Raw genomic sequence first — 72,089 nt, forward strand, 5'->3', positions numbered from 1 at the left:
ACTATTTATGTGAGTCACGTTTATACACCTAGAACCATATATTAGTTTCTAGTCACATTTTCTCACCTTCTCTTCCTCCTTTGGTGAAATGGAGGAGCAGAGGAGCACTAGCCGGTGGTCAATCCCGGTCGAGGAAGGCACGGCGGCGGTGGAAAGCCCATCGGCAAGGTGCACGGAAGCCCGCGTGGCCTCGGGCTGGCTGCGGCAAGACCTAAGCCGACCCCCAGCAGCTTACCCACGCGAGCCATGGTGGCGGGCACGCCGAATGCGGCGACGCCGGCCAGGCGAGCAGCAGCAATGGTGCTCCTAGCATGGTGGTTGTGCAGTGGTGGCACACGTACATGAGGAGGAGGGCACGGACCGGGGTGGTGGCGGCCATGGCCTGGCGATGGCCAAGGCGGTCAGGCGGCGTGCGCCGATGGCGACAACTGTGGCTGCAGCGCTGTGGGGAAGGAGCGCGGAAGGGGCGGCGCTGGCAGGGGAAGGCGGTGATGGTGGCTATCACACTTGGGAGGCACTATGCTGAGGGGCGGTGGTCCAGTGCGACTGTGGGGGCTCGCACGCTCGTGCGCACACGCGAAGGGCTGGGCGACGCCGAGCACAGCCATGGTGGGGACTTGCATGAGTCGACTGGGAGTAGGGAGCAGGGAGTGGGGAGCAAGGAGCAAGGAGTGTCGGTGCTGTCCCAGAAGCACATCCAAGCATGGGCGCACACGGTGGCATGCGGCAGCAACGTGGGGCCATAGGGGCAGCAGTCGGCCTCAGATGCACAAGAAGGAGCTCGGGGAGGGGAGCAGCGGGGTGTGGGCATGACAGAGCAACAGCACGGCAGGGACGGTGCTGCATGTGCTCCTCTGGAAACAATGTGCACTAAACTGGTCAAGCGATGGGGAGGGACGGAGCAACGAGAACAGCAGTAGTAGCTCGGTGAGTAGGTGGGATGAATGGCTGAGAGCGACCGGGGCGAGGTAGTTGAGGTGATCGGTTGAGATCGCACACTATAGTTATCGGTTCATGAATAGAGCGCCAATGACATGCCCTCAATGCGTTCTTGCGAAGTTCGGTCAATATTTGCGTGAGCATCGTAACTCCAACGTAACCATGACCTGCACCACGTCCTAGTATACACCTAACTGCAATTGATCATGCAAAAACATAGATGTAGTGATTAACCATTGTTGTTGGAAATCGAATGCCAAAATGGCATTGTCTACTATCGTTTCATACTTAAAAGAATTCCAAGTTTCAGTTAGAACTAATGTTCCTAGGCACTTTTGGTTAATTTTTAAACGATCTAAACTTTACCAAACTTCACCAACAACCATTTCACAACATAACACACACTTTATACCAATCAATAGAACCAAAACATCAGGGCATTATTTAACTATTTTGCATTTAAAAATCACCAAAAAGTGTACTTTCAACACAACTTCAAATTTTTGCCGATTCAACGAAAAGGACTAATTTTAATTTCTGATTTGATTTTTGAGCTAGCAAAAACCCTAGTCAACAACATTTGTTTTCCACAACCCAAGGTGTGTTTTCATCTACTCAACTTGTACTTCAATTTTTATTAAAATCCCAAACACTCATTCTAGATTATTATTGCTTTATAAAAATCACTTTTTTAAGTCAAACTATTAACTTATCCATATAACTAGGGGTTAGGTTTTTCGTTATCGCATTTGATTAAACTAACTCACTATACTTATAGATCTATTTCTCAGGCCGTAATCTTCGTGCTAAGCTAGCTCGTAACACCAGGGGTGTTACAGAGAGTGAGCTAGAGCCAGCAATGTGGCATAAATAGAGAGCCCCCACGAATAGAGTCGTTGGCTCTCTGTTCCCTGAAAAGTCAGGGCAACCGAACGCGCCGGTCAGATCGACCGGACGCACCCGATCCAGCGTTCGGTCAACCGATGCATGCCACGCGTCGCCTCCGTCCAACCTCAGTCGTGGGATCTCAATGGTCAAGTAGCGACCGGGCATAGCACAGTGAGATGACCGGATGCTGTAACGCCTCAGTCCGGTCATTTCTAGAGAGCTCCTCGAGCCTCTATTTTGCGATTGGACGCGTCCGGTTCCTGGTGATCGGACTCGCCTCTACGTCCGATCCCCTCTGGATCAACTCAGTGTGCTACGTCAGCATACATCATCACTAACCAGACACAGACCCTGTGTGTCCGGTTATTTTTATCGTGCAATGTCTAGTCAGCTCTGTGCCCACGCACCATCTGCTGCCACTGACCGAACACACCGGTGCTGCTGAGTCATATGCAGTGACACCTTCTTGCCTCCGTTTCTTCACAAACTTCTTCTCCTTTGCAAATGTACCAACTCCACCAAGTGTACACCTTGTGCACATGTGGTTGCATATTTTCACAAATATTTTCAAAGATGTTTAGCACTTCACTAGATCCTAAATGCATATGCAATGAGTTAGAGCATCTAGTGGCACTTTGATAACTGCATTTTGATATGAGTTTTACCCCTCTTAATAGTACAGCTATTAATCCTAAATGTGATCACACTCACTAAGTGTCTTGATCACTTAAACCGAAAAGCTCCTATCAATTTCACCTTTGCCTTGAGCCTTTTTATTTTTCCTTCTTCTTTTTCAAGTCCAAGCATTTTATCATCACCACACCATCACCATCGTCATGTCATGATCTTCATTTGCTTCACCACTTGGAGTAGTGCTACCTATCTCATAATCACTTTGATAAACTAGGTTAGGACTTAGGGTTTCATCAATTCACCAAAACCAAACTAGAGCTTTCAATCTCCCCTTTTTTGGTAATTGATGACAACCCTTATATAGAGATATGAATTGAAATTAAATTGAATCCATGTTGCTTGCCTAAGCATATTTTACCATGTGTAAAAGGATATGGATAAGTTTTATGAATCTCAAATGGTAGCAATTGCTCCCCCTACATATGTGCTAAGAGTTTGAATTATAGCTTGCACATATACTTAGATAGGAAATATAGGAGACAATGTCTACCAAATGATGCTAAGGTATAAAAGATAGACCTTTGAAGCGTGATACCAATCGGAGTGCACCAATATACCATCCTTAGCACCATGAGTAACTAGACATACACAAAAACTAGAATACCCCATGAGATCAACATTAGAACCTAGGGTCTAGTTTTCATAAAATGAGCATGAGTCTAGTTACTTAACCTATGCATGCTAATTTTTTATATCATCAATTAATCCTACAACTAGCATACACCACATAAGTATGGATATTGAAATTTAACACTTGTGCCATGCAAGCAAATATATGAAATGCACATTCAAATGCACCATACAAGTTCATGAGCTTGCTCCCCCTACTTGTGTGCTTAAAAGCTTAATTGATCCCATATCTCTCTTCCTATGTCAAATTCTCCCCCTATCACTTGCATCTTTGTTTCTCTTTCTCTTGTTGTCTTTTCACTATATTTGTACAATATTTCTCCCCCTTTGTCATCAATGACCACAAAGGTTTAAAATGTAGATAGGTTGAGATTATCAATGTCAATCAATGGGGTGAGGACCATTTTCCTAAATATGGTTCAATCTAGAATACTTGCCAAAGATATTTAACTCAGTTTGATCCAAGGACAAGCTTCTTCACACCTCCAAATAAGGGTTATCTTGTACCATATTGAGTTAAACACTTAGAGCTCATTGTCTAGATCAAACACTAGGTTTAGAAGCCCATAAACATGTCATATGCTACCACTAGACCAAATTAAGCATAGAAGCAATAGTGGTACTAGATGCACTAAACATGTCCTTAGCAGGGATATATGCCATGCCAATCAATTTTTATCTTGGATTGCTCGAAGGAGAGGTATGTCATCTAAGTGGGGAGGTGCATCAACACTTATTTGAGAAATCCAATATGTTTAACTCATTTCTTAGCTTGCAAAACTTTTTCTCATCTAATGGATTGGTGAATATATTGTCAAGTTGATCTTTGGTGCCTACACTCTCAATGCAAATGTCTCCTTTTTGTTAGTGATCTCTTATGAAATGGTGGCGGACATCAATGTGCTTTGTTCTTGCATGTTGAACCGGATTGTTGGTTAACTTGATTGCACTCTCATTGTCACATAGTAATGGCACTTTCTTGAACTTGATTCCAAAGTCACTCAAAGTGGCCTTCATCCAAAGTATTTGTGCACAACAACTACCGGCGGATATGTATTTGGCTTCGGCGGTTGATAATGCAACACTATTTTGCTTCTTTGATGACCATGAAACAAGTGATCTTCCCAACAATTGACATGTGCCCGAGGTGCTCTTCCTTTCAACCTTGCATCCCGCATAATCCGAGTCGGAGTAACCAACTAGCTCAAACTTTTCTCCTTTGGGATACCACAAACCAACATTTTGTGCATGCTTCAAGTACCTCAATATTCTTTTTATAGCCTTTAAATGACTTTCGCTTGGTGAGGCTTGAAATATTGCAGACATGCATACACTAAACATGACATCCGGCCTTGATGCGGTCACATAAAGTAGGCTTCCAATCATAGACCAATACAATTTTTGATCCACCATATTGTCACTTACATCACTATCCAAGTTGCCATTTGTTCCCATTGGTGTACAAATAGCTTTGCTATCACTCATGCCAAACTTCTTGAGCATGTCTTTGATGTACTTGTCTTGACTCTTAAAAGTACCATTCTTCAATTGCTTGATTTGAAGACCAAGAAAGTAACTTAACTTTTCAATCATGGACATCTCAAACTCATTAGCCATCATTTTTCCAAATTCTTCACAAAAGTCTTGATTGGTTGATCTAAATATCATGTCATCAACATTGATTTGCAACACAAATAAGTCTTCTCCAATCTTTTTGATGAAAAGAGTGGTATCAACCTTGCCCATCATAAACCCTTTAGAGAGTTGGAAGTCCCTCCATCTCTCATACCATGCTATAGGTGCTTGCTTCAAGCCATACAATGCCTTCTTCAACTTGTACACATGGTCGGGTTTCTCGTCATCTTCAAAACTAGGAGGTTGCTCAACATATACTTTTTCATTTATATAACCATTGAAAAATATACTCTTGACATCCATTTGATATAGTTTGATGTTGTGGGCACAAGCATAGGCTAGCAAGATTCTAATTGCTTCTAATCTAGCAACCGGGGCATATGTTTTTCCAAAGTCAAGACCTTCAACTTGTGTATAGCCTTGTGCTACCAATCTTGCTTTATTCCTTACTACTATCCCATCTTAAGCTTGCTTGTTTCTAAAGACCCATTTGGTTCCAATCACATTGTGTCCCTTTGGTCTCTCTACCAATTCCCATACTTGATTTCTTGTGAAATTATTCAATTCTTCATGCATAGCATTGACCCAATCAACATCCTTTAATACTTCATCTATCTTCTTTGGTTCAATGGATGACACAAATGAGAAATGCTCACAAAATAAAGCTAATCTTGATCTAGTTTGTACACCTCTAGAAATATCTCCAATTATAGTGTCCAATGGATGATCCCTTGCAATATTGGTTGGTTGGAGTATTGGATCTTGATTGCTTACACTTGCTTGATCATTGGATTGAGATGCTGCTCTAGCCACTTGATCTTGTTCATAATCATGAGAGCCACTTGTACTACCTTGATTTGTATCATTTTGCATATTTAGTTAGAGAGCACTTGAACTTGATCATCTTCATCATCATTCATTTGCCTAGGCTTTAATTCATCAACATCCATGTTCTTCATGGCATTTGAAAGTTGAATGCCTCTAACATCTTTCAAGTTCTCATTCTCTTCTTGTGAACCCTTGATTTCATCAAATTCAACATCATGAACTTCCTCAAGAGTACCACTATTCAAATTTCAAACTCTATATGCTTTGCTTGTAGTGGAATAACCAAGTAGGAATCATTCATCACATTTCTTATCAAACTTATCCAATCTAGTGCCTTTCTTCAAGATATAGTATTTGCAATAAAAAAACCCAAAAATATGCAATGTTGAGCTTTCTACCATTCAATAGCTCATATGGTATCTTCTCTTTCAATAGATGACAATAAAGGTGGTTGCTACAATAGCAAGCTATGTTGATAGCTTCGACCCAAAAAGATTGACACACATTGTACTCACTAAGCATAGACCTTGCCATATCAATGAGTGTTCTATTCTTCCTTTCAACAAGATCATTTGATTGTGGAGTGTACTTGGATGAGAATTGATGTTTAATTCCAAATTTATCACACAACTCATTAATTCTAGTGTTCTTGAACTCACTACCATTGTCACTTCTAACTCTCTTAATGGTCGTTTTAAACTCATTGTGAATGCCCTTGACAAATGATTTGAAAGTTGCAAACACATTACTTTTGTCCACTAGAATGAATACCTAAGTGTATCTAGCATAATCATCCACTATCATAAAGCCATATTTGTTTCCACCGATACTAGTGTATTGTGCTGGCCCAAACAAATCCATGTGCAATAACTCAAATGCTTTACTAGTGCTCATCATGTTTTTCTTAGGATGGGTGTTTCCAACTTATTTGCTAGCTTGACATGAGCTACAAAGCTTATCCTTCTCAAACACAATATCTTTCAAGCCTTTAACCAAGTCATGCTTAACTAGTCTATTCAATTGTTTCATTCCAACATGACCAAGCCTTCTATGCCATAACCAACCCATATTAGACTTAGTGAACAAACATATAGATAGTTGAGCTTCACTAGCATTGAAATGAACAAAGTATAGATTCTCATATCTAAAGCCCTTGAAGATTAAGTTAGAGCTATCTACCCTTATGATCTCTACATCATCTACCCCAAATATGCATTTAAATCCAAGATCTCCCAATTGAACCACGGATAGCAAATTGAAGTTCAAGCTCTCTACTAGCAACACATTGGATATACTCATGTCATTGGATATTGCAATCTTACCAAGTCCTTTGATCTTGCCTTTACCATTGTCACCAAATGTGATACTATCATAACCATCATTGCCATTGGTATTGATTGAGTTGAACATTCTTGCATCACCGGTCATGTGTTGAGTGCATCCACTATCAAGAACCCAATGCCTTCCTCTAGCTTTATGATTGACCTACAAAAGAAGATCAATTCTTTTTAGATACATAAACTTGCTTGGGTCCTTGAAGGTTAGTGACCAAGCTCTTTGGCACCCAAATAGCTTTCTTCTTTGAGCCCATCCATGGTGTACCAATAAACTTAGCATTTACATCATTTGTACCCTTAGTAAGCACATAGAAAGAATCAATCTTAATTGAGGATATATTAGCATCTTTGCTCTTGTTCTTGCACTCATGCTCTTTATGACCAACTTCCTTGCAACTTGTGCAAAACCGACCATTGTTCTTCACAAAACTAGTCTTGTGAGAAACAAAGGTTGCCTTAACTTTTTTGGGGTATAGCCCAATCCCTCTTTGTATAGAGAAACTCTTTGGCTACCTAAGCACATAAGCAAGCGGTCCTCACCACCATAGGCCTTAGCCAAGGTGTGAGTGAGCTCATTGACCTCCGTCTTGAGGGTCTTATTCTCAACTATTTGTGAGTCATCACCAATGAAACCATCACTACTAGATGAGGTGAAAGTAGAAGTGCTACAAGAAGGGATAGCCGATGGGGACTGGAGGGCAAGGTTTCCGGCGTTTAAGGTCACAAACGGTGATCCTCGCCACTCGGATCACCGGCCAGTGATTGTGGACACGGAATGGGGGCTGGAGGTGAGAAGGTCACGGCATAACCCGCCTGCATTCCGTTTCGAAGCAGGTTGGGTGCAGGAGGAGCAATGCGGAGTCATCGTTGAAAATGCCTGGAGCTGACAATGAATTCTCCATCGGGGCAAGTGCATGAGGCTGTATATAATGTTGCACTGGATTTGTCCGATTGGAGTCGTAATGTTTTGGGTGATCTAGAGAAAAGAATAAAGGGGGCAAGGAGGAGTCTGGAGGCGTGCCGCAGGAGGCCGGTCACTGACTCAACGCCGGCCAAGTTAGAGATCCTGAAGTATCGGCTTGAGGAGAAAAAAAAAATCTGTACTGGAGACAGAGGGCGAAGGTGCACTGGTTGGCAAAGGGTGACCGTAACACAAAATTCTTCCATCAATATGCATCCGACAGGAAGAAAAGAAGTAGAATGAGAAGGATAGTGTTGGATGATGGGCGTGTAGTGGAGGATGAGATGGAGATTGTGGGGGCGGTGACTAATTTTTATAGTGATCTTTTCTCTTCCCACGCAGGTAACAACAATGGTGATGATCTGCTACGTTGTGTGGGAAATAAAGTTACACCAGAAATGAATGATATGTTAATGCAAGAATTTTCTGATGAGGAGATCAAACAAGGGCTGGATGGTATTGGAAATTTGAAGGCGCCGGGCTGTGACGGTATGCCGTCCCTTTTCTACAAGAATTTTTGGGGTACGGTCGGTGTTGATGTTACTAAAGAAGTGAAGCAGTTTCTGAATGGGGGACAAATGCCAGCGTCGTGGAATGACACTATGGTAGTTCTAATTCCCAAGGTTCAGCATCCAGAAAGGTTGAAGGATTTACGACCAATTAGTTTGTGCAACGTGGTGTACAAAATTGCATTGAAGGTACTCTCGAACCGTCTCAAGACTATCCTGCCCTATATTATTTCACAGAATCAGAGTGCCTTTGTCCCTGGGCGCTTAGTTACTGACAATGTCCTCATAGCATATGATCTGACACATTTTATGCAAACTAAGAGAAGTGGCAGTGAGGGGTGTATGCAGCTCTAAAGCTTGATATGAGCAAGGCGTATGACCGGGTGGAGTGGGTGTTTGTGGAGAAAATGATGAGGCGTTTGGGTTTCAATTAACAGTGAATTAATCTAATTATGAAATGCATCACCACGGTGAAGTATAGAGTAAAGATCAATGGCGAGATCACGGATCAGATTTGTCCATCAAGGGGTCTCCGTCAGGGTGACCCTATTTCACCGTACTTGTTCTTGTTATGTGCAGAAGGATTCTCGGCCATGTTGAATGCAGCGGAGGAGGAGGGCCGGCTCTGCAAGGGGTTTCTATATGTGCAACAGCTCCGAGCATGACCCATCTACTATTCGCGGATGATTCTTTGCTTCTCCTTAAAGCTGATGAAAGGAATGCAGTTCATCTACGAAACGTGCTACAATTGTACGAGGCATGTTCGGGGCAAATGATTAATAAAGAGAAATCCTCCATTTTGTTCAGCAAGAACAAGTCCAAGAAAGGAGAACTTTTATGGACGTCCTAGAGCTGACGCAAGAGGCTACAAATGCAAAATATTTGGGTCTGCCGGTGTACATGGGGAGATCAAAAGCCAATTTATTTGCTTATCTTAAAGAGAGAGTGTCGAAGCGGATTCAAGGTTGGAAGGAGAAGCTGCTCTCCAAAGCTGGGAAGGAGAGCTATTGCCCAAGCTATTCCATCTTATGCAATGTCCTGTTTTGACCTCACTAAATCTTTATGTGATGAAATCAGCAGCATGATCTGTAGATTTTGGTGGGAACAACAGGACAAGGAGAGAAAGATGCATTGGGTTTCATTGGATGTTATGAGTAAAAGGAAGGAGAAGGGGGGTCTTGGCTTTCGGGATCTACATTTGTTCAATTTAGCAATGTTGGCAAGGCAAGGTTGGCGGCTTGTGCAAAATCCCAACTCACTTTGTGCTCAAGTGCAGGAAGGACCGGGCATCATAAGAGGTTTTCAGGCGTTGAAAAACGGACTAATTTGGAGAGTGGGGCACGGCAGCAATATTAGAATCTGGGGAGATCCTTGGCTCGAAAATGGGGTGTCTAGGAGGCCGGTCACTCCAAGGCGGCACACTATCTTGACAAGGGTTGAGGAACTCCTGGAACCTGAGACGGGATCGTGGGATGTACAACTCGTTAAAGATGTTTTTTGGGAAGAAAATGTGAAGTATATCCTGGCCACGCCCACAAATCCAGGGCACGAGGATTATTTAGACTGGCACTTTGATCGGCGAGGTGTTTTTTCAGTAAAGTCAGCATATCATGTGTTAGATGACGAAAAGGAACGTGTGTGCGGCAAGGGGGGCAGTGCAGTCATGCTGGTGGCACTGATCGGCGAGGGATGATATGGAAGAAGCTGTGGAAGCTACCCTGCCTACCCAAAATGAAGCAGTTTATGTGGAGATTAGCACGAAACAGTCTGCCTCTGAGAATGAACATTCAGCGGCGAGGGATGACGCTGGACACCAGATGTCCGGTTTGTATGAGGCTAGATGAGGATGGCGGCCACTGCTTCCTCAAGTGTAAGTTTGTAAAACACGGTTGGCTTGACTTACAGCTGGAACCGGTCCGTCAGAAGCTTCTCCCAAAGGCGTCGGCATGGGAGGTGATACAAGAAATCCTGAACCTGAAGAAAGATGAATGCTTAAAGACTGTCATTCTGCTGTGGCGATGGTGGGACGTTCGAAACAAGCTAAACAAGGGAGAAAGGGGCTTATCACGAGATGGATTTATGGCTGATGTCCTACGTCTGATGGGTGAACTTGGGCACAAGGAAAAGCAGATGTTGGAGAGGCCAGCCAATGTGCAGCAGAAATGGGCACTTCCACCACCAGGTTTGCTGAAGATCAACTCAGACGGAGCTTTTGTTAGCGATACCCTGACAGGCGGATGGGGATTCATGATCAGGGATCACTGTTAGATAATCTACTACTATTTTGTGTGAACACAGCATGAAAAGTCAGCACCGAAAAAGTCCCCTGCTGTGATACTGTAGCGCTGCAGGTGCAGGCGCCGCACGGCTCACCTGCAGCACTGTAGCCACATGCAGAGACCGGCGCACAGTCAGCCCTATATGTTATCTGGTTACTATTACAGCATGTGCGTTGTATTAGGACTAGATGGATAGAGTTATATAAATAGACTACCATGGTAACTCAGTAAAGAGAGTTTAGATTTGTCATCTCCCAGACAGGGCTTCGGTCAACGCTGGTATCTTGTACTGTGTGTGCATGCTCTGTTCTCCCTTCTTCTTCTAGCTCTAGCCATAGTGTGTGGGGACGGACAACGCTTGTTCGTGGTCGGCACGGCTAGTGGGTGCACGGTAACACTGGCGGGTGCTCGGTAAGACTGATGAGTGGTTCACTCACCTGAGCCGGTGATCCTGTGGGCCAACAAGTGGTATCAGAGTCGTACAAGCGTCATCGTCAGACTAACCGCTGGCGATGACGGACGGTTCGGAGATGGACGACAGCAGTGGCATTACTGTGGATGCCTAGCCATGACCGGACGTCATTGTTCGCACGGTGCGGAAGGTTAGCGACACTAGTTGGCCGATGCTGACTCACATCAACTATGGAGAGTGGTCGGTGACCATGAAGGTCAAGCTCAGAGCCCAACATCTCTAGAATGTTGTTGACAAGGGCACCGACAATAAAGAAGATGACATGTCAGCATTGAAGGCTATCCTCACTGCTGTACCGACGAAGTACAGAGAGCCGTTGGGGGCGAAGAGCTCGGCTAAGGAGGCGTGGGAGGCTATTGCGGCGATGCGCGCCTGTTTCGACCGCGCAAAGAAGGCGACGGCCTAGCTTCTGAAGCAGGAGTACGCCAACCTCAAGTTCAAAGATGGTGAAATGGTGGAGGACTTCTCCCTCCTCCTGTAGACGCTCATCAGCAAGCTGAAGAGCCATGGCATCACCATCGATGAAGAGGAGGCGGTCTCCAAGTACCTCCACTCTGTGCCGGCAAAGTACATCCAGATTGCTCTCTCTATAGAGACCATGTTGGACTTATCCACCCTCATCATTGAGGATGTGACAGGCTGTCTGCGGGCGATGGACGAGCGCCTGGAGCAGGCGACAGCAACGAAGGACAGCGGAAAACTCCTGCTGCCAGAGGAGGAGGGGGTTGCTCGGAGGAACTCCGGAAAGGCAGCCTCCTCCAGCCGTAGTGGCGATGGCAAGCACCACGGCAAGGCTTCTTCGGAGAAGAAGAAGGTCGACCCTAATGCCTGCCGGCGTTGTGGGAAGATGTGCCATTGGGCACAGGAGTGCCCAAATCACAAGCAGGAGAAGAAGGCTGAGGCTCATCTGACGCAAGCCGGTGATGAGGATGAGGCCACTATCCTGATGGCGATATTCTATGCATTGCACGACATCGAGGTCAAGGAGAGGGAAGAGGCGACGATAGTGGAAGGACCTGGGAAGGCCCTGAAGACTGTCAACCTCGATAAACCACACGTCCAAGTTCTCCTCGGGCGTGTGGGCGCTGACCAGGAGCAGCGGTGGTATCTGGACTCTGGTGCCAGCAACCACATGATGGGCTCCAAGGCATCCTTCTCCGAGCTCGACGATGATGTTACCGGTACGGTGAAGTTTGGTGATGGCTCAAGGGTGGCTATCCAAGGGCATGTCACCATCATCTTCAGGTGCCAGAACGGGGAGCATCGCACGCTAACGGATGTATATTACATCCCGTAGGTGCTTCTAGCATCATCAGCATTAGTCAGCTGGATGAGCATGGTAGTGAGGTACTTATCAAGGATGGAGTCCTTAGGATCAAGGACCAGGAGCAGCGACTTCTTGCCAAGGTGAAAAGGTCCCTAAACCGATTGTATCTGCTCGACCTAAAGGTAGAGCAGCCGGTGTACCTGGCGGCAAGGCACTCCGAGGAACCATGGATGTGGCATGTCCGGTTTGGACATCTCAGCTTCGACGTGCTTGGTCGACTAGAGAAGATGGTCCGAGGGCTACCCCACATCAAGCACGAAGGCGAGCTGTGTGACAGCTGCCTGGCTAGAAAGCAGAGGAGGCTACCTTTTCCAAAGGCGGCCAAGTATCACGCGAAGGACGCTCTCGAGCTCATCCACGGCGACCTCTATGGGCCGATCACGCCTGCTACAAACGGTGATCGGCGGTACTTCCTCTTGCTCATTGATGATTGTAGTCACTACATGTGGTTGCAACTCCTGACGAGCAAGGATGAAGCGGCGGCAGCGATCAAGAAGTTCAAGATGCGCGCGGAGGCCAGGAGCAGCAAGAAGCTCCGCGTGCTGAGAACTGGTCGCGGTGGCAAATTCATTTCGGTGGAGTTCGCTCCATACTGCGTGGATCAGGGTGTGGAGCGACACCACACCGCGCCGTACTCGCCACAGTAGAATGGCGTGGTGGAGCGACGGAACCAGACGGTGGTCGGCATGGCTCGATCCATGATGAAGACCAAAGGCATGCCGGCAAGGTTCTAGGGGGAGGTAGTGACCACGGTGGTGTTCATCCTCAACCGCGCTCTGACCAAAGCCCTGACGGGCAAGATGCCGTTCGAAGCTTGGTATGGACGCAAGCCGAGCATGTCCTTCCTCCGAATATTTGGCTACATCAGCCATGTCAGGAAGATGAAGTAAAACCTTACCAAGCTAGAGGACAGGAGCACACCTATGGTGTTCCTAGGCTACGTAGAGGGTACCAAGGCGTACTGGCTCTATAACCCATGCGGAGACAAGGTGCTTGTCTCACGCGACGTCGTGTTCGACGAGGAGGTGGCTTGGGACTGGAGCAGTCCAAGCATGGGGGAAGCTGGCGGCTTCACCAGCACCTTCGTCGTCGAGCACTTGGTCATCTACGGTGGTGAAGACACTGGGAAAGAGGTGTAGAGCACTTCGGGAGAGGTGCCGAGCACTCCTGGGGCAGTGTCGAGCACTTCGGGAGGGATGTCGAGCACTTTGGGAGGAGTGCCGAGCACTCCTAGAGGGATGCTGAGCATGCCAGGAGTGGTGCCGGGAGGTTTTGCAGTGGTGACGACCACTACAGGACGGGTGCCGAGCACTCCCGTGGCAGACCCAAGACATCTTGCAGTGGTGCCGACCACTCCAAGACTAAGGCTGGGCACTCCTACAGTGTGGCCGAACACTGCAGGAGTTATGACGAACTGTCCAGAAGTAGTGATGAGCACTCAAGGTGCTATGCCAAGCACTCCGGCGGAACAGGGAACTCCATCGACGCTGATCGAGTTCGCCTCACCTCCAAGTGACATCGCTGAGTTCATGGATGCCTTCCACGAAGGTGAGGAGGTGCAGTTCAGCAGGCTGGACGACATCGTCGGCGGCACAGGACCCTCAAGACTGGCTGGTCAGCTACTCAATGACGCAGAGCTACTGCTCGTTAGTGCAGAGGAACTACCCATGTTCATGCTGACTGAGCGGGACAGAAACTAGCGACGGGCGATGCTGGAGGAGATGAAGGCGATCGAGAAAAATGAGACATGGCAGCTCGTCGATCCACCTCCAGGATGCCGTTCGATCAGGCTGAAGTGGGTGTATAAGGTCAAGCGGGATGAGCTCGACGCCATTGTAAAGCACAAGGCACGCCTCGTTGCCCGAGGCTTTGTTCAGCGTGAGGGCATAGACTTCGAGGAAGTCTTTGCGCCAATAGCGTGCATGGAGTCCGTTCGTTTGCTACTAGCCTTGGCAGCAGCAAAGGACTGGCGTGTCCATCATTTGGACGTTAAACCGGCCTTCCTCAACGGCGAGCTGGCAGAGACGGTCTTCGTCAGGCAACCTCCAGGTTTCGCCGTCAAGGGAGAGGAGCACGGGGTGCTTCCGACTGCGCAAGGCGCTCTACGGGCTACGACAAGCCCCACGAGCATGGAACGTCAAGCTTGACGCCACGTTGGGCGAGCTTGGGTTTCAGCGGTGCGCAACCGAGCACGCGCTCTACATGCGGCGACGGGGGAAGGAGGAGCTCGTCGTCAGCGTGTATGTGGATGACCTGATCGTCACCAAGTTCGTCGAAACTGGTCGACAACTCGTGGACGTCCTCACCAAGCCGCTCGGACGTCTTCGACTCAAGGAGTTGAAGGAGATGATCGGCATGGAGGGGGTACAAGGGTTAGCAGTAGGATTAGGAGAAGATTGTTAGATAGTCTACTGCTACCTTGTGTGAACACAGCAAGGGAAGGCGGCGACGAAAAGGCCCCCTACTGTGATACTGTAGCCGCTCTAGGTGCAGACGCCGCACGGCTCACCTACAGCACTATAGCCGCATGCAAAGGCCGACGCAGAGTCAGCCATGTATGTTATCTAGTTACTGTTACAGCATGTGCGCTGGACTAGGACTAGATGAATAGAGTTTATAAATAGACTATCACGACAACTCAGTAAAAAGAGTTTAGATTTGCCATCTCCCAGACAAGGCTTCGGCCAATGCTGATGTCTTGTACTGTATGTGTATACTTTGTTCTTCCTTCTTCTTCTAGCTCTAGCCATTGCGTGTGGGGATGAACAACGCTTGTTCGTGGTCGATACGGCTAATGGATGCTCGACAACACTAATGGGTGCTCGACAAGACTGATGAGTAGTTTACTCATCTGAGCCGATGATCCTGGGCCAACAATCACAGCGGTGAAGCTGTTGTTGCTGGGGCAGGGCACTTAGCTGCTGTGCCGGATGTGATTACTGCGGAGTCGTTGGCGTGCTCACAGGCCCTTCTCTCAGCGACTGGTATCTCACGGGTACAAATTGAAGTTGACTCTTCTGTGCTGAAGCAAGCAATTTCATCCTCATCTATGGATCTTGCAGCTTGTGGTATGCTGATTAGAGATATACGTGAGCTACTGCGGGATCAATTTGTGTGAGGGTGTCGAGTTAATCCCTAGGTCTTGTAATGCCGCTGCGCATGATCTAGCCAAGCTCGGTTTGAGTTGGGACCCGGGTGAGTCCTGTGTTTGGACGAACCCTCTCCCAGAATTTGTAAAAGACTTAGTGTCTCGCGATGTTGTCGAGTTTTCAAATTTAATAGCAAGGCCGTAGAGCCAGATTGCAAGTTCAAAAAAAAAAACGGTTTAAACCAAAATCGCAAACATTTGCGCGAGGAGGCGATGCACGGGCGGGCCGGTTCCGGCGAGGCGCGGAACAAACGAATGCGGTTGGTTTGCTGGGCCTGGTCGGGCGGCGGGTGCCTGCGTGCGTGAAGAGCCCGCTCGGTGTGCCCCGCTTCGGCCTTCCAAGCCTGGTTTCGAGGCCCGTGTTAAGAGCAGTTTTTTGCTTCATTGCTGTTAACAGAAAAATGCAATGAAGCATCACATGGAAATTCGTCTACAGAAAAACATTTCATTGCTGTGCTTCCACTATGCCGGCACCGTGCATTCTATTCTATCAGTGAAAACAAGCACTCCATCTCACTCGGAAGCCTCGGAGTCGGAGTCCAACTCTCGCATGGAGGTTGAAAGCCCCAAATCCACACTGATCGAACAGTCAGGAACTTGGAACACAATGCAAGCATTTCTGAGATCAAACTGACACACCACTCTTTTCTTCTCATTTTCCTTTCTTCACAAACAATGACACCATGGAAATTATACAGCACAACACACGCTAGAGAGGGTAAGACAACTATTACAACTTAGTATATTATTACTGCACACACGCCAATGGTGAACGAAGAAAACGAAAGAATATTATATGCTGTGTACTGTGACTCTGACGGACCAACCACACCGCAGGCACCCCTGCTACATACCCGGGGGTGCCTGCCTGGCCTGGCCTGGCCTCCGCGAGCCTCTGGTCTGGAGCCTCTCTTCTTCAGAAAAAACTCATCCAGTCTAACACCCACCTGTACAACGCCCACGGGGTATCGTCTAAATCTTTTTTAGCTACAACAATGTGAGTCGAGCAGCATCATATCAGTCACCGCAAGGAGTTCTTCAGCGACCGAACGGTCATCACGAGCTGCTGCCGCTCGCCTTCCACCTCAGCGAACTTCAGGCTAATCTCCGAGTACCGTTCGTGCAGCTCCTTCAGCTCCTCCTCCATCGCCTTGTTCCTCTCCTTCAGTGAGGCCAGCTCCTTTGCTGACTGATCGGCCCAGTTCCTGACATAGATGAGTCGTTGCCAGCAGCAAGAAATGTCAGTCAGACAGTCGTGGTTCATGTGTTTCTGAACTTAAAAAGGGTGTACGGAGTATGTGTCAGCTGAGTTTAAATGATTGATGTACCTCATGTCATGCACGTTGCAGTCACCGTCTTCACCCTGTCTGTTGGTGCCTGGCAGTGCAGTAGTGCTCCCAGTGGAGCCGGTATTGTGTTTGATGCGCTTATTATTAGTATGCTGATTGTCCTGCAAAAACAGCACTTTGGGTAACTTTCTGTGCACCAAAGTGTATTATTACAATCTAGTAAGCAGTTCTATGTAAAGGTCGCTCAATGATGTAAAGCAATATATCATGTTCTCATCAGTGGGGCCCTGTATGCAATAAAGCTATTCCATGAGCTATGATGATATGGGAACAGGTGGATAGAACTAAAGAAAATTTTGTCTTCCCATGTGCAAAGAGACAGAAATCATGACATTTTTTTCACAGACGTGCTCATACTTTTGTTGATGCCTTGTATGACCAATTGCTCATTCTACTGACTTATATGGATACAAAAAAGGAAGTTACAGCTACTGGTTCAGATGCCAGTCCGGAAGCAAAAGTTGCAAGAGTTTATGTTTCCATTTTTAGATGGATTTTGAGCAAATAATGTTTTTCAGCATTGCAGTTATTAACATCTACATTATCACAAGACTTTTAGGTTATAGATATGCCAAAAGAGAAGAATAGAAAAGTATCTCAGTACACAAACCAATTAAAAGGAGAACTGTCTGCACTGAACTGGAAACATATTTGCTTTGCAGAATTTACCTTCACATCTGAATTTTGACCATTTGCCTTTGTCCCTTCCCGGGTTTCAAGGGATCTTCTCAGCTTCAGCACCTGAGAAGCAAGGTTGTCTTTCTCAGACTCCTTCTTGGACAGCAAAGTTTTCAAGTTGTCACACTGGAGTTTTAGTGACCCAATATCTATTTGCAGCTTTCCAATTGTCTCCTCCTTCTCGTTCTTCAAACGTTTTAAATTGTGTAGTTCGTCCAAATGCATCTTCACTTGGTCCTTGAGAGATACAAGCTCTTTATTTAGTGAAGTAATCTCAGCACTTTTGTCTTGCAATTGCATGTCCTTTTCACTAATTCCAGCGAATTCCTTATCTTTCTGCTCATTCTTTTCAAAGAGGTCGTTTCTCTCACTGGATAGCTTGTCGATCTTGGCATTGAGTAGGTCGATTTCTTCTGACAGAGCATTCAGCCTTGCTTCATCGCATCTTTTTTGGTTATGGAACTCCTCACTCTTGCTTTTTAGCTCCATCAGTAGCCTGTCTATCTCCTTTGACTTGAAATCCACTAGGGTTATTAACTGTTGGACCTTCACCCGGTGCTGATCCTGAACTGATCCAAGATCACCTTGGGCCTTCTGCAGTAACTCTTCTAACTGGCTCTTCTGCAGCTGCAGCTCCGCAATCTCTTTTCTTGCTTGCACAAGGTGTTGTTCATTTGCACTGAAAGCAGAAGATACTTGTGAAGACAACACCTTGAATTCCTCCTGAAGTCGTTCTGCAGTAGTTGCATTATTCCATCTTATCTTCCTCAAAGAATCCTCAGCCTTAATGGCCCGTTGCTCTTGTTCCACCTTTGCACTCATTATTTCTGCTATGTCAGCCTCAAACTTTTTAGCCTGTGTCTGGAGTTCATTATCCAAGCTCTCAACATTGGCCTCAAGATCACTTATAATAGCCAAATGAGCTGAACACTCATATTGCATCCTTAGCTGCTCCCTCAGTTGTGTTTGCTCCAGCCTTGTAGATATGTCATGGTTCTCTTGCTTTAGAATCTCATAATCAAGTGCAAGTTGCTCCATTTGCATCTCGATATCCTCACGATCTTTCTTGTACAACTCAATTTCATTGCTCAACTCAAGGATTTTCTTTTCAAGCTCAGAGGTAGAGATGTCATCACGCTTCTTTGCTAGTGCATCCAGCATAAGCTCATCTTCCTTCTCTTGGTATGAACTCGTCTCAGATAAGGCTATTTTGTGTCCAGAATTGTGCACATTTGACAGTGCATGCTCATATTCTGCCTCCTGTGGATCATCCCGTGTATCCTCTTGCAAAATGGAAATCTCTCTGTTCTTTTGCTCCAACATCTCATCAAGATCTTTCACAGCCAGAAGCAGCTCAGAGTTGGATTCCTGCATCTTTTGCAGTTGTAGACGAAGATCTGCATTTAGATTCTTCTCGTGACTCAGATCTTGCTTCAGTTCTTCAATCTGTGACCATGGGTCATCCCCATCTGAGAGCCGTTTCCCTGAGCCATTTGAATCATGGATCGTCTTCTTTGCCCCTCTGAGTCCTTCACATTCTCTTCTGAGTGCATCCCTCTCCTCCCTCAGGCTACTCATCTCCTTGGAGAGATCTTGCCCACGCAGACTCTCCTTCACAATTTGCTTTCGGAGAGTCTGCAACTCCATATCCGAGACATCCAATTTCCTGGTTAAAGTGGCTATCTCACTTCTTAGCTTCTCCACATCATCATCTTCCCCTCTTAACCCTGCCTCGCCAGAATTGCTCGTTGACCCATCCGTACTAGCATCAGGAGCTGAGCTTCCTGACCAGTCACCTGAACTGGTCAATGGGTTCCTCACGGTGCCATTGTTGGCAAATGGTGAGAGAGCATTGCTACTATCCTGAAGAAATGAGTTGTGCATGCTTGCGCTAATCTTGGGGGTATATCTCCCAGAACTTCCATCTGAACCAGACACCGAGATGGCTATCGAAACTGCTGCCATTGTGGAGATGGCCCACAGGGACAGGGTCAACAGATATAGGCACATTTCTTCTTGATGGAAACCTCATGCCTGGAGGTTTTCTTAACAACAATCCATCCTGTACAAGGAGAGATATCAACCATCAGGAGAACACAAGAAAATCAAATCACATCTAGCATGCATTGTTCAGTTCTAAAATGTTCCCATCTACAGTCTACAGGCATGAGAAAATCAGATCTCAAACAAAAAGTGACATACAGCTTATTATCATTCAGATATAACTTAGGCTCCCTTTGGCCCTTTTTTATTTTGCAATGCTCTTTGTATGCCAAAAGCCCTCTTTCTTAGCAATCACAAGATGAAACAAAGAAAACCAATGATGATGAATCCAAACGAGGAAAAGCTCTAAAGAATTCCCCAAAGACCCACTTACTTGCACAGGACTCATTGCATCCGTGGCCGCTCTAGCCTTCTCGCCGTCCTCGTCCTCAAACCGGCTCAGCTGGCTCTGCAGTGTGGTTCTCCTCTGTGGCGTCTTTGCCACCGGCGAGGCGTCGCCGTTCTCGCTGTTGTCACCGGGAGGACAACAATCAGTAACCAAGCAATGCCCCAACCAAGCGAATGCTTAAGACCCAAACCACAATTCAGTAGCAATGACTATAAATCTGGTTGAGATGGCTCAATCCCAAAGGCTCAATAACAACGCAGCGGCGGCAATGGCTAAATCTGGCTGGGGGCGAGACGATCCTTAAAGCTCAAACAAACAACAATGAGGCAGAGATGTGTGCGCAGATTAATCCACCACCCAACGCACCTCGCGTCGTCTCCACACCCACCAGCGCCACCCACCACCCGCTGGATGGTCACCTGTCACAGGAAGCGAAGCACCAGCGAAACATCAAAATCAGATAAACCGCGAGCACGTCGCCGTCGCAGGTCACAAGAAAACGGCACGACCCTTTAAGGGATGCGAGGGAGGGGAGGGGAAGAGAGAGCAGAGATGGTGAGGCTCACGTGCAGCAGCGCGCCGGGGCTGCCCTTGAGCGGGAGCGTCACCGCCGACGGCTTCAACGCGTCGGCGTACTCCGCCAGGTTCACCGTGGCCTCCCCCAGCAGCGCCGCCTTGCTCGACCCCTGCACCGACAGCATTGCCCGAGTCAAGATCGATACCGGAATCACCACCGTCGGTTAATCACGAATTAGTTAAGCGGCGGGCGGCGGCGGCTGGTGGCTTACGGTCTCATAGACGAGGAACTGGTAGATCTTGTCCTTGCCGGCGGCGACCTTGGTGGCCTCCATGATAGGGGCCGCCCACCGGCACGCGCCGTCGGTGACCTCCGCGGGCTCCGACCGCGCCGTCGGTCGGCCGGCGTCCTGCGGGGTCACCACCACCATCATTGCCTCCCATCCCAGCTCGGGCACCTGCGGCAAGAACCACCCACCCTCCCGTCACGCGTCAATCAACAACAAAATTAAAATCCGAAGCTCTGCTTCAGGGCGACTGAGCCGTGCCTGCGTGGCGTGGAACTGCAGCTTGAACACGGCCTTGGCCTTGCCGCCGCCGCCGCGCCACCGCGACTTGAACATGTCGGCGGCGCCGCGCTAGGTCGCGCTCGCTCCCGGAACAGACGACTCTGCAAGAACGACTTCCGCCCCCCTTCCCCTCGCCCGCTGCCGCTGCCGCTGGGCCAGCTAGCTACTCCTTCACGGGAGCGTCCACCGGTGGCGGCATTGCAATGCCGCGCGCGGAAGAAGCCACCGGGCCGCGTGACGCCACCAGGGTTGGCGTCGCGGTGCGATGCGGTGGTGTGAGGTGCTGGTGGTGGTTAGTTGGAGCGGGAAGACCACCGCCGCCGCCACATGGTGGCAGAGCAAGCATAGATCTAGTGAGAGAGAGAGAAGGGGGGAGAACAGAACAGAGCTCAACTCAACAGAACTTTCTCTCCCTACAGCTCTGCTTTTCCTCCCTCACGCTCTTTCTCTCTCTGATTTGGGGGTTTAGGGGGACTAGAGAGAGAGGAAATGTAGTTGAGAGAAGGTTGTGATGAGAGGCTATAAAACGGAGGTCAATTGTTTGGGGAGAAGAGAAATCGAATTGATTTCTTGGGTAGTAGTACAGGCGTACAGCTGGGGAGGAGGGCGATTGAAGTCGGGTGGAGAAGTGACGGTAGGATGTTCAGCTGGCATTAAAGCCGGTCAGATAAGTTGGGTATTTATTACGAAAAAAAAATATCATAGATTCTAGTTGATAAGTTAGTTGATAATTTTAAGTGAACAGACTCTGCTGTAGTGTTGCTATTGCTATGCACCTGTTCGCTTGATCGTTTTTAGGGTTTACAGGCCCTATTTGTTTATAATCCGTACTTTTTAGCTTGTTTTTTAAGTTGGAATAGTATTTTTCTCTCACAATAAATCAGCCGGAATCGTGTTTCGACTTATATTTTCATCGAAGCGAACGGAGCCTAACCAACTGATGTTGTTTTGTTATGAGAAAAAAACATTATATTATTACTGATAAGCATGCGCTGATATGATCCAGATAACAGGGTGATGGATGGATGGAGTATGCTTGCTGCCTGCCGGAGCGTGTAGTAGCTGCTGTGCCGTGCCATTGCTTGAGCCTCACAACTGCAGCGACCGGGCTGCATGTGGGCCTGGGGATGGCAGTTGCTCCTCTCCGCTGGATGCTGGATATTCCTGTTTATTTTATTATTTTTTTGAGTTCTGCGTCACTGCACGTTGGATACAGTACTTGGATTTGGATCCATGGAGATGGGATGGAGGCTGGAGTGGACCATGACACGTGATGTGAGGAACTTACTTCAGACCAAAGTTACTGATGTTCAACCGTTGGACAATGGCCCATTTGGATTTTGGTTGTATGCGGAGGTTTTCTAGCGGCTAGCTAGTGAGAGAGAGACAGAGGGAAGCTCCACTTAATGTTCAACATTTGGTTGAAGGAAAAACGTGGCGAGTGGTTGAGTAACGTGTATTTCCTCAAAATAGCGAGAGGCAGAGAAAAATTTGTAAAGTTCATGGAGAGTATATATTAAGCTGATTTAATCTATGTTGTGGACTGAGTTGTCTACTATACTAAGTATGACGTAGTGACATATGTGGCCGGTCTCCGGTCGACAAAATCCTAGATTGATGATGTCAAGGAGTTATTAGTAGTTGAAGGCATTGTATGGAATACGAAAAAAAATCCAATTTCTACCTTTTTCAAAACTGATTTTTGTAAAATTTCTGTATGATTCATGTGGAACTCCTGTCCTAAAGAGGTGTAAATTCTTCACATGATTTCATATGCAGCAACAAAGAGAGCACCCCAATAGAAATTTGTATGCATACCGGAAGTCAAACTGAAGCAATTATACATTTATATGCTTATGAATTCAAGCTAAAATATTTTATGACAATATCCAATACGTCTTTATTTGTTAAGGATATACAATATGTTATTCGTTAAGGATGTACAATATGTTTGACCGAGCTGAAGATTTGTCATAGAACCACATTGTGAGGTCATGGTAAAAGGATCTCAGCAGTCAACAGGACATCACCCTTTAGGAGCTCTAAGAGAGAGAATAATAATAAAGAGCTATAAACAGGCTTTACACTAAGGTGGAAAGAAGAGAAGAGAAACAGACTTAAGTTTAATGTGAATGGGCTCTAAAAAAACTTATGTATTAATAATGAAATATGTCCTAGTAGTAGCCAACTGCTAAATAGATATGCTAACAAATGAGCTGTAATTTACATACAGCCAGTAGTTAATTGTATCATTATTAGCTGTACTCTAACACAACCTAGTCCGTCCTGCATTCTTGCTCACCTGGAGGCAAGGAAACAGTAAAAAACACAAATACAGTCATATGCGTTTACAACTTGGCAATGCCCGTGGTGGGACGTCGGATCCTGGATCCTGGTCCTGGCAACCGTTCCATACGCCCACATGATGTGCCTGATCTCCGTGGACAGGCGGCACCGTACATCCAGCAGGACGTCCCGACAGGCGTATCCCAGTGCTACGCATATACTCCTCCCTCCAAGTTCCAAAACAGGGGGCGGTGTGGAGCGTGGACATGCATCAGCCTGTTGTTTGTCTGTGGCTTTGTCGTAAACGATTGTAAATTTTTAGTCGAAACAGTATTTTTCTCTCACACAAACTAGTCAGCAGTACTTCTTCACGAACCAGCAACGATACAAACCAGCCAACCGAACAGACTGGTGGTAGTAGCTACACCCATCAAACTGCCTAGCTAGTACATACTCCTGATTTTCTCGTTTCTCGTGGATTGATGACGAGGCAGCAAAATATTTTATGGAAACCGCTTAATAGGCTGCGATTTGCGTCCACAGTTTTTCTTTTAGAATACTTGAAGGAATTTCCTAGAAACATAGAGTATTGCTTCAAGAGAAAAAAAAAGGTTTTATATCTCCAGTTCCGAAGCAATGCGTGGCTTACATCAAATTCAGAGCACAAGTCATTCTCTCGACGAAACACGTGCTAATACACGGTCGCTAAAAAAATAAAGAGTGCAGAACATAAGCAGGCACAACCTCTTAACCCTGAAGTTCACTCAAAAGATACGAAGATAAACAAAAGGCATTGACGCCAGAGATGACATTCATTTCCACCGCTCAATGTTTTATATCCCTTGATTGACTTTTGTTATAGGCTTATAGCTACCAAGGATATTCTTTTTTCTAAAGGCTAGCAAGGATATTTGTCTTAATAAAAACTTGTGACCCATGTTATTATTATAGCATTCGTTGCAAAACAGTACTAGCCTATTATTATATGGATCGGAGTACTTGCCGTGAGAATATTATTTTGCTCTCATCCAATTTATTTAGTCGTGGAGAATCGTGGTAGATATGCTTTCTTGCGCACTCCTCTCCAACCATCAGCTCCTCCTCCTTTATTTCCTCCAATCCAAAGGGGAAAAAAATGACCATTCCTCTACGTTATGTTTTTGCACTGTTCCTTTGATATCGTCTGACCTTTTGCACCTCCGGAAAACCCGCGTATCTTTTCTCTCAATCATCCGCTCTCTTTTTCTTCGTCTGTCGTAAATTCGTAATCTGACTTGTGGGCGCCAGTTTTCCTTGCAACGAATGCGTTTGGTCATCGTCGTCTCGTCGACGTCGAGCACTCGTACAGCTCACACGCGTCGGTGAGCTGATCAGGCCAATCGCAGAAGAGGAAAGAAAGATCGAGCAGAGCGGAGCAGGTCCGTCAACCCAATGAACACGGAATCCTGCTGTTGCCCGTACGAGATTTCTTTCCCTAATTTTCACAAAAAGGGAGCTTGCATCGCATCACTCATTCACTCACTCGCATGTGGCCCCTCCGCATTAGGACAGTAGGGTTGGTTCAGTAGCTCTGTTCAAGCGTCCGTCGTACTCATAGAGTCGTAGCTCACTTATCAGTAAAATAACAGTGTTTTTCCTCCGACGACAAATCAGCATCCAGCCAGCCGAATAGCAGCCTTGTCCCCTGGTCTTTCTCCGGCGGCCGGTGACCGGCCGGCCACTGCACTGGCGCGGCACTGCAACGCCTCCGACGCCGTCCTTTGATTCCTCAGTCCCAGCCGACTCGTACAGTCGTACGTAACCAGCTGCCTGCTGCTCGGTTGGTCTGCAGTGACGTTGCGCGCGCTAACTAATTGCATGCCGGCATGCAGCAGATCCATTGGTTGGTCCCAGCCGCTAGCCGTGCCATGATCGATCGTCTCCTCCAACCTCGGATTGCATGCCCCCCGGCTGTACCTGTATCCGTTCGTGTCTGGAGGCAGATCAATTCGGGGAAGGGGCATGCTCGCTTGTCCGGGCAGTTTCGAGGCCGGTCCGACGCGACTACGGCGGTGGCTCACTCCGGGCTCGCTCCGGGCTGCCAGTGGGCAGATCCGCTGCCGCCTCACCCGGGGCGCCCGGCGTCTGCGTGCAGCGACCGCGAGGCGCCCGACGGCGGCGGCCATGGCTGCGGGGTGCTCGGTGCTGGCTTGCGACGACAGCGGGCGCGGCCGTGGTCGGGCGGCCGCCCGAGCTGCACCGAAGTGCCACGGCTGTGGCGCGGTGGCCGTGTGGAGTCGACGCCCTGCGCTGGTGTGCGGCGTTGGCGCCGTGGTGGCATGGACGGCGACGGCCTCCTCGTTTTCGTGTCTGCGGCGCCATGGCGGCGAGGCGGGCGGAGGTCCAGCGGGGCAAACCTGCCTCTCACGGTGACTGGCGGAGGTCGGTAGTGTCGACGGCGGGTGCTTGTGCCGGCGACGGCTTCAGCGTGCGGCAGGGTGTCGCGCGCGGCAGGGTAAGTCCAGTTCTGCATGTTGTCCGATCGGAGGGGGTGGCGGCCGACGCAGCTGTGCGGCTGCTGTGTGCAGCCGGCGCGTCGATGTCCCTCTGGAGAAGCTTCTGCGGGATGGCAGTGACGACGACGGTGGCGACGGGCTACGGTCCAACATCTTGGCTCAACGTATGTGCTAGGGGCACCTCGGGCGAAAGCCTTGGCGACGGCGACGTCTGTGGGCGCCGTTTTCCTTGTTGGGGGCGTCGTGTTCTTGTGCCCCCAGCCATGTCTTCCTCGGGTGAAAACCCGGTCCTTTCCTGGACAAGCGACGGTGACGCATTCGGCGTCGTACCCTTCCTAAAGGCGTCGCTGTGGAAATTCATCTCGGCCATGATGTCTCCTTCGGCGGATGTCCTCCGCCTCTCGGCGCTCGGTTGATGCGAGACGGCGAGTTCTGCATCGCGAAGTCGGAGCTGCTGCATCAGGGGATGTAGCTCGGCAACGATGACGCGTGTCGAACTCTCCTTCTCCGACGGCTGGGTTTTCAGCTTTAGAGGCTCGGCAATCGCCGCGGGCGGGGCGTGGGATCATGGCAGGAAGTCGGAGCTGCTCTTCGCGGGGCCGTTGAGCTCGGCAACGATGACCTGCTGCAGCCTACTGCTTCGGGCCCGATAGACTGACATCTTATGATGGGTTGTCGGTGTTTTGCCATGGGAAGTCGGAGCTGCTAGCTGCTTTGCAACTATGTTCGGCAACGATGACTCATGGTAGTGTGTACTCTGTCGCGTTGCGTGGGTGGGTAACCTTTCGTGGTGTTTGGCGCCACGCTTGGTTACCTTTTGCTTGTATATAAACTTCATTCGTCTTAATTGAAAGGCAGAGCTCCTGCCATTGTTTCAAAAAAAATTAGTTGTTTGAGAAAGTCTATACGTGACAGTATTGTCCGAGTCTAGACGTACGATGCCACAGGAGCTGATAAAACGTACCTCTCTGAAAACTTCGTTGTATGTGTGAAGTTGGAAGAAACGTGGCTGCCTATCTTGACTCACCACGGTTAGATGTTATGTATATATAAGAGTACAGGAGCGCAGGAGATTGCCTTGCGCTATAATCCAAGATTGGAGATCTAACCGGAGTACAACATAATTAAGGTAACTCTAAACATGGAAGCGCATGTCCTAGAATATCTCCGAGACCGTGTGCACCACGCTTACATTATACAACACGTTTCACACTATGGAATATAACTCTAGTTCTAACATCCTCCCTCAATCCAAGCTTCTCTTGCGACGAAGATTGAGATTGCTCTTAAACAGCTCATACTTGCCAACAGAGAGTGCCTTGGTGAAGCCATCAGCTAACTGATCTTTGGTAGATATAAACCGAACCTGTAGCTGTTTCTTAAACACTCTTTCTCGGACAAAATGAAAATCTATCTCAATATGTTTTGTCCTTGCATGGAACACCGGATTGGCAGATAAATATGTTGCACCTAAGTTATCACACCATAGAATTGGTGCCTGAGATAACTTGACACCAAGTTCTCCCAAAAGTGACTCGAGCCAGATCAATTCGGCGGTTGCATTAGCCAATGATTTATACTCTGCCTCTGTACTGGACCTTGAGACAGTAGCTTGTTTCCTTGCACTCCAAGATATAAGATTTGGTCCTATGAATATAGCAAATCCTCCAGTTGACCTCCTATCATCAACACTACCAGCCCAATCCGCATCGGAAAAAGCACTCAAACGAAAAGAACTTGACCGTGCAATAAACAAGCTTGTGTCTGAGGTGTATTGAACATACCGAAGTATTCGCTTAACAGCTGTAAAATGAGTGCTTGTTGGACTATGTAAAAACCGACACACCTTATTTACTGAGAAAGCCAAATCTGGTCGAGTAATAGTAAGATATTGGAGCGCACCAACAATGCTCCTGTATCTTGTACTGTCTTCTGCACTGAGAGGCGTCCCATCCTGACTTGATAAACGTTCAGTCACAGCAAGAGGAGTAGGCACGCCTTTACACTTCTTCATGCCTACCCGTGTTAGGATCTCATTAGCATACTTCTCCTGTGACAATTGTAGTCCACGGTTATCTCTAGCCACTTCAATTCCCAGAAAATAGTGCAAATCACCAAGATCTTTCAAGGCAAAGTCTTCTCTCAAATCACTAAGCAGAGCCTTAACAGCATCACTTGATGAGCTTGTCACAATGATATCATCAACATAAACAAGCATGTAAATTGTAATTCCAGATTTATTATATATAAATAGAGATGTATCAGATTTGGAAGCCTTGAATCCAAGCTTCACAAGTTTGGAGCTAAGTCTTGCATACCATGCTCTTGGAGCTTGTTTTAGGCCATATATTGCCTTGTCAAGTCGACATACCAGCTGAGGTTTACTTGGGTCTTCAAAACCAGGCGGTTGTCGCATATATACTTCCTCTTCCAGAACACCATGCAAAAACGCGTTCTGTACATCCAATTGTTTTAAACACCAATTTCTGGATACAGCAATTGACAGAACCAACCGCACTGTAGCAATCTTGACCACAGGACTAAACGTATCCTCATAATCAATTCCATATCGTTGTTTGAATCCTTTTGCCACCAAACGAGCTTTGTATCTATCAATCGAACCATCAGCTTTCCTTTTGATTTTATAAACCCATTTGCAGTCAATAAGATTACTGCCCTTCTCTGCTTCAACGAGATGCCATGTCTTATTTTTTATCAAGGCTGAGTATTCTTCGGTCATGGCTTGTTTCCACTTGGGATCATTTAAAGCCTCATGAAAACGAGTAGGTTCTCCCGTTGCACAATAGTTCAGCCATCGAACCGTACCATCCGTGAAAATCTTAGGTTTTACAATGCCGGATGTTGAGCGTGTACGATGATGAGCAGGAGGTGCTTCAGTTGTTACCGCTGGAGAGGATTGTGAAGATGCACCAGATCCTTGTGCGTTCGAAAATCCGCCGTTATCAGGTGCCGCCATCGCGATTTGCGACGCAGGTGCCGGTGCAGGCCCAGAGGGGAGCCCCCCATGCGTCGAAGGGCCATCAGACGCAGGCGAATCTGCCTCGATGGGCGCACTGGAAACCTGGTTAGGAACCGGCTGCAGGGCAGGAGAATCTGCTCTGGGATCGGAGCTCAGATCATTGGCACCCAACGGATCCGTGTGCTGCATTTGAAAAACATCAGGGGCGACGTCTTCTGGATAATTTTCCATCCCTAGATCCTGCACACAAGCTGAGTCTTCAACAGATATATTAGTATCATTAGCAATGCAATCTACACCCCCTGAATTTAAAAGGTGACTAGGCAGGAGATTTATTTCTTGACGAAGACGGGGTCCAGCATTTGGGTGAAGCTTGGAAAAGGGAAAAACATCTTCGTCAAAAATGACATCACGAGAGATATAGATACGGCCTGAATCAAGATCCAAACATTTGTAACCCTTGTGCAGTGTGCTATAGCCAAGAAAAACACACTGGATGGAACGAAATGCTAACTTATGAGCATTGTATGGTCTTAGGTTAGGCCAACACGCGCAGCCAAAAACACGGAGGAAGGAATAATCTGGTTTCTCATGCAGTAGACGCTCATGTGGTGTATCAAAATTGAGAATTTTACTTGGAAGCATATTAATAAGATGGGCTGCGGTTAAGAAGGCATGACCCCAATATTTTAGGGGCATGCCGGCATTGGCTAAAAGAGCTAGACCGACCTCCACAATATGACGGTGTTTTCTTTCTGCTATTCCATTCTGTTGATGGGCATGAGGACAAGAAACATGGTGGATAATGCCAATGCGGCGGAAAAAGGAATGAAGCTTCTCATATTCACCTCCCCAATCTGATTGAACGGTTTTAATCTTCCTCTCAAATTTCCTCTCAACCATTTGTTGAAATTCTTGGAAAACTTGCAACACATCAGATTTTTTCTTGATAAGGTAGATCCATGTAAATTTACTAAAATCGTCAATGAAGCTCACATAATATGTATATTGACCCATGGATATAGGAGCAGGCCCCCAAACATCTGATGCAATTAACTCCAAAGGATGGGTAGAAACACTAGTAGATACAGAGTAGGGTAATTGATGACTTTTAGCCATCTGACACGAGTTACACACTGACTCAAGATGTTTAGTACTAACACAAGGGAGATTATTTGAACTAATGACCTTCTCAACTATAGGAAACGCCGGATGACCAAGCCGATTATGCCATTTATTTGTAGATGGTCTACTGACTCCAAAAGCTTGCTTAATGGGTGCTTCTACCGAGATAGGATAAAGGCCGCCATAGGATCTACCTTGCTGCAGGATTCTCTTTGTTTCCCGATCCTTGATAAGAAAGAAGTTAGGATGAAATTCAACAAAGATATCATTATCTCGAGTGAGCTTATGGACAGAAAGGAGATCTTTCTTTATGGAAGGAACATGAAGCACTTTATTTAAGTGGAGATCTTTATCAGGGGTATGTAAAATTGCATGGCCAATGTTACTAATTTTCATACCTGCGCCGCTGGCGGTGTGGATCTTATCTTGGCCTTGATACTGATCATGCATTGTCATCTTTTCAAGCGCCCCGGTAACATGTTCTGAGGCTCCACTATCCACATACCAGTTTGTGTCATAGCCGTATGCAGTATTTGCTGCACCAACTGTCTTCTGATAGTTGCTATCTTCTTCATATCGATACCAGCAGCGGTTAGCCAAGTGACCCCCTTTCTTGCATATCTGACAGATTGGATCATCATTACTTTGACCTTGTTTAGGTGCATTGCCTCTTCCTGAATTTGGAGCACCACGACCGCCTCCACGGCCTGGATTTGAGCGCCCACGACCACGGTTGTTGTCACGGCCGCGTCCTCCAGAATTTCTTCCAGAACCTCGACCACGTCCTACCATGTTGGCCGAAGATTGGAACTGCCCGTTCTCTTGGAACATCTCCATACGCTGATCAAAGATGAGTAGCTGCGAATATAACTCACTCAAGGAAAGGTCACGACCAAGCATGGAAGTGACAAAAGGGTTGTAGTCAAAATCAAGTCCATTAAGGACAAAGTGAATCATCTCATCATCATCCACAACTTTCCCAACAGCGGCAAGTTCATCTTTGTATGAACACATCTTGGTAAAATAAGCAGCAGATGACATGTTACCCTTCTTTGTAGTAGACAGGAGGACACGAAGATTTGCAACCCGTGCCTTTGATTGTGCAGCAAACATCTTCTCCAGAACTCCCCACGCTTCTGCCGCCGTGGTTGCTGAAGCCACCGGCGCAAGTGCTTCGGGGGAGAGAGAATTCAGCAGATAGCTCAGAACCTGCTGATCGTTCTTCATCCAGGAGCTATACTCCGGATTATGGATCATCACCTTCTTACCATCGTCTTGATCAGCTTCCAGATTCTTGGGTGGTTTTGGGGTGGTTCCATCTAGGAACCCCATAAGCTCTGCTCCTCTAACAGCCGGAAGGAACTGCGCCCTCCAGAGGAGATAGTTGTCTCGCTTGAGCTTCTCGAAGACTTTGCCGAAGGGCGATGGCGTCGTGCTTGAGGAGGCCATGGTCGTCGGCGTCGGTCCCTGATCGAAACAGGGCTCAGATCTTGCGCGTCCCTGATCGATACAGGGCTCGTGGCGATCTTGAGTCGACGATCTTCAAGTCGGCGACTTTGGATGTACTATTGGAAGAGAGGCTCTGATTACCATGTGAAGTTGGAAGAAACGTGGCTGCCTATCTTGACTCACCACGGTTACATGTTATGTATATATAAGAGTACAGGAGCGCAGGAGATTGCCTTGCGCTATAATCCAAGATTGGAGATCTAACCGGAGTACAACATAATTAAGGTAACTCTAAACATGGAAGCGCATGTCCTAGAATATCTCCGAGACCGTGTGCACCACGCTTACATTATACAACACGTTTCACACTATGGAATATAACTCTAGTTCTAACAGTATGGTGAGTTTCATCTGAATGATGACCAGTGTGAGGTCGGCCCTTTGATGGAGGTCGGAGGACTTCACTGTGGCATTGTCCACTCTTTCTGCGAATAGTTAATGGAGTCAAGGGGGGTACGGTACAATACAGGTACCCCGGTTTTACTTTTAGAGGTCAGTTGTTATGGCGATTTTTAATCGCGGCGCGGGCAAACAGACTGTTCCAGTACGGCGCACGGGGTACGGCAGCGGCGACGGAGACGCGACGGCATGCAACGAGCTGGTCCAAGAGACGGCGGGTCCGGTCAATAATAACCCCACCGCCGTGGCGTCACGTACGCGCCCGCCGCTGCCGGCTGCCGGCTGCCGCCGTGGCCCGCGTCACGAGCAAATGGGACGCCCGGGAGCCGCGCTGCCGCGGCAGCAGCAGCGTACGGTACTGTGGAGTGGAGCTAGCGCGCAGTGGCAGACTGGCAGGCATCGTCCGGTGGCTGGCTGGCTGGTCCCGACTCCGGAGGAGAGTAGGGCTGCCCCGATGGGGATAGATGGCCCTACTGAATAATTGCCGATTAAGGGGAAAGTTTTAGGTGATCAAAGCAGTGTTTTTAAAAAAGGTGATGAAGGATGTAGCTCAAGCCGTGCAACATCCGTGCACTGGTGCAGTGCCGCATTGGTGCCTCTACCGACAGTGGTTTCTGTCGGTTAATGTATCTGCCTTCTGCTTTTCTTGTCCAACCAACATGCTCGCCATGTAGCCACGTTACGTACCCATCGTGCTCGAGTGTGGTTTTGAGCTTATCATAAGCCGCTTATGGCTGGCCACGGGCTTTCCTGTGTCAGAGTGACAGGAAGGTCTCACGCTTTTTGGGTTGTACTACTTGCAAGAGTGCTCGTATATATGTACTCTACGTAGAGTAGTGCTACGTCAAACTGTGTCAACTGCATGGACACGGGGTTGCGTGAGAGCAGCACGTTCATTTGTAGTGTAGGTGTAGTCTCTTTTGCCATGTGATCGACCAACGGCGACGAGCACTTGCCTCCGTCGGCTTTGCGCTTTTTGGTGCGTTGCGGCATCGCCTTCGGTCTGTTAGCGAGGGGAGTTGGGGTTACTTGACGAAGAATCAAGGCATCTCGGCACATCGGAGACCAAACCAGCCCTCGGCCCTGCTGATAACTGCCCACCATCTACTCCTAATCCGCAAGCGGCAAGGAGTCTTTCAGCTCCTGCGCATGCGGTGCGGCGTAATTGTCCTCCATACATGAATTTCAGTTCCTGCCAAAATATGAAATCAGCTTTTTATCCGGTGAGTGCTATATCACCACTCAGCAAATAAGCTGCTTTTTCACGATATAAATGATTAGTGCCCCCATCGCCTTTATTGTTCGATCTTTTGGTCCATAGCATTGCTGTTGTTGGGATGTTGCACACCCCAATAAAGATCTACTACTACTATTATTATATTCGCTTTCCCAAGGATGAAAAAGACTAATGTAGTAATGTACTGTTCTACTTTGTGGTTATAGTTTAGAGCACACACAACACACCGTTTAGAACCGTCTCTGTGTCGCACATCTTGCAAAAAGACCTGGCTAGGAATAGGGCGAGGCCGTGCTCCAAGGCCAAATCGATGATGCCCCTCCCATTGTGCTGTGAGTTGTCATTGATGTGCTTGATCCGATGCTTCGTGCGTCGAGTCATGGTCAGGCGCGGAAGGAGAAGGCCCGCGACAAGTTCAAAAGTTTCCCTCCTTGGAGTAGTACAACCGCCGCTCTCATAGCGAGTCCAACACGTGAGGCATCAACGGCCGCACAAAGCCGCAAGCTCCATCATCGTCATCCCGATGAACAATGGCGGCAAGTTGTACCAGTCTATGGCCATGACCACCGTGCCCATAGCGGAGCCCAAGGTTGTCCTGTAGCTGGTGTTGTCGACCGCGACACCCTAAAATCTGTCGTTGTCGTCCGTGCCCATGGCTCCCGCTGCAAGAACCAATCTTTTCGACTATGCACAATGATGTCATGGACATGCATAGTGGTGGCAGGAGCTGCCAACACGCCCGTCGGAGTAGGGGCGGATCCAGCATGGGTGCACAAGCCCCCCTACCCAGCTGGATTCCATGGAGTGAAGAGATAGGAAAGTAAAAAAGAGAATAGGGGAGGAAATGAAGAAGAGGGGTTGAAGCAAGAAGAAGAGACATGGAGCACCCCTAAACATTAACTATGCATCCACCCCTTTGCCGGAATGTCTGTAGTGTTGTTCTGAGTTTGTTGTTCTTGGTTGCATGGTAGGTGTTGGAGAAAATTTCCATGAAGTTTTCTAGAAGATTTATTTTCGGAGATGCGTGCTTGATGTATGGAGTCCAATTGTAAATAATCATGTCTATATGTAAATATTAAATAATTTGCAAAGAGTTAGACATACAGTCAGTCCAATCGTATGAGTTGTCAGTGTGTTAAATTCTAATAACTTGCAAATAATCTTTGTGCGTTGTGCAAGCCCTTATGCAACTTTGTTTGCCCCATTTGTTGTACTTCCTCTGTCCCCAAATAAATCAATTCCTAGAATCTGTGTCAAAACTTTATAGATATGAGTAACAACGTATATGACATAAAATGATCACCTTTTGAAAATATATTTTACCGAAAATGTAATGGTACTAATTTGATAACATAAATATTAATGTTTTATTCTAGAAAGTCAATCAAAGTTTTAAAAATTTGACTTAAAATAACTCTAAGAATCTATTTATTTAGGGACAAAGAGATTACTTCAGAAAACCAACCACAATAATGGGGGCGTAGAGTACTCAACAACAAAAGAATACGACTTTTTTGGTGCACATGACTCATATTTTCACGTAGAACAAAAGAAAGGCGAAAAAGAAGTAAAGTCAAAGCGGTGGGCGTGGATTTTTGGAATCTTTCATCGTTGGGGCTGGCGTGTAGCAAGAAGCAGTCATGCAGAGGCAGGCAGTGGAAGTAGTTCCTGCCAGCCCAACGGTCACTTTTCCAACCGGCACCTGGTGGGTCCTACCAACCTTTTCTGCTGGCTGCTGAGCTTGGAGTACTCTCTCTCCCTCGATCTTAATTTCTTATTATTTTCTGCATTTCATATTCTCGTGATTGTTATTTGGAAAACGATGGTTCACCGACAATAATCCTCGCTTTGACAAATTCTGACGATCCGCCGTTGGCAGGGTAGGTGCAGAGAATGGATTCGGAAATGTTCGTGTACAATAGCACGAGGACAGACAAAAGACAGAATGGGGCTGTCAGGGATTTGTTTAAGCGGTTATGTCAGGCCATTCTGCAAGGCATTTTGTTTACAACGCAAGATATTTTATATTCTTATGATTGGTATTAGAGTTTTTGACACATCAAATATTTTTTTCATTTTTTAATGGAAGAAGTACCAAGTACTACATCCGTCTTAGAAATGTTGCAAATTCAATGTTTGACCAAAGCCAAACTAACTTAAATTTGACTAAGTTTACGTAAAACATATTAAAATTCATGTGGAGCAATTTTTCCTAAAAGAGCTCCGACACTAGCTCCTCGTATGGAGCAGTTTCTCTAGTAGAGTTGAAGCCATTTTTGAAAAACATTTGATAGTTCTATAATAATTTGTCTTGGGTTTATATGAGCAGCCAGAAAAAAAAAACACTTTTCAGCTCCAACTCTTCCAAGCTCATTGCAAATAACCTTTTTTTAGATGGTCATTTGGTAGAGTTCCTTACTAGGAGCCATGAGAAGCCACAACTGAAGCCCTGCCAATCGAAGCCTAAGTATGCCTAAGTATTACTCTAGAGTTACTTTTTTTTAGGGGACGGGGAATAATAACAGTACTAACAATATCTCTAGCTGCATCAGCAGCTCATCAATTGTACATAAAGAAGTTCTAATTTACAGTTGTTTAGAAAATCTATTGCACAAGCACATCTGGATGAGTTATTTTAAAGAACCTGAGAATTGAGAGGACGTAGGACAGCCGTCACGGAAAAAGCTAGGAATTATGAAAGGAATTAGTTCAAGCGGGAGCCTTTTGTCGCACAGGCAACTGTTGCACTAAATAGAATGGAAAATCAGCTCATGGCATATGACTTTTGTGATTTTTTTTGCGACGAAAGAAGAATTATATTAAATAATAGCTGGGTACATCAACACGTTACAAACACTCTAGAATATACTACATGTAACTAGAAACATATTTTCATCTAAAATGTACTCACGCTGTGAATAGATCCAAATCTCAACACGAAACCTGTTTGGCGCTTCGTATGGATAACTACATAGACAAACACTCGGCAACAGACCTGGGAACAAATGCCCAACAAACGACGGCCAACATCCCTACAGGCGGAGTTGAAAAACTTCTTCTTTCTTATGTCTTCCTTCTTCTTTCTTCCACCGAAGATTGAGGAAATGCATTATTCAGTTTTAGTAGGAGTTTTGTACGGAATTCTGTAACTGAGGCTTGGATCGGTAAAAAAAGTGGAAACCAGAATTTCAAGATAGGTAGTACTAATACTCCAACGGACTTTCTCTAATAAAATCATTACTGATATTGTAGGTATATCCTCTAACCTAGCACATACTCCTATATACATTGTATTTTCTCAAAAGACATATTATTACTGCAACCCGTAGCGGCGTAGCTGTAGGATTGAACCAGGTCCGAGGCCGAGGTGCACGTTTGAGAGCGGAAACCATTGGTGTGTGCGCGTAGCATCGTCGATAGGCAAGGCATTGAAGCCATGTCTGAGCAGGCAGATAATTTATGGCCCTCCACCTCTACACCGCATAAATGAAACGAAATGAATCGAAGAATTCGCCAGCGCACCAAACGTTCATGGTTCAAAATGATGCCGCTTGGATCCCAAAATCCCCTGAGAAAGGACCGCGCCGCCGCTGCTCCCGGGCGAGATGAAGTTCCTCCCCCATGGCGCCCCTTTCTAGCTCCTGATGTCCATGGCCGCCATCCTTGCCTTTCACACTCGGCCTGCCCGTGTGGTTGAGGCCGAGATCCTTCATCGTTTTGGTTCAACGATCAATGGTGATCCAACGTCCAAAGCTAAGGCTTTCTTCCTTGTTCTTTTAGTGGGTCATTGTAAATTTTGTTTATCTGTTCACCTGGTAGAACATCTTCTACAAGCTGTTCTTGGAGGTTTCCCCAAAGCTTTTCAAGTTGTGCAATTAGCTGACAGACTTTTCAGATTCTTAGTGACCTAGTCCCAACTCCAAATCTTTATTGCTCCAGACCATGGGCCTTTAATTTAGCTATGCACTAAATGCTTGTCCCCGGCCCACTTCAGGCCTATATGCAACGGCATTGTGCGCTGCCGGAGATGCCTCCGCCTTGGACATGTTTCTGGTTTCTGTAGACTCGTGCCTCGATCGCCGTGCCCTTCCTATAATTTGAGCGGTGTTTCGATTTCTAGAGATCATCATGCTAATAAGTCTCTAAATAGTGGACTAAATGGACAGCAGGCCCCGAGATTATTTCCATCTTTCCCTGAATACATTAAATTTTTGGCTGGCCTCTCATCTATCCCCTCACCGGTCACCATTCCTTAGCGTCAGCCTTGGAAGCTCACTGCTCCTGAGTTCATCGACGACGAGCCCACATCATCGTCCCAGGTGCCGACAGCCACCTCGGCGCCATCATCATCGATTATCTGCTCATCCTTCGGTGAGTATGCCACTAAGTTTCTTGGTATTCGTCATCTTCCTTCCTCTACTCATGTGGCTTGGACTCTGAAAACCCCAATTGCTGCTACAGTTAACTCTGAGCCTCCTGCGATGGCGTACCACTTTGTCGATCCAGCTCCATTCATGCCAACTTGGGGCCAGAGGGTGATGGTCCTGGGTCGCCCTGCCATGCATAGAGTGGTTACTGGTAGATTGTAGAGGCGCAACAATGACCTTGTCATTGCCTTCATCCATCTTCTATCGCCTGATCAGATGAACTTTGATGACATCCGTGAGACTCGAGTACAATTTCTGAATGTGCAGATGTAGATGTCATATCAGTCTATCCAACCCTATCCTTTTGGTTATGCTTATGTCACTTTCAGTCATATGTAGCATTAGGGACTTTTTGATTAATAGTGGTCCTCACCAAGTTGGTAATTTTCACATTTCCTTTATTCCACATGATCGTTCTTGGAATAACAGAACCACTGTGTACACCTATGAAGTTTGGTTGATGATGATTAGTCTAAATCTTGATCTGTGGTCCTACTCTTTGATTGACAAGGCAGTTTCTTAGTTTGGAAAACTCATAGTGTGGGAAGAGGATCATAATCATCAGGCAAGAGCCTTGATCAAGGCTAGAGTGATATGCTTAGATGTTGTTCCTTGGTTTCTAAATTTCTCTTAAGGAGAAGAACCAGAATCAGATAGCTGGACGGTTCAGTGTGAGATCATTCTCACAAGAATGCTTGGTGTTGTTCCTCAGGATGAAGACTTCTCTCTAGATGATCTTGATGATGTGGACCCCAATAATTTTGAATTCTTCAGTTTTGGCTAGCCTGGTCAAGGCCCACCACCCTCAAATGGCCCCAATGGCCCTTTTGGACAATTTCAGGCTGATTTGGGAAATCCTGCTTGGGCTCCCTGGGATAACCCAAATACAACCCAACAACTTGGTCAAGGATAGCCTACAGCCCAACAAGGTATTATGCCAACCTCGAAGAAAGCACCTCCCTTAATTCCACTTCATCCTATGAATGGGAATGATAATGATCAACCACATGATGCTGCTGCTGATGGTTTAGCATTGCTAGTTGAGGAAGTCATCCAAATAACCAAGAATTAGTTTACCTGCCCCTAGTGGCTAAAGAACATGTGCTGGCAATGGATGATGAAACTGATACTAATTCAGAAGGATTTCCACAAGTTTAGCTACCAATTCCTCTAGTTGAGATTATACCTTTTCCTGACTTAGAATGAGAATATTCAGTTGGGTTTTGTGCAAATGCAGGATTCCTGGCCCCAGCACCCTGCTTTTGGTCCTTGCCCCGGAGCAATTAGACAATGGGTAAATCACTTTTCTGGTCCTTCTACCAGCTCCACTACAGTTCTAATACCTGATGCTTAGATGAATTTTTTCTCCTTTCTTTTGTTGCAGTCTCCTACTTTTGACTGGGCAAAAAATTTTCTCCAATCCAAGGCTTGGTCCTTCCTAGGTTCTGAATTTTCTACCACAAATGGTAATTTTACTCTTTTCTCACTTCCTTCTTCATGTCCATATGCTGTTCTCTCTACATGTTCAAACTTTGAGCCTGCACCTGTTATTGTTTTAGAACCAATGGATGATGAGCATGACATGAACATAGGAGACATTGCAGACAAGAACACTAAAGGGCCTGTCACTCCCAAGAATAAAGGCAAGGGCAAGATGAAGGCTCCACTTTCTGAAGCTGATGTGAGAAGAAGCCTAAGACTAAAGAAGATCAACAAGGGCTTCAAATCCTCTTCTAGCAAGGATAAAAGCTATCTTGGCTGCTCATCCAAGCCACCAACTATCTCTCCCAAGGTGATCAGAAACTTGGGAGTTACATTATGTGATATCAACCCAGAAGACCTTTCACCAACAAAGCTGAATGTCAAACCTGTGAAAGAAGAAAAGAACAGTGAGCAAGAAACAAACTGTGAGCAATACACATGCTACCTCTTCATCAGGTCAAAGTTCCAAGAAGGCTACCTCATCTCCAGGACAAGGCTCCAAGCCTAGAGATGCAAATCAAGCTTCTTCCTCTTTTGGACAAAGCTCCAACAATGGAGTTGCTGACCCTAATATCTAGTTATATAGGGCTTTGCTTCTTTTGATCTTTTAGCCTTATCAATGTCAACAAGAACCTGGTCTATCCTTAGTTGGAATGTAAGGGGGATTAACTCTGACAAAAAATGATGCTATCAGAGATCGTGTAATAAATAGTAACTGTGATATAGTTTGCCTGCAGGAGACTAAGAAACAATCTTTTGATCTTATGTTCATTAAAAAATCTGCCCTGCTATTTTTTATGCTTTTGAGTTTATTCCTTCTATTGGTGCTTCTGAGGGATCCATTATCATCTAGAAGTTCTGTCTTTTTTAGGCAACAAGATTTTTTAGAATAGCTATTGCCTCTCTGTTTAATTTTCATCTAATCATAATAATGATTCTTGGGTTTGATCTAATATTTATGCTCCTTGCACTGCACCTGGAAAGAGAGAATTTTTACAGTGGTTTAAAAACATACAAATGTCACATACTATGAATTGGTTGCTGGTAGGTGACTTTAATCTATACAGAAGCCCTGAAGATAGGAACAAACCTGAGGGTGGCCATCTTGAAATGTACTTGTTCAATGAAGCCATTAGTGCTCTTGGCTTAGTTGAGTTACCTCTCAAAGGAAGAAGATTTACTTGGAGTAATAAGTAGCCATCACCTCTTTTGGAAAGATTGGATTGGTTCTTTACCTCTGCTATTTGGAATGTTTCTTATCCAAACACATTTGCTTCCTCTTTGGTTAATGAAACTTCTGACCATGTTCCTTGTATCATCTCTATTTCTACTGTCATTCCCAAAAAGAGCATTTTCAGGTTTAAGAATTATTGGATGGAGCATCAAGATTTCTTGCCTTTGGTTCAGTAGGCTTGGTCTACCCCAACCCATGAAAATGATGCAGCTAAGATTATCACATCTAAATTCAAAAATCTAAGAAGAGTCCTGAAGGAATGGCAAAGGAATTTATCTAGTCTCAAAATTGCTATTCAGAATGTAAAATTGGTGCTCACCTTTTTTCTCTACTTAGAAGAATTCAGAGACTTAACTATCCCTAAATGGAATTTCAAAAATATTCTTGAACAAAAACTATCTTCTTTGCTCAGACAGCAACATATATACTAAAATGGAGAGGACCTATGAAATGAATTACCCTGGGTGATGCTAGCACCAATTTTTTTCATGCTAATGCCTCCATCAAGTTCAGAAGAAACTTGATCACTACTTTAAAAAATTCAGAAGGAGTCATTGTTACTGAACATAATGCTAAAGCAGATTTGATATGGGGTTCATTCAAAGACAGATTGGGGGTTTCTTCCTTCCAAGGTATGAACTTTGATTTACCTACTTTGATACATCATGATCTAGATCTGTCCTTTCTGGTTAATCCTTTTTTCTAAAGAAGGAATTGATGCTGTGGTTAAACATTTGCCATCCGATAAAGCACCAGGGCCAGATAGGTTTAATACTAATTTTTTAAAGAAATGTTGGCCTATAATTTGTAATGAATTCTATCAGTTTTGTTCAGGTTTCTACAATGGCAATGTCTGTCTTTAGAGCCTAAATGGGTCACATATTACCCTCATTCCAAAACATGACAATGCTGTCAGAGTTTCAGACTTTAGACTAATCTCACTCCTTAACACTTCCATCAAGGTGCTAACCAAAATCTTAGCAAATAGACTCCAATTTACAATGCCTAGGCTGATTCATAAAAATTAGTATGGTTTTATTAAAGCTAGGTCAATTCAGGACTGCTTAGCTTGGTCTTTGGAATATTTGCATTTCTATAACTAGACAAGGAATGAGATCATTATCCTTAAATTAGATTTTGAAAAAGCCTTTGATAAAGTGGAACATGAGCTCATGATCCAAATAATGGAAAACAAAGGCTTGCCTGCCAGGTGGATCATGTGGATGAAATTGATTTTTCAATCTGGTACGTCTACTGCATTGCTCAATGACATACCTGGAAAAGTTTTTCATTGTAAACGTGGTGTTAGGCAAGGGGACCCCTTGTCACCACTTTTATTTGTTCTGGCAGCTAATTTCCTCCAAACAATTTTGAATGCAGCAAAACAACAAGGAATTCTATCTTTACTAGTGAATTTACCTCATGATCAAGATTTCCCAATACTACAATATGCAGATGACACCCTTATTTTTATGCAAGGTGATGCAAGGCAACTCTTCTTTTTGAAAGCCATCCTTAACACCTTTGCAGAATCCACAGGTCTGAAAGTTAACTATTCTAAGTCCATGATGGTCCCAGTGAATGTGTCTAAACAAAGACTACAACATTTGGCAAACACCTTTGGTTGCTCTACTGGTTCTCTACCATTTACATATCTTGGTTTACCCCTAAGTCTTACCAAACCAACTGTGGCTGATTTTTGGCCTTTAGTATCTAAGTGTGAAATAAGGCTTGTCAATATATCATCTTTCTTAAGCCAGGCAAGTAGATTGCAAATGACAAATGTTGTGCTGAGTGCATTACCAACCTATACAATGTGCACCTACCTCTTGCCAAAGATTGTGATAAAGCAAATTGATAAATATAGAAAGCATTGCTTGTGGATAGGGTCTGGCATTAACTCCAAAAAAAACCTCCAAAAGCAGCCTAGAAGCTTGTTTTTAACACAAAAGAAAATGGTGGTTTAGGAGTTGACCTTTATACTCAATGAGCGTTTGCTGCTTTAACATCTGCATAAATTTTTCAATAAGTGTGATATCCCATGGGTTCATCTAGTTTGGAATTCTTATTATACTGGTGTAAACTTTACAATTCAAAATAGAAGAAGGGGATCCTTCTGGTGGAAAGATGTCCTTAAACCGCTCAACTCTTTCAAAGGCATGGCTTCTGTAACAATTGGTGATGGATTCACTTGTCTTTTCTGGTCAGATACCTAGCATGGTGATTCTTTTAGTGCTCAATGGCCTCACCTTTTCTCTTATGCTAAAGAAGAACACATCCTAGTAAAGGATTTCATGGCTGCAGAAGATAAGTCTGACTTTTTTCACATCCCCCTCTCAGTGGAAGCTCATGCTGAATTTTAGCTTTTACGTTCTGAATTAGAAGACTTCCATTTGAACTAGCTCAAGGATAAATGGTCTTATATATGGGTTCCTTTAATTTTGCATCAAGTAAAGCTTATAAACAATTGTTGGACTCTATTCTAGTCCCACCCATATATAATTGGTTGTGGAACTCAAGCTATCTACCAAAGAGAAAGATGTTTTTTAGCTAGTCAGCAAAGATCGTTTGAGTACCCGTGGACTTCTGAAAAGGAGAAATATGGAACTTGAAAGTTACAACTATATGCTTTGCCATCTAGATATAGAGCAATCCTTAAATCATCTATTTCTTGAGTGTCCTTTTGCTCTGTCTTGCTGGAATATGCTGGGTTTGGCCCATTTGATTCAAGATAATCTAATTGATTCAGTCTTCTTGTTTAGAACCTAAATTCATAAACCATTCTTCATGGAAATTATTATTGTAATGTTTTGGGCTATCTGGACTGCTCAGAACGATGCAATCTTCACAAACCAGCAACATTCTTTGCAATCATGCAAGCAAGTCTTCAAGTAGGAATTAACTCAAGTTAAACTTCAAGCTAAAGAAGATTTAAGTTTACAGATTCAGTTATGGGTAGACAACTTTGTGTAATCCTACTTATTTTCTTTGTTACTTTCTTTATTTCTTGAGCTTTTGTACCGGACATTCTCTGTACTTAAATTTTAATAAAATGCCAGTAGGGGGCGACCCCCTCCTGTTACACTAAAAAAACATTCACGGTTCACCAGCGGTCTACACTACAGTGCAGCGAACCCACGCGGCCGCTCTGTAGACTGCACAGCGGGAGTCCGCAGGCACAGGTTGCCTCGGCTCCACACCTCCCACTCCCATTCCATAGCGTGCAGGTGATCTGTTCCCAAACCAATGTTTATGGAGTATATTTTAGAGAGAGAAAAAGCGTTAATTTACGTCTCCAGTCCAGCATCTTCCTTCTCCGGGCACGTTAATAGCTAATCATCTGAGCAGATACGATCTGATTAGACTAGAAACAAGCCACAATCCCTATAGTTGGCCAACGGGCCGGCCCGGCCCGGCCCGGCACGGGCCCAGGCCAAGCACGGTCCGTAGGTCGTCGTGTCGGCATGGCACGCCGTGCCTCCCGTGCCGTGCCCCTCCGGGCGTCGTGCCTGGCCTTCGGCCCAAGCACGGCCCTACGGGCCAAAATTCATGTCGTGCTGGCCCAGGAAGCACGACCAGAACTACGGGCCGGGCCAGCCCAAAGCCTGATGATCTTTAGTCACCTCAAAATTCTTCTCATCCAACAGTTAGCATCGATTCATTCATTCAAATTTCAAAATCTCAACTCACAAGTCAAGAACTTCTAAGTCACAAACTATAAAAATGATCACAGATTCACAAACTGTCAAACTCATCACAAATTCTTCTCAAATTCTAACTTCTAAGTCAAGAACTAAGCAAACCTCCAAAATTCTTCTCATTCTCATCCAACAGACCAACACTCAGCCACAAACTGATCACACACAGTCAAGAACTTAGCAAACTCCAAATGACCAAATCCAAGCCAACAAAACAAAAGTCACCAAGGAGATAAGATAAATGAGCTGTTTGTGCAATGCCGCCTCCTTAAAAACCTTTCTAGGTAAAACTCACCCTTGTGAGAAACTCTAGAAAGGGAAAAAAGTGCAGCATAGCTCTTAATAACTCTTCCATCATTGTTTAAAGGTTCCAAGTCACACTTGTCAGTCACAGCTGGCAGATACAAAATGGAGAATTGGAGATAACAAATTAAGTGATTAACCAGCCCTAGTCCTAGATTTACCAGCCCCAAATGAACCAGCCCCAGATGAACCAGCCCCAGCCCTAGATGAACCAGCACCAGCAGTACCAGCAGTCACATATGCATCATCATCGAGGTATAGATTCTTGAAGGAGTCCTCTAGATCTTGGTTGTCAACAGTATGTTGTAATCTGCTCTCTCCCAACTTTCAATCCTTTATGCAGGCCAGCATCTCCACCGTTTCAGGCAACAGGTGGCATCGCCGCTCTTCGATTATCCTTCCTGTCAAGCTAAAACATGATTCCAAAGAGACAATAGAAATATAAACATACATAATATCTCTAGCCATTATAGATAGGTTAGTTTGTGGTCATGCCACCATAGAAGTAAATCAAAATCATCCTCATATGCAGTAACATTGTCACTATCTAGATAAACTAAGAGCTTATTAGCAGTAGAAGCAGATAGAGTGGGGGCATAGGCAGGAGAAGAACCAACAACAGATCCAGGGCCTCCAAATATTCTTCCCTATGCCTGTTTTCTCTTACCTGTATGGCTTGCAGGCTGTGTAACCCTTTGACTCCTAGCTGCACCAAACTTTCTCTCATATTTGTTAAATAACTTGTAAATTTCAGTTTTCACATTATCATAATATGAAGAATAATCACAAGCAGTGCTCTCTTTTAGTAATTCTAGGACTCTAAATAAACCTCTCATCTTAGCTTTAGGATCAAGAATGAATGCAAATGAATATAACAGAGGTATATACTGCCGATATTTAAGGAATTTAATCTTCATAGGATATACAACAGCAATTAGATTTTGATCTTTTTCACTTGCATGTAAATGAGAAGCAATTTATAGCAGATGGTGCAGGATAAGTAGACTAGTTGGATAGTAAACACCAGAAAGAACAACAGTGAAGTCATAAAATAGTTCCAGAAACTCTAATATCTTTTTAGCTATATACCAATGCCTTATAGACAACAATTCAGAGCCATAATTGGAATTAATGAACACAGAAAAAACATGCTTATATGGAACCAAGTGTTTAAGCATAAGATATGTAGCATTCCATCTAATATCCATATCTAATCCAAACTTTCTAGGTCTAACACCCTGAGCAGTACAATGTTCTTAAACATAGCAATTCTTTGATTAGAGGAATTTAAGAAGTTAATAGCAGTTCTAAAATCTTCTGTGTAAGGTTTGAACCTCTTTAAACCAGATTTTATAATCAGATTAATGATATGACAAGCACAACGTTGATGCACAAGATTGTACTTACGCTTAGAAGGATCAACAGACTCAGGTGTAGGATCAGGACCCAAATAACCAACAAACATAGGTGTCAAAGTTTCTATAGTCTTAGCATTAGAAGAAGCATTGTCTAGAGTTATAGAGAAAACCTTATCAATGAGACCAAACTCCTCAACCACACAAGCAACTCTTTTAGCAATATTTTCACTAGTATGTTTCACCTTAATCAACCTAAGCCCAATAATCTTTTTCTGTAACTCCTAGTTAGCACTAACAAAATGAGCAATAACACTAATATAATCCTCCTTAGCATTACCAGACCATATGTCTGATGTTAGAGCAACAGAGGAAGCAGCAGACAACATAGAATTCTTAAGCATATTACGACATTCAGTAAACAGATTACTCAGATCTCTAGTGGTAGTCTGTCTAGATACTTTAACAAACCTAGGGTTATGAGCACGGACAATGTAATTCTCCTAGGCCTCTGTCTCACCAATACCTAACGGTAAATCAAGCCTAGCACTCAAGCGACACAATTCTTACCTAGCAACATCAGGTTTATAGTCCTAGTTATGCATAGAACGATCAGCATTATAAGCAAGCCTAGACTGAACCCTAGCAGCTTGATCAGTTTTCTGCCTACAAGATTTCTGGTGCCTCTTCAAGTGCCCAGTGCTAGCATTAGATCTAGCAGACAAAATATGCTTACACATTTTACAGATAGCTTTAGTGCAGATTTTCCTACCATTCATAGTCTTATAGATCTCATCAAAATCAGCCCACACAGTAGATTTACGCTTACAAACAACAGTTCCAGAAGAGGTACCAATACCAACAACAGATGGAGTTGAGCTGTTGGAGCAAACCAGGGTCCCAGTCGCTGTCGCTCCTTCACCACTGCCGCTTCCAGACCGAACAAGGCAGCAGTGTCCTCTTAGGTGTCGTCGTCGTCCTCAGGTGCCAGGCCTACCGCGATGAGATCGTCGTTGCTGGTGAGCGGCCAGACGATCTCGTCATCAGCACCAGCCATGGCGCCCTCGACCATGGAGGGCTCTCCAGCACCATTCCTTAATGGTGCGCAGGGCCGCCTTGGTCGCTCTATGCTATAGCTAGAGGACGACGCATCGGCTATCGACCTGCGTAAAGACACGGAGGAGGAGGAAAATAGTACATCAGAATAGATCATAAACCATTCATCAATGGAAGAAGAGGAGGGTTAGGGTTAGGGTTAGGGATGTACCTATGCAACTAGAGCCCGGTGCCGGAGAAGACGAGGGCCACCCAGAGAAGACAACACACCGGTTAGAAGGACGGCGAGCGACGGAGGAGGGGCAGACGGGACATGAACTCACATAGTCACCGAGATCTAGAGGGGAGATAGGGATAGGGAGAAGGGAGAGGCGGAGAGGGAGTAGGGACGGGATCAGGTAGGAGGAGTAGGGAGCTACTCGCTGGTGGCAGGCTGATCGTCGAGGTCACCTCACCGGAGTCGGGGAGGACAAAGCCAAGAGCGAGACTGCGAGGTGATAGGCGAGCAAGTGAAATGAGCTAGGGTTTCGGATGTGAGACGCCGCTGCCGCGGCGTGAGTTTTTATATGAGGAGGGGCTGAGGGGGGAGGCGGGGACGCCACGTGCTGGGCCGCGCAGCGCGTTGGGCCGAGGCCACGGGGAGGCTAGGTAGGAGTGGAGTGAGGAGGGGGAGGGGGTGGCCGGGCCGCTGCCGGGCCGGCTGACTCAGGCCGGGCCGGGCCGTGCCACCCCATGGGCCTGAGCAGTGGCCCAAGCATGGCCTGCTGCCTCGGGCCAGGCCTGCCCAAGCCCGCATGTCACCGGGCCATGCCGTGCTCGTGTCGGGCTAAAAAAGCGAGCTTCGTGCCATGCCGTCATGCCTCGGGCTACATGGACAACTATAAAGGTCCCAAATAAAGTTGCCAAAAAGATGGCCGGCCATGGTGTCCAACCCACCCTCCTTACCACACCGCCCGCCATGTTGTCGTCGCGCTGCCAAGGCCGGCAACCGCAGGCCGCGGCAGTGGTAGTGGCGCGAGCTCGATGCGCTCGTGCGCGCGGCTCGCCACTACTCCGATCGAACAGACGTGCGCCACCGCCATGATGTCTCTGACTCTAGCCATCTAAGCATGCAGGCATGCATGGCCACGACATCGGTGCGTGATAGCTGACACGGCGCTGCCTGCCATGGACGGGGCACGTGCTCCACCTGCTCTGCTCAGCATCAGCTTCAACAGTGTGGCGGGCAGCGCTCGCTGATCGCATCGGGTGACCCGGCCTGCCCCCCATGATCATTCACGCCTACTCCTCCTACTGCGCGCCGCTCGTACGTTAGTGCAACGTGCGAGGCGACAGTCAACTCAAGTATGCCGGACTGCTTTCCTTTTCCAGACCTCACCTGAGCCCGGGCCCCCTAGGCGTGGTGGCGTGCTGGCTGAGTGGCTGTGGGGATATGACCCCCGGTATCCACAAGATAAGACATGGGTCGCACCATCAGAGGTGGCCTAGCCTACAAGATCAAGGCATGCACGGCGCTGCTCGGCGTGCACCGCAAGACATTGTATAGTACCAAATAGGATACTTACCTTATAACCCTGCTCCTCCAGACTATATAAGGAGAGACAGGGGTCCCCTAGTGGACAGATCTATCTACTACATCTCAATACAATACACCAAAGACACAGGACGTAGGGTATTACGTCGATCAGACGGCCCGAACCTATCTAAATCGTTGTCTCTCGCCCAGTGTCACCATCCGGTTCCTGATCACGCGCACCTCCACCGATAAATCTATCATTGCGGGATACCCCTCGGTGGATTGCCGAGCATCTTTTATCGACAGTTGGCGCTCCAGGTAGGGGTGTGCGATTGATCCATGGCGAGCCAGATGGACCTCAAATCAACAGCGCGTTCTCGTCATCAGTCTCGTGGAGATCCATGCCGGTCCATGACGACGATTCATCGCTGGCTACACCAGCCCCCGCGATAGCAGATCTGATCTCGGAACCACCTCCGAGGTCGTCTTCACCAGCAACTCACCACCCGCCAGGTGCTCGCTGTCAACGCCGACCAGATAGCGCCACACGCCACCGACCAGACTTTCTGTCTAAAGCTAAGTCACGCTTTAATATTTTTCTAAATATTCTCCAATCTTCGTATATCACCATAATGTTTCTCCGAACTGTTTTCTCCATATTTGCTCTTCAATTGATTTTCCGAACCCTTGAACAGTCACGTTGATGCTCGGACGTCTCCAGAGACGGCCCTGTCTCTGACTCCTCCCTACACGAGCTACGGGCTCCGCGCTCTACGTTATAGGTGGTCGGTAGCGGCTCCTTGATCACGCCTGTTCCTCCTATACGTGCACGAGCTCCGCGCTCTGCGTTATGGTTAATGGGCTAGCCAGGGCTAGAGACTCAGCTACACACTAACTGTTCGGACGGTTTATATTAAACATAAATATATTTTCACGCTAACTAATCGCCAAACTGCATACGCTATTTCATCGCCATTGCTGATTTTTCTCCAGAGTTCATTTATTTTTACATCATGTACTACCCGTTCTATATGTTTGTATTATAGGATCATCGCCTAGGTGATCGGACCACCTGGTGCTCGAACTTCTCCACCGATCAACTGTTCGGACCGCTTGGTTCTTAGACTCCATCACCGACCAGTTGATCGAACTGTTCATCGGTCGCTTATACTCAATGCTCACTTTGCCGCCGACCAGTTGACCAGACTGTTCGTCGCTCATGCTTTATCGCTAGCTATGCCGGTTACACCTTGACGCACGGATACTTCATGCTCGAGGACTAAGTCGGCACACTTCACCGCACGGACGTCGTCAGCTACGTCGGTGCTCGGACCTCGCCGCCTACGTCGGGGACTCCTCGGTGCTCGGACATCGCCAGCGACGCCGGGGACTCCTCGCTCATCGGTGCTCGGTCATCGCCAGCGACGCCGGGGACTCCTCGCTCATCGGTGCTCGGACATCGCCAGCGACGCTGGGGACTCCTCGCTCCTCGGTGCTCGGACATCCCAGCGACACCGGGGACTCCTCGCTCCTCGGTGCTCGATCATCGCCAGCGACGCCGGGGACTCCTCGCTCCTCGATGCTCGGACCTCGCCGCCTACGCCGAGGACTCCTCGGTGCTCGAACATCGCCAGCTTCGTCGGTGACTCCTCGGTGCTCAGACATCGCCGCCTACGCCGGGGACTCCTCGGTGCTCGGTCATCGCCGACGACGCCGATGACTCCTCGCTGCTCGGTGCTCGGACATCGCCAGTTTCGCCGGAGACTCCTCGATGCTCGGACATCGTCGCCCACGTCGGAGACTCCTCGGTGCTCGGTCATCACTGACGATGCCGGGGACTCCTCGCTCCTTGGTGCTCGGTCATCGCTAGTGACGTCGGGAACTCCTCGCTCCTCGGTGCTCGGACATCGCCAGCGACGCCGGGGACTCCTCGCTCTTCGGTGCTCGGACATCGCCAGCGACGCCGGGGACTTCCTTGCTACTCGAATCTTGCTACGTCTCGTCGGTGTGCTATCAAGCTGCTCCATGCTATTCGGATCAGGGTGTTGATCTTGGGCAGCACGTCTGAGATCTTGATACGTGCATGTCAGACGACGTCGGCAAGCTTTCAAACTTCTTTTTCTTTGACCCTGCTACAAGATTCATTCTTTATCTTCCAGCAGGCTCGGGGACTAAGTGGGCACTCTTCACCTTGCGATGAATGTGCTTGTTCTTATCTCGAGGCTACGCCCGGGGACTGGCTGCCTGCTCGGCTGGTCTTTTACTTTCTGACTCTGGCACCACATGACTACGTCACCTACTGTCAGGCTCGAAGACTAGCTATGGGGGTATGGCCCCCGGTATCCACAAGACAAGACATGAGCTGCACCATCAGAGGTGGCCCAGCCCACAAGATCAAAACGTGCACGGCGCTGCTCGGCGTGCACCGCAAGACATTGTATATTATCAAATAGGATACTTACCTTGTAACTCTACTCCTCCAGACTATATAAGGAGAGACAGAGGTCCTCTAGTGGACAGATCTGTCTACTATATCTCAATACAATACACCAAAGACATAGGACGTAGGGTATTACGTTGATCAGACGGCCCGAGCCTGTCTAAATCGCTGTCTCTGCGCCTTGTGTCACCATTCGGTTCCTGATCACACGCACCTCCACTAATAAATCTACCATCGCAGGATACTCCTCGGTGGACTGCCGAGCATCTTTTATGGACAGTGGCTGTGGACTGGAGTACTGCACTGGACGGAAGTCAAGATGCGACGTAGTGGATCGTTTGTTTCTCCAAATCTCCGAAAAGAAATGCGGGTTCCTCCGATCCGGACATTTCACATCCACAACGAAAGAAAGTCAATGCAAGCAGAGAGGAAATTTACAGTGGCAGTATTGCAGTGAAAGCACTGAGCAGCGAAGCGTGCCAGGCTGCCAACCACATATTTATGATCTCTTTCACCAAAGGATTGGCCAAAGGAAAAGAGTATAGCAAGCAAACGCGCAGGCCCCCACGGTTCTTTCGCGAAAGTCGACGGTGAACCGCATCGATTGCTCCTTTTCACGCCTCAGAGCTCAGATCGATCAGAAGGTGACATGTTACTGTTGCTTTCGCCTTTGTTATGCTGGTAATCAATCTTGCCGCTGAATTTTCACGCTTTTTTTTCCCTCTCGCTGGAAAGCGTCATGCATATGCTTTCTGCCAACGTCGTCGTCGGTCGTAGCACTAGCATTAGTGGCTTACCAGTAGGACGTTGGTATCACGGTTGGCTAACCTCAGATGGCTGGCTGGGAAGCATGAGCTACCGGCCGGGCCTGCTCTCACCGACGATCTGCTTCAGTTCGTGCTTGTGGATGCATGGGAATGTAGCTTGAGAGAGCAATCAAGACACATACTGTAAAAAGTTTGCACACCCTTTCTTTTCTTTTTATAATGTTCTTGTGCTTTATGCAGAGCTGCAGTTGGTCTGCCTAGCACTAGCTTGCCGCCAAGGAACGAAACCGCTCACGCGCGCTGTCACGCGTAGCAAGCTTGCGGCTGGAGTTTTGCATGGTTCCATTCCAAGCAGAGAGAGCGAGAGAGCGAGAGAGAGAGAGAGAGAGAGAGAGAGAGAGAGAGAGAGAGCAGGAAAGGCGAGGTCGAGAGATCTGAGAGGATCGATCTGTGCTTGCAGCTTGCTCAGTCGGCACCATGTGCCACTTGCTCGTGGTGGTGGTTTTCAGGCTTTCAGCTCACCCGGCCCCCTGTCTGTCGGAGAAGAGAACATTGCACTGCAGTGTTCCGGGACCGGTTAAAACTGCAGAACGAAACTTCCTCTCTGTCTGAAAACCTACGGAGAGGAACAAAATGGTGGGCTGGTGGCAATGCATGATGGGTAACCTGCCGTTGCTGAAACCTTATGTTTAAATGCTTCCAGATTGTAAAGGTGAATGGTGGTTGGAGTTAGTGTACCGTGTACATTCTGAACGTAAGTTCTCTGTACTTTTACGAATTGGCTGAGAAGGTTAAAATTGGAGCACAGGGAGGGTAGCCACCTTTATTGAAGTCCAAGTACTAACAACACGAATCGATCCTTCCTAACTTCCTTCTGCCAGGATCAAAAGGTCAAATTAAATTGGAGCACAAGAAGAGAGTAGCTAGCTGATTGAAATTCAGTCCTAACAACAACAGTAAAACCAATCCTCGCTAAGTTCGTATGCATCGCTTTAGCTGCGAGGACACTAGGAAAGGTATGCCTGCGTGTGGCGTGTGAATGAGCAGCGGCAGTAGTCAAGAAGCTGTGTGCTGGAACAGTAGTAGCACAGAAAATGGCGTGTCGTGGTAGATGGCACTCTTTGTTAAAGAGAGGAATTTAGAGTTGTGTCGTGCAGTGATGAGCTGGTGGTGCAGGAGACTGGGCTTACAAGGTATGGCAGGCGCAGGAAAAGAGTGTATGGATTCTTGTGAGCCGTCGCGGTTGCAATGTTCCCATTTTCCCAACAAGGGTAGGATGTTCATGGCAAGATGGCGATTGCACTTAACACTGGCGATGCTTTGAAAATGAAGTTTCTAGAAGCTGTTCCGTGAGAGGACAATGTGCCATACTGTCATCGCCCATGGACGCAACCAGGAGCGTGCGCAAGAACAGCAGCTCCGGTGATCCGGTCGCTGCAAGTCTCGCGAGAAACGCTAAGCACAGAGACCGGCTGATCGAGACTAGGCCGCTGAATTCAACATGGTCGGTTAGGTGCGGCGTCGCGGGCAGTCAGGGCTCTCTCTCTCGTAGGAATCCGCGCCGTCTGTTTCACTTTCGTCAGATTTGAGACGCAACACGGAAGAACGGTGCACTGGATGGGGGTGGCGATCAGGGGATTTTGGAGAAGTATAATAGCAGGCTGTAAGCTGACTAAATGCTGAGGTGGAGAAGAGAGGGGAGGAGAGAGAGGGAAAGCGGGCTGTAAGCTTACAGCCGGCTTGGGCACAAGAATCAAGAAAGTCTGTGAGAGAGACGAGTGGGCCATGTATTAACTGTAAAGAGCTAACTACTGTATGAGTAGGCTGAGAAAAGGCTGCAAGGAACCTTACAACCAGCAAGCCGGCTGTATTATTAGTCTTACTCTTAGCACGTCCATAGCAGCGCGTCACTAGACACGACTTTTTGTGCGTGTGCTATGATGGTATATCGTCGTGGATGGTGTTTGTGGCAGGGTCGGGATCTAGTAGACAGTGACGGCAGTTGTCAGGGACCACAAATCCACAATGATACTACGAAGCAAACATAAAAAAAAGATATATAACATTTTAGAGGAAAGCGTGCCAATTAGAACCATTTAGGCCCATTTCAGTCCAAGGCCCAATATAAATGTGGCTGTTTCCAGGCCGAGGCCCGTATTCTCGTTTGCTGGGTCAAACTTCGTAGGTCCTCTCCGCGGCCCACAGACAAGGACACGGTGTTGACTGTCTCGAGTGTGTTGACATTGCCAAGGCGGACGGGCCGAGGCTTCCGAACTCCGATCCCTCTCCCAACGCCGGAGGGAGGAGATGGCCGTGCCGGCGCCGGCGAAGGTGGCGCGCTTGCTCGCGGCCTCTGCGGCGGTGCTCGTGCTGCTGTGGTGTGTCCATTTCCGCGGTGGGCTCTCCCTCGGCTCCCCCACCAACAAGGGCCTCATCTTCAACGTAAGACTCTTTTCTCTGCCATTTCTTCCCGTGGAGATAGGCAGGTAGCATTCGATCCCATTGCGGTAGAGGTCCCCGGTTCCTTGGTTTGTTGGAATCTGATTGCCATGAACCTATTCCCGCGAGGCGAACGGGGATCTGCTATGGTCATACTCTTTTGGTTCAACCACCACCGCGGGGATCGACCGGTTTTAATGCCACATGGCGGTTCATGGCTGCGTCGTTGCCTTGTTAGGCTGTGCTGTGCTGTGCTGTGTTGTAGTCACTGCTTGCTTGGTTCTAGTGGCCCTGGCCTATGGCAATCTAGCATTGTAGTGTGCTCAAGTAGGTTTCAGGTGTTTGGAATGTACATGTTATGTTTCACCATTTTACCTGCTCTCTGGTTATTTGCTAGCCTAACCCGATGGAGGACATGTTTAAGTGTGACATCCAAGTGAAATGCTTACTCTGTTTCGCTTGTTATGCTAACCTGTATAATTTGATTGATTTAAATTTGCTTATATGTTTAGGAGTAATGATCTGTATATTTTTAATCTGATCAGTTTGATTAATTTGAGATCGATTGTCAGACTACAATAGGAATTTGTTAAGACTAGCAATCTGCATATATCCCTATAACTTCGGAAGTGTTCATCACCAACATGAATGTGATAGGCTGACATCTAATTTATTGTTCTTATTCAGCCATAAGGCTTTTGTTGTTGTTGTTGTTGATTCAGCCATAAGTTCTTGAATTAAGAAGTAATATATCAGGGCACACTGCGATGAGAATTGGAGCTTAAGCCCTTCAAAGTTACAACTCTACGCTAAAAAAATCTCATGGGCTTTATGAGGCCTGACAGTGTATAAATGTATATTGATTAGGATTTCCATCTGGCATTGTTAACGTTAATTTCCTTAGGTCTTTTGTTACCTACTTTTATTGAAAGCATATGATTTGTTTTAAAACCAAACTGCTGGGGGCACCAGCTTGCAGTAAAGTAACAGAGCACATAAATAAAATATAACTGGAGCTAGAAAATGTACAAAGGGGGAGCCAGCTAGTAATCTTATTATAAATAGAAGGGGCCATATATTAATTGCCAATTAATTTAGCTTGGGAAAATATATATACATTATCCATGTGTTTGGTTTGGGGACCAACTGGGTTGGTTTGGGTCCAACCCAGTTTTCTAGGTTGGGTCTAACCCATCTTGCGTTTGGATAGAGGGATGGAGCCATTCCAGTTTGTTGTTTGGTACAAGGAATTGGATGGGTTGGAATGGATGTCATTGTAAACACTGTGTGCTGCTGTTAGACATGGGACCTAGCTGTCAGCCAACCTTCCATCTTCTTCCCCCTCTCTTCCAACAGAGCACCACCGAACAACAGAGCACCGGTGCTGCCCATCCCCACGCCGCCACACAGCTCGCCTAGTGCAGGCCGGCCTCACGCCGCCGCCAGCTTGCCCGAGCCCGTGCTCTCCCGCTGTGGCCGCCACCTCCCCGAGCTCGAGCTCGCCCGCCATGGCCGCCACCTTCCCGACCTCGCGGTCACTTGCCATGGCCGCTGCTTGCCCAAGCCCGAGCTCGCCCGCCATGGCTGCCACCTCCCCGAGCACCGCCTTGGCCGCGCTGTTGCTCCGTCATGGCCCGGGGTCGCCGCACCGGCGTGCCACTGCTCGCCCAGATCCGGAGGAGTGCTGCGGCCGGGGACCGAGGCAGGGCCGGCACGGGCGCCACCGCGACTACCGGGGCTAGGGCGAGCGCTGGGGATGGTGTTGGGCCGGCGCTAGCGCCGCCGCGACCACCACGGAATCGCCGCGAGCGCCGGGGGCGTACGCGGACGCGGAGGAGACGGCGTTGAAGTGGGTTCGCTCGGTCCCCTCGTTTTCGAGGAACAAGCTGAAGCCGAATATTGAGGGAATATTCCCATCTAGGTTCAACCCATTCCACTCAATCTTCAATCCAAACAACAGATTATCTGGGTTGGACCCGGGATATCCCAGTTGAACCCGCAAACCAAACACACGGTATTAGAGTTTAGGTGAAGTATGAGGGGGGGGGGGGGCATGAATCCCGAGGTCCAAAGTGTTTTCTAGGACATTACGGAGTAAGGCCAATCCCAATGGGGAGTTTCATGGTGTTTTTTCTAAGACTGCCATGTCATATACAATGAAATGAAACATGGATAAAACATCCGCTCTAATGGAGAGTTTCATTATATGGTTTCGTAGTCATTTAATTTCATGACTCATAGTGAGTTGATAATCGTGCCAAGCCATCCCCACGAAACTCACTTCTTCTCTCTGTTCTTAAAAACATTGCCACATCATCAAAAGCGCTTATGTGGCAGCGCATTAAATGCAAATGAAACTCTGATGAAACTCCCACTGAGACTGGCCTATGGCCTATGGGAAGCTCTGATTGAGGGCCATTGCCGTAGCACTAGGGCAGTTAGAGCAGCAGTAAATTATTAGGCCGGGCTGTTTTACCTTCACAAAAAACCCGAGCTGTGGATCCGGCATTATAATTGGTCCGTTTTCTACCTTTAATACAATGGCACGCAGGGGCCATGCCCGCCCCCCCCACTCCCACCCTCCTGTCTTCGGCACTGAGCACAGCTATGATCACAACACTTTCTGTGTTCAATCACAGAATACTCCATTTCTGCAAAATGAATTATTTTGTACAGAATCTCAGGTCACGGAGTTTACGCCATTTTACTGACACTCGAGATTGCCCAAAGCAGTTACTGCCAAATGAAAAAAAAAATCCCTAGATCATTTTCTTCTCATCAATAGGAAGCCAAGAAACCAGAAATCATTCATTGACATAGGGAAAGCCTAGTTTTAATTTCAACAAAGAGGATCCTTATACGTGTATGGTGTCATGGCTTGCATTTTTTACCCTAATGAAGGATAAGGTTCTATTTAAAATGCACTAATATAATAAGCCAGATCTGTTCAGGTGCATCCTGTGCTTATGCTAATAGGATTCATCATCCTAGGGAGCGAAGGTATAGTACAAGTTCTTTTTTCTTTACTTGATGATTTTCCATCATTGGCAGTATTGAACATTTATGACCAAGCTGTTGCCATTTGTCTGCAACCATAATGAGCTACAAAATATGGCCATGGAGTCATGATGCAAACAAGATGGTTCACATGCTTCTTCGTACTGTTGCACTCTTCCTGGGTTCTGTTGGGATATATGCCGCCTTCAAGTTCCACAATGAAAGTGGAATTGATAATCTCTACAGCTTGCATTCGTGGGTTGGACTTGGAACTATCTGCCTGTATGGTATACAGGTGATGCACACAAACCCTTTTTGTTTTCGTAACATTGTGAGCTATGAGGATCATAGAAAACCTTTTGACATGTGTATGATTGACATATTGATTTATTCATGAAAATATTGCTTTTCCTCTAGGTGCAAGCCTTGCACTGCTATAGTGCTATCTGAGTATTTGTCAGAATAATTTGTTCAAACTTTGCAATGGAAATATTAAATGAGAATAAAATATATAGAGTAAAATGCACCCTGGGTACTTAAACTATTGGGGCATTACCATCTAGGTACTCGAACTGAAAAAGCTATCACCTGGGTACTTAAACTATGGGGGCATTACCATCTGGGTACTCGAACTAAAAAACCTCCTACTTGGGTACTTAAACTATTGGGCTATTACCATCTGGGTACCGTCGCCGATGACCAGGAGCGCGGGAAAATGAATTTTGATTCTTTTTCTTTTTCTGAAAATAGATGAATAGTGCTGGAATTTGTTATTTTTGTAAAAAAATAATTAGAGCTCCAAACATTCTAAAAATTTTTGTGTAGCCTCTATATGATGTACTCTACCTAGGAAAAATATGAAACTTGGAAAATGAATAGTTTTTGTATATTTAAAAATTACCTCTTTTAATTAATAAATGAACTTTCATAAATTTTATAATTAAAATAAATAAATGTCAAGGGTTTCTGCAATGAAAAGTGAGCTGAGCAGGTGAGCACAGGTAGGCCGCCTCTTTTTGACATTTATTTATTTTAATTATAAAATTTATGGAAGTTCATTTATTAATTAAAAGAGGTAATTTTTAAACATACAAAAACTATTCATTTTCCAAGTTTCATATTTTTCCTAGGTAGAGTACATCATATAGAGGCTACACAAAAATTTTTAGAATGTTTGGAGCTCTAATTATTTTTTTACAAAAATAACAAATTCCAGCACTATTCATCTAATTTCAGAAAAAAAAGAATCAAAATTCATTTTCCCGCGCTCCTGGTCACCGGCGACGGTACCCAGATGGTAATGGCCCAATAGTTTAAGTACCCAAGTGGGAGGTTTTTTAGTTCGAGTACCCAGATGGTAATGCCCCCATAGTTTAAGTACCCAGGTGGTAGCTTTTTTAGTTCGAGTACCTAGATGATAATGCCCCAATAGTTTAAGTACCTAGGGTGCATTTTACTCAAATATATATATGGCCAGCCTAACTTTTAGCATGGCAATGTAGGCTGCAAACCAAACATTTATAAATTGAACTCCTCTTTTCCTTTCAGCTGAGCTTTGTAAGCATGCAGTGTCCTGACCTCATTCACATTGGGTGGTATTTTTTGTTTGGTATAGGACAGTAATTGATTTTGCTGCTATTATTATTTTTAAGGCGTTTATTTTTATATACAAGGACCAGTTCAGAATAAACTTGAGCCTTAATGCATTGATTTCATATTTCAGTGGCTACTTGGTGTTACAACTTTCTTCTTGCCTGGTGCTTCGCCAACAATCCGGCGCAGAATGCTCCCATGGCACATTCGCGCTGGGCTTGTTGTCTACATACTGGCGCTGCTTGCTGGAGAGCTGGGGTTCCTGGAGAAGCTCACCTTCCTTCAGGCTGCCGGCCTTAGCAGGTACAGCTCGGAAGCTCTGCTGGTGAACTTCACTTCTGATCCTACTGCTTGGCGCATCTGTTGTTCTGTATGTCAACGCTCCAATGCACAACGAGCACACGCAGGGGTATTCAGCAGTGCACAAGCCCTGAACCACTGATACAGCCTCATCTATTCCAGATTTGCAGTTGGTGTATCCTTGTAAGCCCGAATTATTGAGACTTGATAACTATTCAGTTTAGTGGCGTGTAAATGTGTAATACTGTAAAATGCATTTCCCTCTTAACAATAGGAGGAATACAAAAGATCTACAGTGACCTCTTTGGGCCTCTGCCTGTTCAATTCTACCGATCTGCCAATAAAGCCTAGCGAAGAGTACACGGTGACCCGATTTGCTGAAGTTTGTCCTAAATCGGATACGAATCCCTTATGGTGATTACAAACTGAAATCTTCCATTAGCACATCCCAAACCAAATGATCCATGAGATTTTGCTACATGTGATGGGACAAGGCTCACGCCGAGATGTAGCTGAAGATGATCGCGTCCTCGACGCGCCCGGCAGAGCGTCCGGCGTCAATCTGACCTTCAATCGGGCAACGAAAATACTTGGACGCGTCCATCGGCCCGCTCACGTCGGTTCCGACGCGGTTTCCACTCCGCCTCAACCGTCTCTCTATCTCTTTACTCTGTCTCACCCATCCCATCTCCATGTGTCTCTCTCGTGTCCGTTGGCAGCAGCAGAGCCCCACGTCACCACCGTTGCTTTCTTCCTCCATCCAAGCTGACCATGCTGTCTCCCCCCTTAGTTCGTGCAGTGCCTCCCCGGCCTCTTCCCTAACCTAGCGCTGTCAAGATGCATCGCCATCGCGGGCCGCCGCCACTGCCCCTGTCGATGGCTGCTGGGCGAAGGTGCCGGGGCACCTCAAGTCGTCTCCAGCCGAGCCAAGGGGCACTCGACGAGCGCGGCCGGCGTTGTTGGTGCTCGCACGCTGCCGGCTCCCACCCCGACGCTCGGAATCGACCGGCCTTGTTCTCCCTCTATGTTGCAAATGTATGTTTCAATTGCTACAGATGTTTCAGAGGTATGTTGCAAGTGTTTCGTATAGATGTTGCAAAAATAGATCGAGATATTACATATGTTACAATGGCTATACACGTATGTTGCAAGCGCTTATTTTAAATATTTCATCTGTTTTTTCAAACATATGTTGCAAGTATTTTTATTTGGATGTTGCGTATGTTTCACATGTATGTTTGCAAGTGTTTTTGTCAGGATGTTGCATATGTGTTGCAATGACTTTTCAAGTGTTTTTAGGTGTTTTCGCAAGTGTTTCAGACACATGTTTCAGGTGTTTCAGACACATGTTTCATCTTTTTTCGGACGCAAGTTGCAAAAGTTTATTCCGGATGTTTCATAATTAGATCGGGTGTTGTACATGTTGCAATGTGACCCACGTGCCACAGTCGCCTGCTGCAGCTGCTGGGGCGCCGTGCATGCATGTGGGAAGCGGAGGGATGAGGCGTTGCGCGGCTGCGGTCGTGGGGAAGTGTCGCGGGCGTACAACAGCCGCCGACGTCTAGACACGAGCGTTCGTCTGGACGTCCGGGCGCTAGTACTACCCATCGGACAAAGAAACCCTAAATTTGCTTTTAAACTGCCCATGTTTTTCATCATTCTAAAAAATAGCATAACTAATCTATTTAATAATTATTTAAATTACTCACGGGCCATATATGCTACTATAAAAAGTAAACTAAATTAAGCTCAAAATTTCTAACTACAAATATAATCTATTATGAAAAAATAATTCAATACCCATAAAATACGGTATATGTATATTTCTAAATTTCACACTACTTCTAACACATTTAAATTAAAGTAATAATAAATGTTACGTGCTACCATGTAGACCAAATAAACATGCACATATTAGGATATGTATTTATTTTAACACTTTTATGAAATGTGAAAAAAAAACTTTGTTTGATAAACCACGTACCAACTGTACTAACAATTTATTTTATATTATATTAATACTTCATGACAATAAATTTTGTAAATTGTTACTTTAGCTAAGTTTATACATTTCCATGCATTATGTCGTATGTTATTTAATTTTAAGCATTTTGTGTTTTTTAAAGCAATACTACTACACATGTGATCCTTTGTTATAACAAATTCAATGTCTTCAGTGTCGTCGTGTAGGTTAAAATGACTATTTATGCTATTGTAGTAATTAATAGTGTAGCCTAGGACCTAAAATCTATTTTTTTTTATAAAATACAAAAGCAATATATATATAAATAAAGATGTAATAAGCATTGAAGTTCCAACTTAATGCACAGGTAAAAATATACAACAACTAATAAGATCAGAAGTTGAAATTCAACATATACATTCATCATGTCACATAAAATTGATGATATGGCTTATGCTTATGTTTCGACTAAATACATAGAGGATGACAACATATCTCAACAAAGCTAATACAATGGATGACAACATATATTACAGGAGATCCTCAACGTAGCCTTCACCATCATAAGATTCACTAGAAAAAAGAGTCACAACAATTCTCATAATAATAAAAAACATCTAGACAAATTCAATTTACTTTAAACACCACAGAGAACAGCCCTTGAATCTATTCCATTTTCTATAAATTTACACACTTCTTCCATAATGAAAAGACATAAATAGACCTAAATCTACAACTGAACCACCAACTTTTATCATAATGTAAGATAATTTAAAGTACCCTTTGAATTTGCTTTTAAATTATCCACCATCATAAAAGATAATCTAAAGTAGAATGTTTAATATCTAAATTACCCATATTTGATGTTATAAAACATATACTAAAATATCCCTCATACCTACATTTTTTTTTGAGAATCTCGTACCTACATATAGTTACCAATATAAGCTACTATTTGAAAAGTATTACATGTATGTTTCTAAATTATTCGTTTTGACTTAAACTTAAGTGTTATGTGTCACCATGCATACCAAGTTTACATATGCATATATTAACAGTAAATATATCTTTTTTATAGTTTATTTATCATCATTGCAACACAAGGACAATGATAATTCATTTTAAGCTATACTAAAATTAAATCTCTGTGACATTAAATTTTGAGTGTTATTGCTTTATATAAGTTTGTACATTTTGACTACACATCAACGTTGGTAGTTTGACGGTAAGCACTTTATTCTTTTATACAAATCAATGATACAACACATGTAATTCTTTGATAGAGTAAACTCAACATCTTAAGTGCTGTCATACGAGCTGAAACAACTGCTTATTCTATGGTCTAGGACCTAGAATCTATTCTATTTCTTTAATAAAATACAAAAGAAACATTGAATGAAAGGTACAATAAACACTAGAGTTTAAACTACAGCCCGTTCACTTCGCTGAAAAAACAAGTCAAAACACTGTTCCGACTGATTTGTTGTGAGAAAAAACACTGTTTCGACTGAAAAAACTAAGCTGAAAAAAACGGATTATAAGAGAAGCGAACATGTCCTACGTGGATAAATGAACACAATATAACTAATAATAAGATTAAAAGTTGAAGGCTAAAATATAGATTTGTGATGTCAAAAAAAGATATAACTAAAGCAGTTGATGAGTTGTGGAACAACTCTACGTGTGGACAATTTGTTAAAAGTACAGCGCTGATGGTCTGAGATAGTAGCTGCGTCAGTAGTATACGGTACTATGTATACCTTCAAACATGTTCACTTAAACTTATTTAGTATTACTTTTCAGTCATAGAATAATATTTCTTTCTCATAATATTTTAGCATAGGCACCGATATAAGTCGAATTTCAGCATTAGAGTAACACAAAGCTACTATCTCTGCGAAACCTGGCGGCCTAAAAATGGTCGATGAGCTGAACACCTGAACTAACATCCCAACAAATCACACACGAATCGCTTACACTACTTACAACTTAGCCACCAGTAAGTAACACACTAACACGGCGAACGCTCCACCAATAGCGATCCACGCAATTTTGCATGGCATGGCTATTTGCATTGCCGGGCTCGACGCACGCAGCGAGACTAAGGATGGCAATGGGGATGTACTTGGTATCGTTGGGAACGTTTTCTTCCCCGCTACGGAGAATTCATTCTGTCCCCGTTCCCGTTAACTGTTTCGGGTATAGATTCTTGTCCATCCCTGTACCCGTCGGGCATCAGTCGGGTAACAGATACCCGACGGGTACTGCATACCCGATAAACAAGGACACTTGGGGTCGCAGCTTTGCAATCGAAGACGTTTCTTCTTCACCCGGGTATAAGTGTCGGAGTCTCGGAGATGCCGAGGAGAAGGAGCGAAGTTGCGAAAGGACGAGCAAAGGTGGCAGAGAGACCGAACCGAGGAAGCGAGGGGCACGAGCGCTCGTGAGGCAAGCATGCTTGTGCTGCTGGCGGAGATGGTGAGGAAAAATTGAACTAGGGTTTCTAGAACACACAAACTATATATATGATTGTTCAGATTTAGGCTAAAATACCTATGTTGAGCTTTTTTAGGCATAATACTCGCATGACAGCTCAAATAGTCGGGTCCTCCAATGGATAACAGGGACGGGTAAACAGGGAACGTTCCCGTACCCACTATACCCGTCGGGGATAGATTCTTGTCCATTTAGATGTCTACGGGTAAAGATACGATTCAATCTCCATCCCCTAATAGATTAAATACCCGTCCGGTATCGGGTATTGGGGGCCGTTGCCATCTTTAAGCGGGACAACCTAAGCCGAGAAGTAGCTGAGAACGGCGTCCTCCCCTACCAGCCAGGCGGAGCCACCGCCGACATTCGTATCGGCATTGCCGCCGTCAGCAGCGGGCCGCTTGCCCTTCTCCGCCCACGCGGCCGCCGTCCACCGCTTCTGCTCGCTGTCCGCCCGCGCCTTCTCCTCTCCACAGCGTGCGGCCGCGGCAATCCGCGCGGCCCTCCTCTCGGCGCGCCGCTGGGCCACGTACTCCTCCGAGATGTACACGTCCATCGCCGCGACAGAGTCCTTTTTTCGCTAGTGCTCCGAGAGAACGGCAGCTCGGTAGCCTAGCCGTTGGGTTTGCCCAGTTTGGAAGGGTGGGGTGGGGATGTGCAGCTGCAGCATGTGGCGCGGCCGGGATTTATCGGGAGCTGGGAGGGCGCCCAACCGGTGGGCACGGCCATGGTTTGGCTTCTCCGGCCTCCGGCGCTCTCGAAACCAGCCGCGTCGCGCCACGGGCTCCGCTCCCCCGGCCTCCGATTCTGCGAGCCATAGCTGCCGGTTTCCGCCAGATGCGGCGAGGACCTGGGGGTCTCTCTCGAAACGGAACGGGCACTGTGGCAGTCGTGTGTGATGTGACCTGGGTCTCCGAGACGCCGAGACGGACGGACCACGGACGTCTCCAGTAGTCCAGTCCACCGGCACCGAGGCTCGCGAGCTCGCGGGGCCCCGGCCCGAGCGATTCCCCGTGACCTGTGGATGCAAGTGAAAAAAAAATGCTCTGAATTCGTATATTCTTGCTTTCCTTCACGAGAAAGAAAGAATCTAGCATTCGTAAATGGTAATCGTACCAAATGTGGAGGCATCGCGAACTTGAACAGAGCACGAGTCGCGAACCGTGGGCTCAGGTCGCAGCGCACCGACAGCAGCATATGCAGACGACGGCACAACCCGCGTGAGACAAGGTGTGAAACCCTGCCTAAAACCTGGTGTCTAGTTAGGCTTTATTTGGCCCTGCACGTGATTAGTGCTTCCTGGGCAAGTTCAGGGGAGGCTAATTGCTTTTATCAGTGTACTAGCTACTACCAGCTAGTACCACCAGAATTGGGTAGTTGACTAGGTTGCCTAATTGTGTCAGAAAATGCAAAGCATAAAGACTGACGATGACTCCTCTCGTCCATAGTTTTTGTGTACGTGCCCAGCGCCTGAGTTTAATTTGGTGGACTGTGCTCCAAGCTAAAACCGCGAATCCCCGGGCGCTGTTGGGTTCTGACTTCTGAGACCCTGAGCTGACAAATGACAACCCTTCATATTTCACCTCATGAATCTTGACAAAAAAAAAAGTAAAGGATAAATTTGTTATAGGGTTCTTTTAACGTTGGTGTTTGCTTATACACATTACTAAACATTCTCTTTGCTAGAGAATGCTCTTCAATTATAGCAAATAATTTTTATACGCTATAGCTAAAATACTATTTCATCCATCCCAAAAGGAATGCAACTATATGATGTGTGTCAATCAAACTAACTTAAGTTTGATCACATTTATAGTAAATAGTATTAACATTTATATCTTAAACTAGATTTAATTTGAAAATATATTCCATAACTAATTTCATGATACATATTTTGTATTATAGATGTTAGTACTTTTTGTATAATTTTGGTCAAACTTTAAATTGTTTGGCTCCTCGAAAAATGAGAATTGCATTCTTTTTTTGATGCAGGAAGTACTAGTTTCGAGGAGTGGAGGGGAGCACTATATGTCGTTATCTATTCTAACCTAATCCTTAATAGTTATCTAACAATTATTACTTTTGCATGTGAAATGGGATAAAGACGAATGTTATATCAAGATTGTAGAGATGTACAACATTATAATTGACATGTTTTCTATTTAAAATTATTTAGAGTCCACAAAATAAGTTCTCATATTTTAAATTTTAAATTTAGAATTTCCGAACGCCTTCCGATATTGATATGGTATATAAAAAAGTTATATTCTCTCCATTTTAAATTATTAGTCGTTCTGATTTTTTTAAATATATCGTTTTTTCTAGATTGAAGGAACCCTATGAGTACCGTGCTAAAGAGCATATGACAGACAGGTTAGCTACTTAGCTTCCACCCAATAATTTTCTGGTCTATCTTATGCTCATTATGCCGTTTTTTCAGACTCAGTTTAACTGACAGCATCAGTTGCATGCAAGGTGGTACTAACAGCTGAACATGGAAAAGAAAAAAAAACCAACTAACATCCATTGTTATAATTAACTGCTTGTTACAAAGTGTTTATGACATTGTCGATACGGGACCCATGGGATACCCCACAAGGAAGGGAGAAGATCTAGTCTAACTAGGATTCTTTCCACGTAATCTTAGTAGTAGTATTATTCTGTAATCTTACTAGGAACTCTTATTATAAACTGACTAGGACTCTGACCTCCTGAGTATATAAAGGAGGGCAGAGTTCCTGGAGTTAGAGACAACACTTTACAATCAATCCAACGCAAAGGCTAACGCCGACTGGACGTAGGGCTATTACTCGATCACGGTCGAGGGCCCGAACCAGGATAAATCGACTAGTCTCTTGCAGTTTACCGTCGAGTTCTGCATACGCCGAAGCCCGAACAAACTGCCCCGAGTACCCCCGTGGCAGGCTATCGGTGGTGAAACATCGACAGCTGGCGCGCCAGGTAGGGGATTTCAGGTGAATTTGCATCCGAGAGCTCGACGGACCTCAACAACATGATCTTCTCGACGGGATCAACCTTCATCTTCGGTTCATGGATCTGCGAGGCAGGCTGACGATGGCAAGCTCTAAAGCCGTCTCCTCAAAGATTCGGATCACCATGAAGACCTTTCTATTTCGGCGACCACGACAGATCAACTCTCCGGAAGATTCGCGCAGCTCGTGATGTCTGATCCAACTCAGATTTCACGGCTTTGCGTATCCAACTCAAACTCAGGCTCCGCATCCGAGATGGAGTCTTACCCGAGTTCTTTCGAGAAACCAAGTTCTTTTCCGGCAGGGTTCCAGAACGCGGCTTCGGCCTATCAAGAATATAACTTGGAGTACACTCAGAATCCTTTCAAGAAGTCAGGTCCTTTTCTGTTCGGACTCCACAACATGGAAAAATCTTATCAGGCACGGCCTGAAGGATCCCTCAATCCGGTGCTTAGAATGCCACTGAAAGGAGCTTAGGAAGGTCTCGTACTAACTATAACATCTCAAGACTGCATCGTCCACTGGCCAGGTTCTGTTCTTGAGGATAGCGGTACCCGACTAGTCGGCACGACGACAACAACAATTCTATCCTACCAAGAAGAAGACTCGATCTACGACCTTGAAGCCGCTACTAAAGTTATCAACGACTACGATAGTGTGGAAACCGACGTCGATAATAGAATAATTCACGCACGAGAAGTATTCATGGTTCGACGTCCTCGATCACCATTGATCCCCCCAGAAGCACCCGACATCAGGTCATCGGATGAATCTGAGTCCAACATATCACCCTTTATCTAGGGGCACAATGGTGAGACCGAGAATCAGAAGCAAGCCAGAGAAAGAAGAAACAAATTGAAACAAGGACGCCAACGCCGTGCTAGGCAGCGTAAGGAAGCTTGGATCAGATATGAGTCAGATCTGGCCTGAGTACAATAAAAGAAAATCAGAACAAGAAGTCGAAGAAAGACGCGCGGTGAATACACCCTACAATAGGATCCGAGAAGCGCTAGAAGAACTCGAAGCGACCTCACATCCTAGTGAAAAACTAGGAACAGCTCCGAGACCTTCTCTGGTCAGCAGCCCTAAGGATGCACGAAGGAAGGACCCGCTCAAGACTACCTGCCTAGGTCAACATCTCATAGGAAGGAAGATCAAAATCAAAGGAATTCTGCTTTCGAGAGACTTGGACCAAGTGGAAGTCACAATAGAGAAAGTAGAAGGGATCATAGTCAAAACTACCTGAGTCGAACAACCAAGGAAGATTAGAAGCGAAGCACACACTCAGACATCCCCACAGAACTACTCTCACCAAAACGACAGTTGGCAGGAAGGAGGTGCCGAATCAGAATACAAAGAAGCTGGAACGCACGATAGATTCCCCTGTTTTGCAAACAGACTTGCTTCAATACGACTACCTCACAAATTCAAGCCATCCAACCACTCTAAATATGATGGCAAGACCGAACCAAGGCAGTGGCTCAGGACTTACTCGCAGTCGATTGAACTAGCTAGAGGAGACGATGATATCAAGACCTTGTTCTTTCCCATGGCCCTAGAAACCATGCCCCTCCAATGGTTCGACAAATTAAATCCAGGGTCAATCAGAAATTGGGAGGACTTGCAAAGAGTTTTCTGTGAAAATTTCGCAGGTATCATTACGCACCCCATCACCCACGCAGAATTAAAAGGACTCAAGCAGAAAGGGGGCGAAAGTCTCAGAGATTACTATCGATGATTTGGCGAACTACGTGCTCAAGTACATGACATCACCAAACGAGAAGTAATCGAAGCTTTCTCTTACAGAATCGTGGCTAAGGTGGCAATTTTAGGACTTCTGCAAAGAAAATCTGAGAAACAATGAAGAATTCAGACGCATAGTAGAAAAGATGATTACTGCAGAGGAGAAGACATGAGAAATGTTTCCGGATAGAAACAACCGAGACAACCCAGGATAAGCAAAATCATCAAAACATCAGACATCAGGAAAGAAAACATGGACCAGACAACACCGTAGCGGTGACTGACAAATCAAGGAAGTTTTCCAAACCCAGAAGGTCTGACGACATTGAAAACATGCATTGCATCTGGCACCCTAAAGGAAATCACACCATCAGAAATTGCTACACCTTCAACGATCGATACACAAGAAAAGATAATAAGGTAAACACTAAAGAAGACAATCAGAAAAAAGATGAAGACAACCACGAAGATAAGGGATTCCAAAAATCTAGGGGTACAGTAGCAGTGATCTTCGCTGGAGCCCCAGATTCCAGAAGCAAACATCAAGAAAAGCTAGCTCTACGAACCATCATGGCAGTAGAACCGGCTACTCCAAGATATCTCAATTGGTCACAGTATCCAATCCAGTTTTCAAGAGAAGACCAATGGACTAGCGTAGGAAATGCAGGTCATTACCCACTGGTTCTAGATCCAACTATCGCTGGTATGACTATCACAAAAGTACTAATCGATGGGGGAGCCAGACTCAACATCATATTTTTAGAAACGCTAAGGAAGATGGGACTACAACTCGTCGGGATGATTACACCAATGAGCACCCCTTTTTATGGGATAGTACCCGGCAAGCCAGCCATGCCACTTGGACAAATCACTCTATCGGTTACTTTTGGAACTCCCTCAAACTACCGAACAAAGTTCATCAAGTTTGAAGTTGTAGACTTCGATTCATCATATCACGCAATCCTTAGGCGCCCAGCACTAGCAAAATTCATGGCGATACCACATTACCTGTACCTATTGCTTACGATGCCAGGGCCTAACGGTGTCCTTTCCCTTTGAAGTGATTTGAAGCGCGCTTTTGACTGTGATGTTCAGGCAATTCAAATTGCAGCCAAAGCATAAGCCACCAATGATAGAAATGAAATAGCCACTATTGCCGCAGAAATGAGCTCAGAAGAACTAGAGATACCGGTTAAAAAGCCCAGTATCCTCGCACCACCAAAAGAAGCCGACGTCAAGCAAATCGACCTGGGCACCGATGATCCCTCCAAAACGGCAACCATCAACCCCCACCTCTTGGCAAAATAGGAACTCGCGCTCACCAACTTTCTTCGGGACAACAAAGATATCTTTGCTTGGAAGCCAGGTCGACATGCTAGGTGTCCCAAGAGAGTTGGCTGAGCATAGAATCGATATCAATGAAGGCTCTAAGCCTATGAAGCAACGGCTATGACGATTCTCACCCGACAAGAAGGCAGCAATTAAAAAAGAAATCACAAAGCTAATGGCAGCCAGATTCATTAGAGAAATCCTTCATTCAGATTGGCTAGCAAACCCAGTTCTAGTACAAAAGAAGAATACGGACGAGTGGCGCATGTGCGTCGACTACACAGATCTCAACAAGCACTGCCCGAAAGATCCATTTGGGCTACCACGCATTGATCAGATAGTTGATTCAACAGCAGGATCTGCCCTATTATCCTTTCTTGATTGCTATTTAGGATATCAGCAGATCGCATTAAAGGAACAAGACCAGAGCAAGACATCTTTCATCACTCCGTTCGGTGCCTACTGCTACAAGACCATGTTGTTTGGACTCAAGAATGTTGGTGCCACATACCAAAGAGCTATCCAAATGTGCCTCTGTGATCAGATCGGCAAAAATGTAGAGGCATATGTGGATGACGTAGTAGTAAAAACAAAGAACCCGGACACACTAATTGAAGACTTAAAGCAAACCTTCAGAAACCTAAAAAGGTGGAGGTGGAAATTGAACCCAAGCAAGTGTGTATTCGGAGTTCCTTCAGGACAACTACTCAGATTCTTGGTCAGTCATCGTGGAATCAAAGCCAGCGCTAAGCAATTTCAAGCCATAACAGAGATGGGCCCTCCTCGAAATGTCAAAGATATGCAGAAACTAACAGGCTGCATGGCTGCCCTCAATCATTTTATATCAAGACTCTGCGAAAAAGGGTTACCTTTCTTTAAACTACTAAAGAAGATAGACAAGTTTGAGTAGACAGAAGAAGCCAACGAAGCTTTCAAAAGACTTAAGGCATACCTCACCTCCTCGCCCATTCTCACACCTCCAAAGAAATATGAAGACATGATGCTGTACATTGCGGCAACTTCTACTGTGATCAACACAATGATAGTCATAGAAAGAGAAGAAGAAGGGCGCGTATATAAAGTACAACGCCCCATATACTACATCAGCAAAGTACTGTCAAAATAAAAAATCTGGTACCCGCATGTGCAAAAATTACTCTACGCCCTCCTAATCACTTCATGCAAGCTTTGCCACTATTTTGAAAGCCACAAGATTACCGTGGTAACATATTTCCCACTCAGAGACATCCTACACAATAAAGACGCAACAGGGCGCATATCTAAGTGGGCAGTTGAACTTGATGCTCTCAATATCGATTTCACCCCACGGAAGGCAATTAAATCTCAAGCCCTTGCTGATTTTGTTGTCGAGTGGACAGAAATTCAACAACCCATGTCAAATACCATCCTTGACTATTGGAAGATGTACTTTGATGGATCGCTTAAGCTAGGCAGAGCTAGTGTAGGCGTTCTCTTCATTTCTCCAGACGGAAAACAACTCAAGTATGTTCTTTAGATATTATGGCAAGCTACAAACAATGAAGCAGAATACGAAGCCCTCATCCACGGACTCTGAGTAGCAATTACCCTTGGAATCAAGCGATTACTCGTATACGACAATTCGGCAGTAATCATCAACCAAGTCAACAAAGATTGGAACTGCACCAAAGAAAATATGGGCGCTTATTGTGCTGAAATATGAAAACTCGAAAAACATTTTCAAGGATTGGAAATTCTATATGTCCTGCGCGATTCTAATATTGCAGTAGATGTCCTCACCAAGCTCAGACCGGACAGGGCAAAGGTCCCACCCGGCGTATTCATAGAGGAGTTATCAGCTCCCTCTATCAAACAACCCGACACCTAGATTTTGGTAATCACCACCTCATGGACCCAGGTTTTATCAATTATATCAAAGAGAATAAGTTACCAGCAGATAAAGCGGAGGCTACCCGAGTTGTTCGTAGAAGCAAGAACTATGTCCTAGTAGGAGACAAGTTGTACAGAAGAGCCACATCATCAGGAGTACTCCAAAAATGTGTCTCGTTTGAAGAAGGCAAAGAGATCTTAGACAAAATACACTCAGGTGCTATGGAAATCATGTCGCTTCAAGAACACTAGTCGGCAAAGCATTCCGCACCAGATTCTACTGGCCAACTGCTTTGAAAGACGTAGAAGAACTCGTTAGAAAATGCAAAGGTTGTCAAATATTCGTAAGACAAGCTCATGTACCAGCTCACAATCTCATCTGCATCCCTCCCACTTGGCCTTTCTCCTGCTGGGGGCTGGATCAAGTAGGACCTCTCAAGAAAGCAAAGGGCGGTTTTGAGTACATCTTTGTAGCAATTGACAAGTTCACCAAGTGGATTGAATACAAACCACTCGTAAAATATAGTGCAACCAAAGCAGTCGAGTTCATCCAAGACATTATGCACTGCTTCAGCATGCCCAATCGAATCATCATATATTTGGGTTCTCCCTTTATAGCTAAAGAATTCCAAAGTTGGGCACAGGATTACGACTTTGGCATAGATTATGCATCAGTCGCACATCCAGAAGCCAATGGACAGGTAGAAAAGGGCCAATGGACTCATACTAGCCGGATTAAAACCAAGATTGTATGAAGAACTAGTGGACTAAGGATCCAAATGGATTGAAGAATTACCCAAAGTAGTATGGGGGCTACGAACTCAAATAAGCAGAGCCACCAGATACTCACCTTTCTTCCTAGTTTATGGATCAGAAGCCATACTACCTGCCGACTTGATCTGGACGTCACC

At 45.9% G+C, this 72,089-nt stretch overlaps 1 protein-coding gene, 1 non-coding gene and 2 pseudogenes across 2 annotated transcripts; 1 reads left to right on the forward strand and 3 right to left on the reverse strand.

The window, feature by feature from the left end:
* Nucleotides 1-16,290: 16,290 nt before the first annotated feature.
* Nucleotides 16,291-21,613, reverse strand: LOC136524255 (COP1-interactive protein 1-like; annotated as a pseudogene).
* A 9,265-nt stretch (nt 21,614-30,878) lies between these two features.
* Nucleotides 30,879-31,011, reverse strand: LOC136541048 (small nucleolar RNA Z247). The gene has a single exon (XR_010780154.1). It is a non-coding gene; the product is annotated as a small nucleolar RNA Z247 (small nucleolar RNA).
* Nucleotides 31,012-53,683: 22,672 nt separating this feature from the next.
* LOC136538817 (probable ascorbate-specific transmembrane electron transporter 1) lies at nt 53,684-59,089 on the forward strand (annotated as a pseudogene).
* Nucleotides 59,090-63,342: 4,253 nt separating this feature from the next.
* Nucleotides 63,343-63,868, reverse strand: LOC136538818 (uncharacterized). The gene has a single exon (XM_066530771.1). The coding sequence runs from the start codon at nt 63,798-63,800 to the stop codon at nt 63,546-63,548; it is 255 nt and encodes an 84-aa protein (XP_066386868.1). The 5' UTR covers nt 63,801-63,868; the 3' UTR covers nt 63,343-63,545.
* Nucleotides 63,869-72,089: the final 8,221 nt, after the last annotated feature.

Source organism: Miscanthus floridulus, chromosome 2, assembly GCF_019320115.1.
Source record: "Miscanthus floridulus cultivar M001 chromosome 2, ASM1932011v1, whole genome shotgun sequence".
Lineage (NCBI taxonomy): Eukaryota > Viridiplantae > Streptophyta > Magnoliopsida > Poales > Poaceae > Miscanthus > Miscanthus floridulus.

Bases quoted from the DNA above. Each gene is read 5' to 3' on its own strand.
- LOC136538818 (XM_066530771.1), bottom strand. From the start codon at position 63,800: ATGGACGTGTACATCTCGGAGGAGTACGTGGCCCAGCGGCGCGCCGAG.